The sequence below is a fragment of the Oncorhynchus keta genome, chromosome 20 (genome assembly GCF_023373465.1).
Source record: "Oncorhynchus keta strain PuntledgeMale-10-30-2019 chromosome 20, Oket_V2, whole genome shotgun sequence".
In the NCBI taxonomy this organism is placed as follows: Eukaryota; Metazoa; Chordata; class Actinopteri; order Salmoniformes; family Salmonidae; genus Oncorhynchus; species Oncorhynchus keta.
In genome coordinates, this window is record NC_068440.1 from 21,352,725 (window position 1) to 21,410,835 (window position 58,111).

A 58,111-nucleotide genomic window follows, 5' to 3' on the forward strand; every position below is an offset into this window, starting at 1 on the left:
GGTTTGGCAGCTATGCACCATTTCTTGAGTACCCGACCTGAAACTGAGATGCCTCCTACAGAATTCATTGTCTCACTGACTGAATGGACTCTTAATCATAACATCTTTATCTTTCAGGACTGTATTAAACAAGTCAAAGGGTGTGCCATGGTAGCTTGCTACAGCCCTTCCTATACTGGTTTGTACTTGGGTAAATGGGAAAATGACTTCATTTTGGATCCTTCTAATAACCATTTATTTGACCGGATTATATGGTGGGGACAATATATTGATGATGTTTGTCTGTTTTGGTCCGGCTCAGAAGAAGGACTTATTTCCTTCCACCAACACCTTAACAACATTAACCCTAACATCAAACTAACTATGGAGTACAGCAAGGATAACATTCCTTTTTTAGACCTCGGCATTAGTAAAAATGACAAAGGTTGTTTGCACACATCAATCTTTAGGAAGCCTACAGATGGGAATGCCATTCTGAGGGCAGACAGCTTTCACCCCAAAAGGCTAAAAGAGAATATTCCAAATGGCCAATTCCAAAGAGTCCACAGAATTTGCGATCAGGAAACAGACTACAGTGTCAAACCTGCTGAATTGGAGAATCGCTTCTTGAATCGGGGCTACAGCGTTCAGGTCCTGAAAGATGCCAGTATAAGGGCTGGATTACTTGACAGAGAGAACTTGTTGCGAAGGGGAGTGCCTCGTGATACATCAGAGAGAGTGTATTTTGTTACAAAATACAGCACAGAAGCAGTGAACATTAAAATAATCATTCGAATTAATTGGGCAATCATCCAAAGTGATACGCTATTACGCCAAGTCTTTCCTGAGCCACCAGTCATAACCTTTAAGAGATGTCCTACCCTAAATGACAAATTAGTCCACAGTTATCTTCCAGGTGACTCTCAGAAATGTGGCTTGACCACAAACCCAAGGGCTCTTTTAAATGTAACTATTGCAACCATTGCAGTAATATTGCACAGAAGAAGTATTTTGTTGACACAGCTTCCTAAATGGAGTATTACGTCAAGCATTTCATTAACTGCAAAACCACTCATGTCATCTATAGATTTGAATGTCAAACAAGCTATGGGTATTGATCATATTCCGGCCTCTATTATAAACAGGGACCGTCTTAAACAGCTAAACCAAAGGGAAAGTTTTTGGATTTACAAACTACAGGCCACTAAATACCCTGGTTTAAATGAAGATATGGATTTCTCACCCTTACTGTAGGGTCGTGATGGGTCCATTTGCTGTCATCTAGTGGACATTTTGCTCTATTGCCCTCAGCTATGGTTAGACTGTTGTTGTTCATGTTTTGCTGTGTTCTAGTGTACCGGGAAAACTAACAGGAGCTAGAAACAGACAGGAGCAAGGGGGAAAACACTGGTAGGCTTGATGAACAAAAAGAACTAGCAACAGACAAACAGAGAACACAGGTAGAAATACACTGGGGAAGATGGGCGACACCTGGAGGGGGGGTGGAGAAAAGAACAAAGACAGGTGAAACAGTTAAGGGTGTGACACATTTTGCCATGGGGCGGAGAGAAAATGTTGCAGTTTTACACCTCGTATTCTATTATTCTAACTCCCGACTGAGTTACAATTTTTTTTAATAATGTTTTTTTTTTTAACCGTCATCCAACTCAGAATTCCAAGTTAGGAACTCTGGTCTCTTTCTTTTTTTTGTTCTTTAACCTCATAGTCTACCAATACCGGATCTGGGTTCGTGACTACGGCTCAAGCTCATTAAAGCTCAAAAAATATTCCTAAAAATATTTAACCTCCACACATTAACAAGTAAAATAGCTCAAATGAAAGATAAACAAGTTGTTTATCTACCCAGCAAGTCAGATTTCTAAAATGTTTTACGGCGGAAACATAGCACATATTTATGTCAAACCACCACCACAGACATAGCTCATTTGCATAGCCAAGTAGGAAAAAATATGCAATCAACAAACGCAGGATTAAAAGAAAAATCATTTCACTAACCTTTTGAAATCTTCATCAGATGACAGTAATATAACATGTTACACAGTACATTCATTTTGTTTTCAATAATCTGCAATATATATCCATAAATCTCTGTTTACAATGATGCATCGTTCAAAAAATGCTACTAAAATGTCAGGAGAAATGCCGATAGCTCCGGCAGATAACGTCAGCTAACAAGGAATACACATCATAAACTTTGACTAAATATGCATGTTTTACATATGTATACACTTCTTCTAAATGCAATCGCTGTGTTACATTTATTTTTAACGTTACAGGTTGCGTTCACTAGGCTATACTAGGAGTCGGCGCTCCAAAATTAGCATTATCGCTCCTCTATCTTGGAGTCGACAGAAACCCAAATTTACCACATAAATATTCCCTTACCTTTGCTGTTCTTCCATCAAAATACCTGGAAGGGATTATACTTACCAAACCAGCGTTTAGTTTTCAAGTCTGCGTCTTTCGGTTCTCAAAATAGCCACATTTCGGTCGAAATGTAGGCAAAATTCAAGTGGATGCGCACCAAAACGTCGAAATTACATATTATATGTCGAGTAAACTTGTCAAACTATGTTCATAATTAAGCTTTAACATGTTATAAAGGTGCACAGAAATCTTGAGGACGAACAGAAATACATCACCCGGCCAGAGCGCGCGTATGTAACAGTATAATTTTAAACTGTCCCCTCGCCCATACCCGGGCGCGAACCAGGGACCTTCTGCACACAACGACAACAGTCACCCTCGAAGCATCGTTACCCATCGCTCCACAAAAGCCGCGGCCCTTGCAGAGCAAGGGGAACTAGTACTTCAAGGTCTCAGAGCAAGTGACGTAACCGATTGAAACACTATTTAGCGCACACCGCTAACTAAGCTAGCCGTTTCACATCCGTTACACGTAACAGTCACCTTTTTTTTTCGCTTGGCCGAGAGGTTTCGGCTCGCTCAAACTCCCGTGAGCGGGCGATTCTCACAATGAGAAGCCCCATTGAAAGCAGGCTTTGCGCTGAACACGTACAGACTGTTCCCAGAGCGGTAGCTGTTTGGGAAGTGCGTGTGAGATGACGTCAAAGTTGGGCCAACTTTTTCCATGACAAGAGAGCATTTGGGAGAATGCATGCCCTGAGGGTTCTGCTTTACATAGAGACAAAATTTAAACGGTTTTAGAAGCTTTAGAGTGTTTTCTATTCGATAATATTTTTTATATGCATATATTAGCAATTTTGGGGAAAAATATTTTCAGTTTACTATGGGCACGCACTTTCTCCAACAGGGGCAGTATAGAGCAAGAGTTCTAAGAGGTTAAAAAATAAAATGTACCCCTTTTTCTCCATAATTTCGTGGTATCCAATTGTTTTTTAGTAGCTACTAACTTGTCTCATCACTACAACTCCCGTACAGGCTCGGGAGAGACGAAGGTTGAAAGTCATACGTCCTCCGATACACAGCGCACATCCAAGCTTATCGATCTTCAGTCTGATGCAGTGACTGGACGAGCTGGTCATGGGTGCACATCAGCCACGCTCAAGGTCCTAAACAATATCATAACCGCCATCGATAAAAGACAATACTGTGCAGTCGTATTCATCAACCTGGCCAAGGCTTTCAACTCTGTCAATCACCACATTCTTATCAGCAGACACAACAGCCTTGGTTTCTCAAATGACTGCCTCGCATGGTTCACCAACTACTCCTCAGACAGAGTTCAGTGTGTCAAATCAGAGGGCCTGCTGTCTGGACCTCTGGCAGTCTCTATGGGGGTGTCACAGGGTTCAATTCTCGGACTGACTCTTTTCTCTGTATACATCAATGATGTCGCTCTTGCTGCTGGTGATTCTCTGATTCACCTGCTCCTAAATGCAAGAAAAACCGAATGCATGCTCTTCAACAGATTGCTGCCCGCACCTGCCCGCCCGTCTAGCATCACTACTCTGGACAGTTCTGACTTAGAATATGTGGACAACTACAAATACCTAGGTGTCTGGTTAGACTGTAAACTCACCTTTAAGACTCACATTTAGCATCTCCAATCCAAAATTAAATCAAGAATCGGCTTCCTAATTCGCAACAAAGCATCCTTCACTCATGCTACCAAACATACCCTCGTAAAACTGACTGTTGTACCGATCCTTAACTTCGGCAATGTCATTTACAAAATAGCCTCCAACACTATTCAGCAAATTGGATGCAGTCTATCACAGTGCCATCTGCTTTGTCACCAAAGCCCCATATACTACCCACCACTGCGACCTGTATGTTCTCGTTGGCTGGCCCTCGCTTCATATTCGTCGCCAAACCCACTGGCTCCAGGTCATCTGTAAGTCTTTGCTAGGTAAAGTCCCACCTTATCTCAGCTCACTGGTATAGCAGCACCCACCCATAGCACACGCTCCAGCAGGTATATCTCACTGGTCACCCCTAAAGCGATTTCCTCATTTGGCCACCTTTCCTTCCAGTTCTCTGCTGCCAATGACTTGAACGAATTGCATAAATCACTGAAGCTGGAGACTCATATCTCCCTCTCAAACTTTAAGCACCAGCTGTCAGAGCAGCTCACAGATCACTGCACCTGTACATAGCCCATCTGTAAATAGCCCATCCAACTACCTCATCCCCATATTGTTATTTTTTAAATGTTTTGCTCCTTTGCACCCCAGTATCTCTACTTGCACACTCATCTTCTGCACATCTATCACTCTAGTGTTTAAATGCTAAATTGTAATTACTTCGCCACTACGGCCTATTTAACGCATTAGCTCCCTTATCTTACCTTGCACATATTGTATATAGACTTTTCTATTTTGTTATTGACTGTACGTACGTTTATTCCATGTGTAACTCTGTGTTGTTGTTTGTGTCGCACTGATTTGCTTTATCTTGGCCAGGTCGCAGTTGTAAATGAGAACTTGTTCTCAACTTGCCTACCTGGTTAAATAAAGGTGAATTTTTTGTTTTTTTACTATTCAAAACAATGTCACTGATGAGGTTCTATGCATCTCTCAATGAACAAAACTTTCCAAAGATTAGGAGTCATGCTCAGAAGGTGTTTGTACTGTTTGGGTCAACCTATGTATGTGAACAGACATTTTCAGTGATGAAATATAACAAGTCAATGCACAGATCATCTCTTACTGACTCTCACCTTTTAGAAATCCTGCGAATAGCGACGTCAGAAACTATACCTGACTTCACTGCTCTTAGCAATGCCCATCAGAGACGTCTCTCCTCACACTGATTGAGATGTTTAAATGTAATGTTGAGTTCTCTCTCTTTCTTGTGCTTTTGTGCATAGCCGTTATTAACAGGAGTTCTGTCCATGGTGCTGAATGCACAGTGTGCTTTTCCCTATGTGTAGTTCATTGCATGTTTAAAAATGAAAATACCTTCCAAAAGGAGAACATGGATGTGGTTTATTTCTGTGCATGTTAAAGTAAAATAAGTAGCATATCTGGATGTGATTTACAGTAGATTTACAATATCTGTCAACAGTCATACACATTATGTATAATCCTGTAATATGATTCTGGCCTGCTATGGCAAAAGTATATCCTAATGTGGCCCTCCATGGGAAATAATTGCCCATGCATGGTCTGTAGGCGAGAGATTCCAGATTCAGAATGAGCCCCCTTTTAAAAGAGTATGCAGTAGACTAGATAGTGTAGCCTCCTAATATACTCCATATAGCATGCCTACTAAATAGTTGCTGTACCTTGTCATTGCCACGATGGAAAAAGACGTGGAAAGTCTCGAATTAGCAAGAATTTGCACAAGCCTAGTACTATTGAATAGTCAACAAAAATGTTGTGGATTTCATATAAATGTTACATGTAGAACTATCTAATCATTTACATCAGGTGTACACTTTTTTTTAAAGTACCAAACATGTTTAATCAAAGGAATCAATATAATGTAATATATACGGTTTATATTTCAATCCAACACATTCCTCTGCACTAGGTGGCGTGGTGAGCATTCCGGATTGTAATATCCAACCTTGAAAAATACATCCCTCACGTGCGCATGCGTATTTACAGAACGGAACGCGTTACTTCGTCGACCGGAAGCTTTGACGTCCTTTCTTAAGAGGACTGCCATAATGGTGAGTTGGCCATGAAGCTTGTGGATTTAGAAAATGTTATTAAATACAATTGTCCTTATTGTTAAGCTACCTCAGTCAATATGTAAATAGATAACGTATCGCTATATTAGTGATGATTAAAATACTCTCAATGGATTTTGGACATTATTGAAATGTCGGGTGTTCAGTCTGCTACAACGTGGTGTACAGGCCGGTAATCAGGCTAACGTTCGTTAGCCCAACCATGACAATTGCCTTGCAATGGCGAGCGCATTAGAGTTGCTGTATCTTATCCTCCGGACTTTTTTTTTCACGTTTGGTTTGTCGGTCCATTTTTGTATGTACGCTAGGTTGTGGGCTACAAGCTAGTATTCACCAGGACAGCTAACTAACCTTAACGTTAGTTAGCTAGCATGCTAATTAACGGTTAGCTAGTCTAGCGTTCACGGTTTTGTGGTTTTCCACAAGCTGTCTATAATAGCCATGTTAAAGCCAAATCACATTTGTAAAACATGTAGTCAGGACAACCCAGGTAAATTCATTGGGTATAAGAAACTAGTGACCACACGCCCACTGAAGGGTTTTGTTCACGATCGTTTTAGCTTGCTAGTTAGAGCGCCAGTAAACAACCCACATTCTTTTCCTGCAGGTGTTCAAGCGTTACGTCGAGATTGGCCGCGTCGCCTACATCTCTTTCGGACCCCACGCAGGCAGCCTGGTGGCCATCGTCGATGTCATCGACCAAAACAGAGTAAGCATTGCATTGATGTCATCCTGACTTTATGCTAGAGCCCAGCTCTAAATTGGTACCTGTATCTTGTAGTCTACTAGCATTTGTATGTCTATCCTCCAACCCTTCTTCGTAGTCCTTTAATCAATTACCACATCTGTTAATTTAAGGATGGTTCAACTTGGTATCGGCATGTTTTGTTTATTTGAACTGATGGGTGTGTTTGTCTCAGGCGCTGGTGGATGGTCCCTGCACAGGGGTGAAGAGGCAGTCGATGCCTTTCAAGTGCATGCAGCTCACTGACTACGTCATCAAAGTACCACACAGGTGATTGAGAGGACACCATGTGTGTGTGTATTCACTAGGAACTTAACAGAAGCAAATTGAATGAAAGGGGGTGGGACCTACCCCTATCCAATAGAAACCCGTTTGCAAAATATTCAGCTGTGGTTTGCACAAATAAATAAACCCAAGTCCTCATCAAGGCCTTGATTGGTGCAGTCAGTTGTATTACTGCTGGGCTGGTACAACATGCACACAGACCTCAATGAATTGACTGTGGCAGCTGCTTTGTGTTTTCAAGTGAACTTTTTCTTATTGACTATTCTTGAGTCATAGACTTACAGTAACCACACAGAATATACTACCTCACAACATGCAATTGTTTTGCTACTACTGTAAAGTTAGGGCTTTTCTGTGCATATTTGGGTCCCCTGGACAATAACCCTTCCTTTGTTGCAGTGCTCGTCAGAAGTTTGTGAGACGCGCCTGGGAGAAGGCCCAAGTCACCGAGAAGTGGGCAGAAAGCAACTGGGCCAAAAAGATCGAAGCCAGACAAAAGGTACTGGTATTTTGTACAGTTAGATTGACCATTAGCTGTTAGTTGAAACAGCAACTCCTCCTGGGGTCCACGTGTTTCTGACAGAATGGCTCTGGGGTGGGGTCTGCTTATGGGTAGCAGTTGGTTTCTCAATGGCCGAGGTTAAACATATTTTGTCAAATGGGGCACGGAAACTTCAATAGGCTTTAGATGACTCACTGCCCACACATTTGGGAACGACATCCTTGTTGTATATACTGTCAATGCCTATGTGTCCCTTCGGTCTTGCTTGGGTTGTCTTTGGGGTTTTGTTCCTAGAGTAGGTCCTGCACATCTTTAATTGATTTACAACATTTCTATACATTTGTTGACCCTTTTGGGTGTGTGGTGGAGCATCCAAATACTACTTGATCATTGATTGTGGCCTAACTCATGAGAAGGTGTTTTGGCATGCTGTGCTACTGGATTGTTCCTCCAACTTAAAGTTAAATACCTTTCAAACTATCTTTTGGTATTTGTTTAATTAGTCCACTGTTGTTAGTCACTAAATGTTTTGTGTGTCAGCATTCAAGGTTTCGACATGTAGAACTTTGAAAATACTGTGACACTTTCTGTATTTTTAAAGTTGTATATCTTATCTTCAGTGCTGACATGCCAAACATTTGGGGACTTTATCCACATTTGGACTAATGAAACAAATACCAAGAGTTTGGGTGGAATTTTCCTTTTTAAGGGTGATATCCACTAAACACCAAACAGAAGCAAATGGGACAAAACAGGGAGGGACCTTCTTGAATTTGTCAAATACATAAATGTCTTGATTTCTGTTGCAGAACGTTTTGATATAGTGCTACTAATCTCTGCCCCAGTTGTATAACTGTTATGTCTCTACAGAGGGCCCAGATGTCCGACTTTGACCGCTTCAAGGTGATGAAGGCCAAAAGGATGGTGAGTGGAGAACATTTATTACATCAGATTATTACTTATGTAGAGTATTTTGGTTTGCAAATTAAATGTACATCATGGTGGAAATGAATTGAATTTTAAGAAACTTGTCACTAATGATCCATGGATTTGCTGTTTATCTCCACAGAGGAACAAGATCATCAAGCACGAGGTGAAAAAGCTGCAGAAAGAGGCAGCAAAGAAGGCATGATCTAAAATAAATCCTCTGGTTGAATTGTTCTCCTTCGTCCTCTTGTATTTACTACTGCCCACCTGTCAATCGCAGGACTATCTAAAAGCTGATGACACTCACCTCTAACATTCTACACACTTCTGAATTCACAACGTTGCACCTCCACCCAGGTCTTCATGACATTGTTCTGAACATCCTCCAAGCCACTACCCACAGCGCAATAGTCAAATCACATTTTATTCGTCACATATGCCGCATACAACAGGTGGAAACCTTAACCAACCATGCAGTTTTAATAAAATATTAACTACATTTAAATATAAACTAAAATTAGAAGGCTATATACAGGGGATACCGGTATTGAGTCAATGTGCGGGGAACAGCCAGTAGAAGTGTAAATGCAATAGTCCGGATGGTCATTTGATTAATTGTTCAGCAGTCTTATGGCTTGGGGATAGAAGCTGTTGGAGCCTGTTGGAACTAGACGTGTCGCTCAGGTACCGCTTGCCGTGCGGTAGCACTGAGAACAGTGACAAGTCTGACTGGTGGTTACCAGAGTCATTCTGAATGGGTGCCAACTACTGTTTAGTCTTAAGTTACACTAGAGTGGCTCGAAATAAGATTACATTTATAAAGTAGTCAAAAGTTTAGTGGGAACAACTTTGCCAGCATTATGTCGTACAACTTACTTACGGCATGGCAATGTCATTACCTAGCACAGTAAGTCAAACATAGCTAGCTAGCAATGCTACCGTTAAGTGGCTAAAATCCGGTGTCCCCTCGATCTTAGCTAACGTTATACTGCATCTAAAGTCAATCTGGCGATATCAAAATGGTGACAACAGGTTTTCCTTATAATTACAGTATTTGCCTCCTGTGAATGGCATTGTATTTCCAAGCCACTAATGCACTTTTGATAGTCTTCATCAGCGCTCGTTGACGGTGCATTGAGTAGAATGCTCAGATGGGTATCAGTCCAAACCAAACGTGACGAAACATGTATTAAGACACTGCGACGACGAACCGTTAGAAGCAGTAGGTGGCCGTATTGACCGTATTGTCTTTACTATAATATGGAATTACATTTTCTGCTAAATTCTACATTACACACTAATCTGTGTGTTGAATCGCCACCCAGAATTTGATCTCTAATTTACCGTGGCCATCCCCTGCTGTTATCCGTTCATTGTGGTGTGTCAATGCTAAAGCCGCATCTGTCCAGTTTCAGAAGGGTGAAACGTAATATAACCTAGAATATAGAAATACCATGAAAAGAGATTGTGAATCACACACACATTATGATTGTATAATCTGCATTGCAGATTTACAGACCTTCAAATAATTACAGGTCACAGAATCACAACTGTCTGGGCTGATGAAGACTGCTCTAATTATTTACTGTAAGGAAGGGCTCACTTGAATAACACGAATGATTAACAAAGCACTACTTTAGTTGGCATGAAATAATGGTCGTTTATGTACAGTTTCCTTTACTAATTCAGTTGCGAGAGTATATGTTTAAAATGGTAACTGGCACCGTGGTATATGGTATGAGAAAGGCCGCTGCTATTCTCTTTTCATCCACTAGGTGATGGTAGAAGATTGAGAAACGTCAACAAGCTAAAATTGGGTTTGTGGTACTATTCTAAGTGACCAACGCTGTTCACATATTGAGGGGTAGACTTGCCTTATTGAAAGTTTAAAGAATATTCTAGGGTTATGTTCAAGATCTTAAATGAATGCACCAGGGAGAAGTATATTGTCAGTAGCACTTCCCTGCTGTGTGTGGGGCTAGATGAAGAGGGCGGGTTCTTCTGGACTACAGACGAGATGGGGGGTGATTGTTTGAGGGTGCTTCTCTCACCATCTCTGGTCAGGGTGGGAGGGATAAAGGGAACCAAAAATGGAACAATCTGAGATGCTGCTAGGCTCAGGATAACGAGGGGGGTGAGAACAGCTTCTATCTAACAGAAGATAAGAGATTGTTGGCCAATTTGACACATCCTCTAAAGATAGTGATCAGTTGGCAGTGTCTCGCTACTATGTGAAAGCTGCAGAACACACTTGGTTCACTCAAGGTCTTCAAATGCCCTGTTTTTTTTATATAGAAATACACTACATGACCGAAAATATGTGGACCCAGATTCATCCTGCCAGATGGTGAAGCGAGTAGTGAGTATTGCAACTGAGGACAGACAATTTTTACACGATAAGCGCTTCAGCACTCTGCGGTCCCTTTGTGAGATTCTGTGACCTACCACTTCGCAGCTGAGGCGTTGTTGCTCATAGAGATTTCCACTTCACAATAACAGCACTTACAGTTGACCGGGGCAGCTCTAGCAGGGCAGAAATTTGACAAACTGACTTGTTGGAAAGGAGGCATCCTATGATGGTGCCACGTTGAAAGTCAGAGCTCTTCAGTAATGCCATTCTTCTGTCAATGTTTGTCTATGGAGATTGCATGGAGGTGTGCTCAATTTTATACACCTGTCAGCAACGGCTGTGGCTGAAATAGCCAAATTCAGTCATTTGAAGTGGTGCCCACATACATTTGTTTTTACAGTGCCTTCGGCAAGTATTCAGACCCCTTGACTTGTTCCAAATTTTGTTAGGTTAAAGCCTTATTCTACACACAATACCCCATAATGACAAAGCAAAAGCAGGTTTAGAAATGTTTGCTAATTTATTATTATTTTTATTTAAATAAGGACTTTTACTCAGTACTTTGCTGAACCACCTTTGACAGCGATTACAACCTCAAGTCTCCTTGGGTATGACACTACAAGCTTTGCACACCTGCTGCACAGCTATTTTGAGGACTCTCCAGAGATGTTCGAGCAGGTTTAAGTCCATACTCTGGCTAGGTCACTCAAGGACATTCAGAGACTTGTCCTGAAGCCACTCCTGCTTTGTCTTGGCTGTGTGCTTAGGGTTGTTGCCCTGTTGGAAGGTGAACCTTTGCCCCAGTCTGAGGTCCTGAGAGCTCTGGAGCAGGTTTTCACCAAGGATCTCTCTGTATTTTGCTACGTTCAATTTTGCCCCGATCCTGACTAGTCTCCCAGTCCCTGCCGCTGAGAAACATCTCCATTGCATGATTCTGCCACCACCAGCTCTACGGGCAATTCCTTTAACCTCATGGCTTGGTTTTTGCTCTGACATACACTGTCAACCGTGGAACCTTATATAGACAGCTGTGTGCATTTCCAAATCATGTCCAATCAATTTAATTTACCCCAGGTGGACTCCAATCAAGTTGTTGAAACGTCTCAAAGATGATCAATGGAAACAGGATGCACCTGTGCTCAATTTCGAGTCTCATCGCCAATGGCCTGAATACATATGTAAATAAGGTATTTCTGTTTCTAATTTTGTGTATGTAGATTGCTGAGGATCTTTTATTTATTTAATCCATTTTAAAAATAAGTCTGTAATGTAACAAAATGTTATGGGGGAAAACCAAATCACTTTGGATGTATTGTTGCTGTTAAATTTACACTGACGTAGATGCCATCTACAAGTCAGCGCTGAGGCATTGACTGATCAAATCAAGCTCCTCGAAGGTATTTACTCCCATTAGATCACAGCAATATCATTCCGCCACAGCTTCCCATGTTAGACGTATTGTAAATAGTAATTCTGTGCCTGTTAGTTTTTGCACTCTCAAGGAACCCACTTAGCGCATCTATGCTATTAATAGTTTTATATCATCGTTTTGCTACATGTGCTCATAAGTATGGGTATAGTCATAGTAATCTTGTGCACATTTACCTGAACTCTACTATTAGCTCAACTTTTAATCCAACCAGGATGCCTATTGTGGCTAGCATATCCAGTTCTGTTGACTCTTCTGTCACCATGGATACTTGGGCTGTTTTCAAATCTCGCAGAGCGGTTGGATTGTAATATGTAAATATGCGAATAATGTCTAAACTGGAATTTCTGGATGTCTAGGTGCATGACACTAGCTGAGACGTTCTGGTTATCTCAGTGGCCTGGCTGAATAGTTTGATTATGGTTAAGGACGTTGCCATTGCTGACGATGTTAGACAAAAGCCCTGTTGCTTGCTTGCATTAGTGATACCAAATTGAAAAACTCAAATTTTTAAATGTCACCCCAGGAATTTCTTCATGATCTACATTATTCTGAGCTTTTTTTCTACTATATAACTCTATTCCAGACCGACCCTGTTTGGAAAATAAAAAATGTATCTTCCATTTTTACGTCTCTGACTGATAAACAGGTCCCTTTTCAAGTCAAAACCCGAACTAATTCACGGTTCACTCGGGTACTTTCAGACCTCTCGATAAGAAATCAAGCCTGGTTCAAGGCTAGACAAACAGTCTTGTTAGCTGATTGGCAGCTATTTAGGCAATTGAGAAATAAGTGCACCGCCTCGGTTAAACCGGCCATACCAAACTACTTCGCTGTGGCAGACTGTTATTGATCCCTCTAAATTCTGGAAAACCATTAATTCAATGAAGCGGGCTAATTCCCCTACCACCCCACCTAAGCAAGTAATTTGACTGAAAAGGTTAAGATTTGTGATTCTTTTTATCAGCATTTTTTTTCTTTTTATCTCAACTGGTTTTCTGTTTGAAATAAATGGTGGTCCTTCTGGTCTTGGCAACATACAGCCAGCCTCCAGTTGCCTCGATTAATTATCAGCCAACCTCACGTGAGGTTGGAATGGTAGTCAGGGTTTTTCTTTTTGGCAACTCACAAAAACAGAAGTTCTTACTGCCTTATTAGCTATTGACACGAAGAAGTCATTAGGGGCTGACAATTTGGACCCGTCTTTGCTTAAGTATGCAGTGCCCGTCATTGCTGCCTCAGTTACACACATGTTTTATTTAGTATGATGAAATATTCCAAAAGTGTGGAAAGCAGCTTTTGTGCTACCACTCCACACGGGCGAGGATAGTAGTGATCTCGATAATTATCAACATATTTCCAGGTCCGTCTTGCGAAAATACTAGAATCATTGGTCAACAAACAGCTACATTATTTTCTATCTGTAAATTATATTCTTAATGCTTAATCAATCTGGAATCAGACCTGGGGTAAAGTCATTTTCTCTGATGAATCCCCTTTCCGATTTTTTTGGGGCATCTGAAAAAAAGCTTGTCCGGAGAAGACAAGGTGAGCGCTACCATCAGTTCTGTGTCATGCCAACAGTAAAGCATCCTGGGACCATTCATGTGTGGGGTTGCTTCTCAGCCAAGGGAGTATGCTCACTAACTAACTAATTTTTCCTAAGACCACAGCCATGAATAAAGGATGGTACCAACACATCCTCCTGAGAGCAACTTATCCCAACCATCCAGGAACAGTTTGGTGACGAACAACACATTTTCCACAGCATGATGGAGCACCTTGTCATAAGGCAAAAGTGATAACTAAGTGGCTCGGGGAACATAACATCGATATTTTGGGTCCATGGCCAGGAAACTCCCCAGACCTTAATCCCATTGAGAACTTGTGGTCAATCGTCAAGAGGCTGGTGGACAAACAAAACCCCACAAATTCTGACAAACTCCAAGCATTGATTGTGCAAGAATGGGCTGCCATCAGTCAGGATGTGGCCCAGAAGTTAATTGACAGCATGCCAGGGTGGATTGCAGAGGTCTTGAAAAAGAAGGGTCAACACTGCAAATATTGACTCTTTGCATCAACTTCATGTAATTGTCAAAAAAGCCTTTGACACTTATGAAATACTTGTAATTCTATGGTAACAACGACCCTTTCCCATGTTTCCCCACAGACACACAGGGCGCATTGCGAGATGGTACTTGAAGGAGAAACTGAGTTGAATAATTTGCTACACTGTTTAGATTGTGCACATCATCTAAATGAAATATATACACTGTCATGACAATATAAATGGATGGATGTGTTCTAGACAAGTATGCCCATACCATATACTGGCTGAATTGTTGATCTGGAGGTAATGACATGTGATGGTGTGTTATCCTCTATTTGTAGTGACAAGAACCATGTAGTTATGACACGTTCCCTACACAACTTCCTAATTTTACAGATGGACCGTTTACAAGTTAAATCATGGAGAAAACTGTTTGGCTTTCACAAACAGGCTTTCACCAAATTGACAAGAATGTAATTATTTTTATTTCTGGAGGTGGATTATCCCTTTAAACTCGGAGTAAGACACTTTTGGATGCAGACAAACCAGGTTCAAAAACCCAGGTTCACAGTCAGGGCATTAACCTAACTAGCTTCAGGACTCTGCTGAATAAATGTCCCTGCCCCTACTTACTGATATCTCAGTGAAGTGTTGTAAATATTACATAACGGTCAGTTATTAGCCCTGCCAGGCCTGTTTTAGTTCACACTAACAGTCACAGGACACTAATAGGGCAGGAGGAGGGTCAGATGTGTGCTAGTTATTAGTCCAGCCAGATCTCCTGTTCATTGCCCTTTCTAGGACAGGTCATTTTTGGTTAAAAAAGGCAGAACAAAAATGTATTGATACAAAGTTAAGTCAGACCAACAGAGCACTCACATGGCTTGCAGAGAGACCTACTTCATGTAATTAAACAGATCTGACTCGTTAAGCACTGTAAGAGGTGAATAATTAGAAGGCTAATCAAGTGTTCTCTAGTCATGGCCCTGGAGAGGAACAGAAACAAGATGGCATTGACAGACATAGTCACCCTGTTCCTAGCAAACAGTGTGTATATATATATATATATATTTTAGTTTTGTTATTATTTTGTTGTTATTTCTTACATGATTTGTGTTTATTGCATTATTACCTACAGCTGAGATATTAAATATGCTGGTGAGTGACAGCCTTTCAAACAGAAATTAAACTTTCCTTTATTTGTACCCCCAAGGCACTTCCACTCATTACAGGGGCTGCTCCAAGAGGCCGTTGATGGAGAAGAGGAATACGGAGTGGGCTTTTAGTCCCCTTCCGGAGGCATGCATACAGTGCATTCAGAAAGTATTCAGACCTGTTGACTTTTTCCACATTTTGTTACAATACAGCCTTGTGCTAAATTCATTCATATGATCCATTCTGTGTGATTATTTAGTAAATAAATAATTAAATCTAATTTTGTATTGCTGATTCAAATTGTTAGCCAGGGTTCGTGAAGATATCTGAAAGTTGTAAATTCTTGGTTGAGACTAAATAAGGTGAGGATTAAATATTGACTGCTATTGATGTAAAAGATTATCAGGTCTTTAAGAGTTTAACTACACTTTTTCTAGTTAATTATCTACCTGATTAGCTTATTCAGGTAATATTAATTACAGAGAAATTATTTCATAGAATAGCATATCATATCACTTAATCCGGCATAGCCAAAGACACGACAACTGTTGTGTCATCAGCAAACTTAATGATGGTGTTGGAGTAGTGCCTGTCTGTGCAGTCATGAGTGAACAGGGAGTACAGGAGGGGATTGAGCACGTACCCCTGATGGGCCCCTGTGTTGAGGATCAGCGTGGGGGATGTGTTGTTACCTACCCTTACCACCTGGGGGTGGCCTGTCAGGAAGTCCAGGATCCAGTTACAGATGGAGGTGTTAAGCCCCTGGGTCCTTGGCTTAGTGATGAGCTTCGAGGGCAGTATGGTGTTAAATGCTAAGCTGTCGTCAAAGAATAGCTGTAGTCAAAGAATAACATTCTCACATAGGTGTTCCTTTTGTCCAGGTGTAAAAGGACAGTGTGGAGTACAATAGAGATTGCATAATCTGTGGCTCTGTTGTTGTGGTATGCAAATTGAAGTGGGTCTAGGGTTTCTGGGATAATGGTGTTGATGTGAGCCATGACCAGCCTTTCAAAGTATTTCTTGGCGACATGTGAGTGCTATGGGTCGGTAGTCTTTTAGGCAGGCTACCTTTGTGTTCTTGGGCACAGGGACTATGGTGGTCTGCTTGAAACATGTTGGTATTACAGACTCAGTCAGGGAGAGGTTGAAAATGTCAGTGGAGACACTTGCCAGTTGGTCAGCACATGCTCGGAGTACACGTCCTGGAAATCCGTCTGGCCCTGCGGCCTTGTGAATGTTGACCTGTTTAAAGGTCTTACTCACATCGGCTGCAGAGAGCGTGATAACACTCGTCTAGAACAGCTGATGCTCTCTTGCATGTTTTAGTGTTACTTGCCTCGAAGCGAGCATAGAAGTTATTTAGCTCGTCTGGTAGGCTCATGTCACTGGGCAGCTCTCGGCTGTGCTTCCCTTTGTAGTCTGTAATAGTTTGCAAGCCCTGCCACATCCAACGAACATCGGAGTCGGTGTAGTACGATTCGATCTTAGCCCTTTATTGACGCTTTGCCTGTTTTTTTGGTTCGTTGGGGGGCATAGGGGGATTTCTTATAAGCTTCCGGGTTGGAAGTCACGCTCCTTGAAAGCGTCAGCTCTACCCTTTAGCTCAGTGTGAATGTTGCCTGTAATCCATGGCTTCTGGTTGGGGTATGTACGTAAAGTCACTGTGAGGACGATGTCCTCAATGCACTTATTGATAAAGCCAGTGACTGATGTGGTGTACTCCTTTGTGCCATCTGAAGAATCCCGGAACAAATGCCAGTATGTGCTAGCAAAACAGTCCTGTAGTTATAGCATCTGCTTCATCTGACCACTTTTTTATAGACCGAGTCACTGGTGCTTCCTGCTTTACATTTTTGCCAAATGGAGGGCGAGGGAGAGCTTTGTATGCGTCTCTGTGTGTGCAGTAAAGGTGGTCTGGATTTTCCCCCTCTGGTTGCACATTTTAACATGCTGATAGTAATTAGGTTAAACTAATTTAGGTTTCCCTGCATTAAAGTCCCCGGCCACTAGGAGTACCACCTCTGGATTAGCGTTTTCCTGTTTGCTTATGGCGGTATACAGATCATTGAGTACGGTTTGGTGCCAACATCAGTCTGTGGAGGTATGTAGACAGCTATGAATAAAACGGATAACTCTCTCGGTAGATAGTGTGGTCTACAGCTTATCATGAGATACTCTACCTCTGGCGAGCAAAACCTTGAGACTTCCTTAGATATCGTGCAACAGCTGTTGTTTACATATATTGTTAGGCCCCCCTCCCCCTGTCTTACCAGAGGCTGTTGTTCTATCCTGCCAATAGAGTGTATAACCTGCCAGCTGTATGTTCTTAATGTTGTTGTTCTGCCATGACTCAGTAAAACATAGGATATTACAGTTTTTAATATCCCGTTGGTAGGATATACATGCTTTCAGTTTGTCCCATTTATTTTCCAGCGATTTAACGTTAGCTAGCAGGACGAAAGGCAGAGACAGATTAGCCACTCGTCGCCTGATCCTCACAAGGCACCCTGATCTTTATCCGCAAAATCTCAGTTTCCTTCTCCAGCGCATGACTGGGATCGGGGCCTGGTTATGTGTCTGTAGAATATCCCTCCCATCTGACTCTTTGAAGAAAAATCTTTGTCTAATTTGATGTGAGAAATCGCAGTTCTGATGTCCAGAAGCTCTTTTCGGTCATAAGAGGTGGTAGCAGCAACATTATGTACAAATCAAGTCACGAACATTGCAAAAACAAACAAAATAGCATGGTTGGTTAAGAACCGATAAGACGGCAGTCATCCCCTCCGGCGCCATCATGAGCAGGTACAGAATAAGGCTGTAACATAATGGCTGTGATAGGAAAAAAAACTGAGGATGGATCAACAACATTGTAGTTACTCCACATTACTAACCTAATTGACAGAGTGAAAAGAAGGAAGCCTCTACAGAAAGAAAATATATTCCAAAACATGCATCCTGTTTGCAAAAAAAAACTGATTCAGCCTGCTTTTCAGGGAGAGATGAATTCACCTTTCAGCAGGACAATAACCTAAAACACAAGGCCACAAATATACACTGTAGTAGCTCACCAAGAACTGAATGCTCCTGAGTGGCCGAGTTACAGTTTTGATTTAAATCTACATGAAAATCTGAATATGTTTGTATTTCCTTTATTTTATTTTTGGAATGTGTGTGCATTGTTTTGTATTGTTAGGTATTACTGCATTGTTGGAGCTAGGAACATAAGCATTTGGCTGCACCTGCGATAACATTTGCTAAATATGTGTACTCGACCAATCCAGAAAAAGTAATGTTATTACAACTGTATAAAGTTGTTGCAATAACACCTATTTTTCTCCAAAAGTCATTCATCTACATCTGTTATTATGTTGAGAATAGAACAGCAGAACGTGTGTGTGTGTGTGTGTGTGCACATGCACTTATGACGATCCTTGTGGGTCCTGGATTTCCTCAAAAGTCCCCATAAGGATAGTAAAACAAGGGAAATCTCCTTTGTGGGGACATTTCCCAGGTCTCCACAAGGACAAATCCGTTTTAGGGGTTAGGTTTAGGGTTACAATTAGGGGTAGGAGTTAGGGTTAGGGAAAATATGATTTTGAATGCATATCAATTTTAGGTCACCACAAGGATAGTAAAACATATACTGTGTGTGTGTGAGTCAAATCAAATTTTATTGGTCACACACATGGTTAGCAGATGTTATTGCGAGTGTAGCAAAATGTTTGTGCTTCTAGTTCTGCCAGTGCAGTAATATCTAACAAGTAATTTAACAATTCCACAACAACTACCTAATACACACAAATCTAAGTAAAGGGATGGAAATAAGAATATGTACATATAAATACATGGATGAGCAATGACCGAGCGGCTTAGGCAATATGCAATAGATGGTATAAAATACAGTATATACATATTGAATGAGTAAAGTAGCATTAATAAAGTGTTGAGTATGTAGGCAACAGCCTCTGTTAGTAATGGCTGTTTAACAGTCTGATGGCCTTGAGATTGAAAATGAGCTTCAGTCTCTCGGTCCTAGCTTTGATGACCTCACCTTCTGAATGATAGCGGGGTGAACAGGCAGTGGCTCGGGTGGTTGTTTCCTTGATGATCTTTTTGGCCTTCCTGTGACATGGGTGGTGTATGTGTCCTGGAGGGCAGGTAGTTTGCCCCCGGTGATACGTCGTGCAGACCACACCACCATCTGGAGAGCCCTGCGGTGGTGGGTGATGCAGTTGCCGTACCAGGCGGTGATACAGCCTAACAGGATGCTCTCAATTGTGCATCTGTAAACTTTTGTGAAGGTTTAAGGTGACAAGCCAAATTTCTTCAGCCTCCTGAGGTTCTTCTTCACCACACTGTCTGTGTGGGTGGACCACTTCAGTTTGTCTGTGATGTGTCCCCCGAGGAACTTTAAGTTTGTGTGTGTATGTGAGAGTGAGGAGAGCAGAACAAGGAGAGCCCAGTAAGACCAACCCTTAGATGAGGCTCCTCTGCTCTGCTATGTTGACTTTATCACCAAGGTTCCTCTGGCACAATGATGGCCAGGACTGGAATATTGGGAGTGGAGATGTTGAATGAATTACACTTCTTCCTCCCTGCTCTTTCACTCTACACATACTCACACTGCACCTGCATAAAGGCCTCTACAGTGTTTTGGGCTAGTAGTTTTCCATTTAGTGTTTATTTGCATTGATATGAGGGTGCTCGAGTTTTTATTCGATATGTCGTGTGTGTGTCAATTTAAAAACAGAAATACATCTGGTGTGGTTTATTTGTTGTTGATGTGTGCAGGTTTACGTACTTCTGACGTCAGAGATGACGAGTACCGATGCGCCCCAAAGCAGAGAGCGAGAGAACTGCTGCATCTATCAGATTCACACACGGAAGCTTTGAATTAGCCGCAGTTATTTTCAGTGCTCAATCTAACTAAATCTAGTGCTATTGACAAGGCTGAAGACTGATGTTATCGGAGCACATTGTACAGCCTAGTTGCCTAATCGACGGTCGTTCTTCGAGGCAGTCTGCATTGAATGACTTATAACGAATGAACGCAGCGGGAAGGTCAGAATTAGCCTACATTGCAACTCACCGCAGCGCGGTAAGTCAACTAAATACCGTAACCGTCCACACACAGGTAGCCTATAGGATCTTTATGTATTTGCTTTTAGTGGCGTCCTTATGTTTTGTATCTGCCAAACAAGCCCATCAGCCTATACTGTGTAGACTATTAAAATTATACTGTACCTTTATTTGTGTATCAACACTGCGCTTGCCTACCTCGCCAATGCCATTGAAAAGCCATGGCTTTGCGGGTTTCTTTGTCGGTAACAAATAGCATTCACCATATAGCTTTGACAGCCTGTCACATTTTGGATGGGGAAGAAAGGGTTGACACATGCGTTGTCCTGTGTTGACATGAACACTGTGCCATAAAGGTCCAGACCTCTTGGCAGAGTGACACACTCAGATAGCCTACAGGGAGGCCAGATATTTTGTCCCCAAAATATAGTCACTTATCTCAATTATTTAGTCTTCCAAAAATAGTAGCTAGGGTTCTGCAGTTGTTGTTTGTCAGCTTTGTAATGCCAGGCCAGGGTTGTTGATTTTTCTTTTGCCATATCCTACTTAAATAAGAAAAACAATAATGATTAAATATTAGTAATAAATCATTATTAATAATGCAGTTATTATACAGTGAACAAAACATATAAACGCAAAATGTAAAGTGTTGGTCCCATGTTTCATGAGCTGAAATAAAAGGTCCCAAAAATGTTCCACATAAAAAGCTTATTTCTCTCAAATGATGTGCACATGTTTATTTACATCCCTGTTAGTGAGCATTTATCATTTGCCAAGATAATCCATCCACTTGACAGGTGTGGCATATCAAGAAGCTGATTAAACAGCATGATCATTACACAGGTGCACCTTGTGCTGGGGACAATAAAAGGCAACTCTAAAATGTGCAGTTTTGTCACACAGCACAATGCCTCAGATGTCTCAAGTTTTGAGGGAGCATGCAATTGGCATGTTGACTGCAGGAATGTTCACCAAAGCTGTTGCCAAGATAATTTCATGTTAATTTCTCTACCATTAGCCGCATCGAACATCGTTTTAAAGAATTTGGCAGTACGTCCAACCGTCCTCAGAACTGCAGACCAATGTGTATGGCGTCGTGTGGGTGAGCGGTTTGCTGATGTCAACGTTGTGAACAGAGTGCCCCATGGTGATTGTGGAGTTATGGTCTGAGCAGGCAAGATACAGACAACGAACACAATAGCATTTTATCGATAGCGATTTGAATGCACAGGGATATCCTGATGAGATCCTGAGGCCCATTGTCGTGCCATTCATCTGCCTCCATCACTTCATGTTTCAGCAAGATAATGCATGGCCCCATGTTAGAAGGATCTGTACACAAGTCCTGGAAGCTGAAGATGTCCCAGTTCTTCCATGGCCTGTATACTCACCAGACATGTCACCCATTAAGCATGTTTCGGATCCTCTGGATCAGTTTAATTGACTGATTTCTTTACATGAAGTGTAACTCTGTAAAATCTTTGAAATTGTTGCATGTTTCATTTATATTTCTGTTCAGTATATATTTGCTGACATTGTGGAGAGTGGTTGAAGTGTCTATTGGAAATGTAGACCCTGACCCTTCATAGTACAGTGTGTCACAGTTGTGCGTACAGGGTAATCAATACACACTACTGGAACAGTTATACAACACCCTGCCTGCCCTACTGCTTGCCTGCCTGTCTGGTTGGAATGTGTCCTCACATTGAAGTAGCCTTGCCCTACCCAGGGCAGGGTTAGGGTTCATACCAGTAGTCTGAAATGTCCTTTCTTCCCTTGCCAAGTTCATCTGAACTGATCTGAGAATGTGAATGCAAAAAGGTGGATACGTGCACGGACACACCTGAATAGTCACCTTTTTAGGAATGTTCTTGGGAGCAGTTCGGTCATGTCTCTGTGGTTCTTGGCACCAGAGCAGGAATTCCTGTAAGGGGAACATTTCGCCTATCTGGAAGAAGTATTGTATAATCAGACATATGCGTGTGTGTGCCTAAACCTTCTCTATGGTGGTTGGAATGGTTCCTATGTGTGTGCCTAAACCTTCTCTATGGTGGTTGGAATGGTTCCTATGTGTGTGAAAATGATCAACTCTCTTTCTCCCCTGTCTTCCCACCCCCTTCCTCCCTCTCTCCCCCTCAACCCGCACTTTCTTTCGCTCTCACAGGGCTGGAACGCAGACTGCACCATGGGTTCCAGTTCACTAGCAGAAGATTGATCTAAGATCAGAATCTAAAGCCAAATTCATCATACGGCGGTAGAGGTCTCCCGTAGGCACAGATCCAGGATCAGTTCACCGTCCCAACTATCCAGACTCTAAAATGCAAAACTGATCTTATATCAGCATATAGGGCCAACTTCATCCCAATCCCCAGCATCCATGGCAGGGTTCAAGAGGGGTCACGATGGGAAGATCGCCGGGCTCTACGACCTGGACAAGACGTTGGGACGAGGACACTTTGCCGTGGTCAAACTAGCACGCCACGTCTTCACGGGAGAAAAGGTAGCTTGTCTGTCTGCCTGGTCTTTTCAAATCAAATCAAATTTGATTTGTCACATACACATGGTTAGCAGATGTTAATGCGAGTGTAGCGAAATGCTTGTGCTTCTAGTTCTGACAACGCAGTAATAACCAACGAGTAATCTAACCTAACAATTCCACAACTACTACCTTATACACACAATTGTAAAGGGATAAAGAATATGTACATAAAGATATATGAATGAGTGATTGTACAGAACGGCATAGGCAAGATGCAGCAGATGGTATAGAGTACAGTATATACATATGAGTAATGTAGGGTATATAAACATAAAGTGGCATAGTTTAAAGTGGCTAGTGATACATGTATTACATAAAGATGGCAAGATGCAGTAGATGCAGCAAGATGCAGCGGTTTAAATGAGTACAGTATATACGTATACATATGAGATGAGTAATGTAGGGTATGTAAACATTATATAAAGTGGCATTGTTTAACGTGGCTAGTGATACATTTTTACATCGATTTCCATCAATTCCATTATTAAAGTGGCTGGAGTTGAGTCAGTATGTTGGCAGCAGCCACTCAATGTTAGTGGTGGCTGTTTAACAGTCTGATGGCCTTGAGATAGAAGCTGTTTTTCAGTCTCTCGGTCCCAGCTTTGATGCACCTGTACTGACCTCGCCTTCTGGATGATAGCAGGGTGAACAGTCAGTGGCTCGGGTGGTTGTTGTCCTTGATGATCTTTATGGACTTCCTGTGACATCGGGTGGTGTAGGTGTCCTGGAGGGCAGGTAGTTTGCCCCCGGTGATGCGTTGTGCAGACCTCACTACCCTCTGGAGAGCCTTACGGTTGTGGGCGGAGCAGTTGCCGTACCAGGCGGTGATACAGCCCGCCAGGATGCTCTCAATTGTGCATCTGTAGAAGTTTGTGAGTGCTTTTGGTGACAAGCCGAATTTCTTCAGCCTCCTGAGGTTGAAGAGGCGCTGCTGCGCTTTCTTCACAATGCTGTCTGTGTGAGTGGACCAATTAAGTTTGTCTGTGATGTGTACGCTGAGGAACTTAACTTACTACCCTCTCCACTACTGTCCCGTCGATGTGGATAGGGGGTGCTCCCTCTGCTGTTTCCTGAAGTCCACAATCATCTCCTTTGTTTTGTTGACGTTGAGTGTGAGGTTATTTTCCTGACTGGGAAGATACTGCATTTCTGGTCCAGAGGGAATACTACTGGTTCTAAATGTTTCTACTGGCAGTAAATTGATTGATTAATGTAAAGTAATTGATTGGCTAGCAATCCTGTAATTATTATTCCATATCAAGGTGACACTTAAGTTCAGACTGGACCTTGTAGCCAGTGGCTATATGTCCTAGGAGAAGGATGATGATTCTGATGAAGAACATGATAATAATAATCATTATTTCCACTCCAGGTAGCCGTGAAGGTGATCGATAAGTCCAGACTGGACCCAGTAGCCAGAGCTCACCTGTTCCAGGAGGTCAGGTGTATGAAGCTGGTGCAACACCCCAACGTGGTGCGTCTGTATGAGGTCATCGACACGCAGACCAAGCTCTACCTAATCCTGGAGCTGGGTGATGGAGGGGACATGTACGACTGCATCATGAAGCACGACGGAGGACTCACAGAGGAGGTGTGTGGTGGGTGGGGGAGTGTGTTGGTTTGGAGGGGTGTGTGTGTGTGTAAAAAGGACCAGACCCCTTGTGTGTGTGTGTGTAATGAAAAAGGACTACAGCAGCATTGTAAACACCCTACCTATAAAAACATAATATCATGATCATCATCACTAAAGCTGAAGATGTCTTAACTCCTCCCTCCAGGTGGCGAAGCGTTACTTTGCCCAGATCGTTCATGCCATCTCCTACTGCCACCAGCTCCACGTGGTGCACCGTGACCTGAAGCCAGAGAACGTGGTGTTTTTTGAGAAGCAGGGCCTGGTCAAGCTCACTGATTTTGGCTTCAGCAACAAGTTCCAACCAGGGGAGAACCTGGCCACCTCCTGTGGCTCTCTGGCCTACTCTGCTCCAGAGATACTGCTGGGAGATGAATATGACGCACCCGCTGTGGGTGAGTGTCTGTTGGGAGAACTGTGTTTGTGTAGGGGGGAGGGAAGGAGGGTGTGTGTGTGTGTAGGAGTGTGTCTGTATTTGTATATATGAAGGGACTGATTTCAGACGGGCTTGTTGTGATTTATCAACAGTGGCAGGTTGTTATTGCAGTCTTTACTTCAGAAAGATTTGAGACATACTGCCTTTTCTGTGTGGTGCTGTGATTTCTCTGTCTTTCTCTCCATCTCTCTCGCACTCTCTTTCTCGCTCGATTTCTGTCTTGCTTTGTGTGTGCGTGTGTGTGTGTGTGTTAAACTCCAGAATCCATAGTCCAGCGTGTGTTCTTCCCAGTGGGAAAAGTGCATACAGTCCTCTATCTGTCCCAGGTGAACTGCTAGATCCTCTAACAGACCAGGCTAATAATGACCCTTACATGCAGTTGGCTTTTGGGTCAATTCCATTTCAAAGTCAATACAGTTAGGAAGTATACTGAAATTCCAAGACATTTTTTTTTCTAATTGAAAATGTGGAATTGGGATTTCTGTTTACTTCCTGTATTGACTGAATTGGTCCCGATAGAATGGACCCCAACCTTGCTTGGCAGACAAACTGGGACACTTTCACAACTATCAGACTACTAACAACAGAGGTGTTGCAGAGGGTAGTGCCTTAGCTGGTTATAGTATTAATAAATTAATATTAATATCACTTTATTGGGGCGGCAGGTAGCCTAGTGGTTAGAGCATTGGGCCAGTAACCGAAAGGTGACCGAAAGCTGAACCGAAAGCTGATAAGGTAAAAATCTGTCTTTCTGCCCCTGAACAAATCAAATCAAATCTTATTTGTCACATACACATGGTTAGCAGATGTTAATGCGAGTGTAGCGAAATGCTTGTGCTTCTAATTCCGACAATGCAGTAATAACCAACAAGTAATTTAACTAACAATTCCAAAACTACTGTTTTATACACACAAGTGTAGGGGGATAAAGAATATGTACATAAAGATATATGAATGAGTGATGGTACAGAGCGGCATAGGCAAGATACAGTAGATGGTATCGAGTACAGTATATACATATGAGATGAGTATGTAAACAAAGTGGCATAGTTAGTGGCTAGTGATACATGTATTACATAAGGATGCAGTAGATGATATAGAGTACAGTATATACGTATACATATGAGATGAATAATGTAGGGTATGTAAACATTATATTAGGTAGCATTGTTTAAAGTGGCTAGTGATATATTTTACATTTCCCATCAATTCCCATTATTAACGTGGGTGGAGTTGAGTCAGTGTGTTGGCAGCAGCCACTCAATGTTAGTGATGGCTGTTTAACAGTCTGATGGCCTTGAGATAGAAGCTGTTTTTCAGTCTCTCGGTCCCCGCTTGGAGTGGGTCTAAGGTGTCAAGTAGGGTGGAGGTGATATGGTCCTTGACTAGTCTCTCAAAGCACTTCATGATAACGGAAGTGAGTGCTACGGGGCGGTAGTCGTTTAGCTCAGTTACCTTAGCTTTCTTGGGAACAGGAACAATGGTGGCCCTCTTGAAGCATGTGGGAACAGCAGACTGGGATAGGGATCGATTGAATATGTCCGTAAACACACCAGCCAGCTGGTCTGCGCATGCTCTGAGGGAGCGGGTGGGGATGTCGTCTGAGCCTGCAGCCTTGCGAGGGTTAACACGTTTAAATGTTTTACTCACCTCGGCTGTGAAGGAGAGGCCGCATGTTTTGGTTGCAGGCCGTGTCAGTGGCACTGTATTGTCCTCAAAGCGTGCAAAAAAGTTATTTAGTCTGCCTGGGAGCAAGACATCCTGGTCCGTGACGGGGCTGGTTTTCTTTTTGTTATCCGTGATTGACTGTAGACCCTGCCACATACCTCTTGTGTCTGAGCCGTTGAATTGAGATTCTACTTTGTCTCTATACTGACGCTTAGCTTGTTTGATTGCCTTGCGGAGGAAATAGCTACACTGTTTGTATTCGGTCATGTTTCCGGTCACCTTGCCCTGATTTAAAAGCAGTGGTTCGCGCTTTCAGTTTCACGCGAATGCTGCCATCCACGGTTTCTGGTTTGGGAATGTTTTAATCGTTGCTATGGGAATGACATCTTCAATGCACGTTCTAATGAACTCGCACACCGAATCAGCGTATTCGTCAATGTTGTTGTCTGACGCAATACGAAACATATCCCAGTCCACGTGATGGAAGCAGTCTTGGAGTGTGGAATCAGATTGGTCGGACCAGCGTTGGACAGACCTCAGCGTGGGAGCTTCCTGTTTTAGTTTCTGTCTGTAGGCAAGGATCAACAAAATGGAGTCGTGGTCAGCTTTTCCGAAAGGAGGGCGGGGCAGGGCCTTATATGCGTCGCGGAAGTTAGAATAGCAATGATCCAAGGTTTTGCCAGCCCTGGTTGCGCAATCGATATGCTGATACAATTTAGGGAGTCTTGTTTTCAGATTAGCCTTGTTAAAATCCCCAGCTACAATGAATGCAGCCTCAGGATGGATGTGTGGATTCCAGTTTGCAAAGAGTCAAATAAAGTTCGTTCAGAGCCATCGATGTGTCTGCTTGGGGGGGAATATAGATAATAGATAGTAGATAGATAGATAATGTAGATAATGGTAGATAATGCGGTCGACATTTGATTGTGAGGAATTCTAAATCAGGTGAACAGAAGGACTTGAGTTCCTGTATATTATTGTGGCCACACCACGTCTCGTTAGCCATTAGGCATACGCCCCCGCCCCTCTTCTTACCAGAAAGATGTTTGTTTCTGTCGGCGCGAGGCGTGGAGAAACCAGCTGGCTGCACCAGCAAGGGTAGCATTCCAGAGGGACATCAGAGACTGTAACGTTCTCCAGTGAGCCATGTTTCCGTGAAGCAAAGAACGTTACAGTCTCTGATGTCCCTCTGGAATGCTACCCTTGCTCGGATTTCATCAACCTTGTTGTCAAGAGACTGGACATTGGCGAGAAGTATACTGGGGAGTAGTGCACGATGTGCCCGTCTCTGGAGTCTGACCAGAAGACCGCTTTGTTCCCCTCTTTTACGAAGTCGCCTTACGAAGGCGACCCATTCCGTTGTCCTGGGTGAAAGGCAGGATCCGCTTCACGAAAGTCATATTCTTGGTCGTACTGATGGTGAGTTGACGCTGCTCTTATATTCAGTAGTTCTTCTCGACTGTATGTAATGAAACCTAAGATGACCTGGGGTACTAATGTAAGAAATAACACGTAAAAATACAAAACACTGCATAGTTTAATAGGAACGCGAAGCGAGGCGGCCATCTCTGTCGGCGCCGGAAGTAGACGGAAGTAGATGGTTGGCAGTTAACCCACTGTTCCCCGGTAGGCCATCATTGTAAAATAAGAATTTGTTCTTAACTGACTTAGTTAAATAAAAAAATGTATTGGTCAACACAAGGTCCAACCTAAATTTTACTTTAGCTTTCAACCCAACCCCTTTGAAAGACACATGCAGAGGTTGGAACCCAAATTATTTTCCAATTGTTTTGTTCTGAACAGAACCATTATTTTTTTTGTTCCGTTCCGCTGTTCCGACCAGCAAAATAAAGTTCTGAACCGGTTCAAACCCAAAAACAAGTAACAATTTATTGTAATGGCTGTTGGAAGGAGAGGACCAAGGTGCAGCGTGGTATGTGTCCATATTTATTTAATGAACACTAAAATAACAAAGGAAACGACCGAAACAGTTCTGGCTGGAGCGGGCAAGCTATTTACATGCATTGGACAGACAAGTGTAGGGCACGAAATTCAACTGGAACTTTGTGGGTGGGGAGGGAGAGGGTGGAAAAGCAAGGTTGGCTTGAAGCGCTGAGCCTCTTGTTGTTTTGACACTTAAGTTCAGACTGGACCTTGTAGCCAGAGGCTATTATCTGAATTATTATCTGAATTAGGCCCACAAAATTATACCTACGGAGGAGCGGCTTCTATGAAAGAACTTTGAATGTTTTTGAACTTCAAAGAGTTTGCATAGCTAACGTTGGAACAGAGCTGGCTAACTATGCTTTTTAAAATAACGATTCTGTTCCGGAACAGTATAGATCACTTTCGTTCTAGGATCTGAACCAGTTCCAACCCCTGATACATATACAGGTTTTGGAGAGAGGTGCGCCAGACTTTCCCCGTCGGACCCGGGATTTAAACTGCCAACCCTCTGGTTGCTCGCACGCCTCTCTAACTTCTAGGCAACTATCTGGTCTATATCTCACTCTATCTATTATCTTCTGAATGGAGAAGAGGGAGATAACAACTCCCAAATCAAATATCAATACACAATGAAATTGGTTTCTACACCATTAATGTGTTTCTCCTAGCACCTCTGGTGTAACAGCACCTCTGGTGTAACAGCACCTCTGGTGTAACGACACCTCACAGAGGGACTAAGTGATGGATATAAAATGAAAAAGAAAGAGGGAAAACAAGAGGGGGAGGGGAGAGACTGAAAGGGGAAGAAAGAGAGCGAGAGAGACAAAGGGAATCAGTATTCATCCCCTGCACCCAGAGGCCAAGGCTTCAGACCCAGAAAGAAAGAAAGAAATAAAGAGAAAAAGAAAGAGAGGGAGCATTTCACATTTTTCTGACTGAGTGGAGACGCAGGGCCAGTTTCTGTCTTGCTCTCTATTTTATCCTTCTCTTTTGTGCTGAGCAGATGATCCGATTTGTGTTTGTAGTTGCTGACGCCTCTGGTTATGTGTGTGTGCTGTTGATATCACTCAGCAATGCGGTGATTGCTGAATGTAGCCCATCTGGCAGAGGTTGAGGGATGTCTAAGGAAATGGTAGGGGCACTGATTGTTATGGGGAGAGGGTTGTATCTTAACACCAGGCCTGTAATAGAGGATGCAGAGGGTGTTACATCACATAGCTGTCTCACTGATAGCAGTTCTAAAGCTAATAAGAGAGACACTGTGACAAGCTCTCTTTTAAATATGTATCCAAGAAACTGTCAGCCAGATGGTTTATAAATAAAGTTATCCAGAGGCTGTCAGCCCACGGGTTTATAAATAAAGTTATCCAGGATTTTTTTTGCCCTATGACAAGGTAATGAGGGACTGGGGGCACGGTTGCTAGAATACCTGGTGACGTGAAAACAGGCGATAGCAATGTTTTGTTGTCCTCTCTTACTGCAGTGTGTGTGTAGATAGTTGTTCTGTTAATGGTTGTTCTGAATAAGAGAACTGTTTCATGTACTGTAACATGACATGTGTTAGAGACATTGAAGGATGAACATAAACCCACTTTGTGTGTGTGCCTGCATGTGTGTTGGTTCTTATGTGTGTGGGCGTGTATCCATGCATGAGCGTAACGTTAATGTGTGTGTCTCTGTGTGTGTGTGGTCAGGCAGATGCCCTAGGCCAGTGTGTGTATTTATGGAAGTGTCCTGGTCAGATGATTCATGCTTCTTCTGAGTAGGAGCAGGTTGTTCTTATGTAGGTCAGTGGAAAAAACATACAATACCATGCATCTCTTTCTTAGTCTTTATGTATTTCTCCCTCAATCTTTTTTCCCTCTTTCTCTGTCTGTCTTTCTTACTCTCACTCGTCCTTTCTCTCTCTCTAACTGTTTCTCTGTTTCACAAGTGAAATGTAGCTGTAGCTATACACCTTTCTCCAGGTATATGAAGGACCAATAAGAGGGGCTAACCTCTCTCTCTCTGTCTCTCTCTCTCTGTCTGTCTCTCTGTCTGTCTCTGTCTCTGTAGATATCTGGAGTCTGGGGGTGATTCTGTTCATGTTGGTGTGTGGCCATCCACCCTTTCAGGAGGCCAACGACAGTGAGACCCTCACCATGATCATGGACTGTAAATATACAGTAGCATCACACATCTCCTCAGCCTGCAGAGAGTGAGTCACACACATGCACGTACAGACACACTCCATTTGAAAGTACTCTGTAGCTGCTGCATATTTCATGCCCATAGATGTGTGAAGAGCGAGAGTGGAGAGCAAAGGGGATGAGAGGAGAGAGGGAATGTGGAGAGCAGAGGGGATGAGAGGAGAGAGGGAACGTGGAGAGCAGAGGGGATGAGAGGAGAGGGGGAACGTGGAGAGCAGAGGGGATGAGATGAGAGCGGGAACGTGGAGAGCAGAGGGGATGAGAGGAGAGGGGGAACGTGGAGAGCAGAGGGATGAGAGGAGAGGGGGAACGTGAAGAGCAGAGGGGATGAGAGGGAACGTGAAGAGCAGAGGGGATGAGAGGAGGGAGGGAACGTGGAGAGCAGAGGGGATGAGAGGAGAGAGGGAACGTGGAGAGCAGAGGGGATGAGAGGAGAGAGGGAACGTGGAGAGCAGAGGGGATGAGAGGAGAGGGGGAACGTGGGGAGCAGAGGGGATGAGAGGAGAGGGGGAACGTGGAGAGCAGAGGGGATGAGAGGAGAGAGGGAACGTGGAGAGCAGAGGGGATGAGAGGAGAGAGGGAACGTGAAGAGCAGAGGGGATGAGAGGAGAGGGGGAACGTGGGGAGCAGAGGAGAGGGGGAACGTGGAGAGCAGAGGGGATGAGAGGAGAGAGGGAACGTGGAGAGCAGAGGGGATGAGAGGAGAGAGGAACGTGGAGAGAGAGGGGATGAGAGGAGAGGGGGAACGTGGAGAGAGAGGGGATGAGAGGAGAGAGGGAACGTGGAGAGCAGAGGGGATGAGAGGAGAGAGGGAACGTGGAGAGCAGAGGGATGAGAGGAGAGGGGGAACGTGGAGAGCAGAGGGGATGAGAGGAGAGAGGGAACGTGGAGAGCAGAGGGGATGAGAGGAGAGGGGGAACGTGGAGAGCAGAGGGGATGAGAGGAGAGGGGGAACGTGGAGAGCAGAGGGGATGAGAGGAGAGGGGGAACGTGGAGAGCAGAGGGGATGAGAGGAGAGGGGGAACGTGGAGAGCAGAGGGGATGAGAGGAGAGGGGGAACGTGGAGAGCAGAGGGGATGAGAGGAGAGGGGGAACGTGGAGAGCAGAGGGGATGAGAGGAGAGAGGGAACGTGGAGAGCAGAGGGGATGAGAGGAGAGAGGGAACGTGGAGAGAGAGGGGATGAGAGGAGAGAGGGAACGTGGAGAGCAGAGGGGATGAGAGGAGAGAGGGAACGTGGAGAGCAGAGGGGATGAGAGGAGAGGGGGAACGTGGAGAGCAGAGGGGATGAGAGGAGAGAGGGAACGTGGAGAGAGGGGCATAGTATAAAAAGACAGTATCTCTCCTCTCCCTCTGCAGTAGTACCCCAGCCCCAGTTCCAGCCCCAGTCCCAGCCCCATTCCAGCCCCAATGCTGTGTTAAGTTGAGTGTATCTCAGATGTTTCCATTAAAACATCAGGCTAATCTATTTTTAACATTGTTCTGCTGCTGCTGTATTGAACAACAGCTTTCTGCAGTGTGTGTGTGTGTGTGTGTGTTCAGATGGCTTCTGACTAGGCTTGTCCTCATTATACATATCACACCATCGCCAGGCTAGCCCTGTCAGGGGTAGTCACATCCGAGATGCAAAGCCGCTATTTATTAAAGTAGAACTGACAACTTTTTAGCAACATGAAACCTTACTCAAATCTGTTCATATATATCCCCACAAAGAATGTCGGCTTTTTTTATATATGCTTTCGGATAATCGAGAACTTGAAAATGACCATATCTAAGTGTTCATAAGTTCATGTTTGGGAATGATGTGTGCATATATACTAAGGCATTTGTGAAAATTAGATAGCAATATAGCGTGGGAAAGCAGCCGTGCGTTTGGACAATTAAGACTGCAATAAATAAAACTTAATAAAAACATCTGTCTTGTCCACGACTGGAGTCTACGCAGACCGGTGCGCCATAGCCAATCAGAGCTACATTAGGCCTATATGCAAATAAGCCATTTGGCACTCTAGCCTGCCATAATTCACTTTGAACTGGACTGTGTGTTTACAGGCAGTAGGACCTGCCATAATTCACTTTGAACTGGACTGTGTGTTTACAGGCAGTAGGACCTGCCATAATTCACTTTGAACTGGACTGTGTGTTTACAGGCGGTAGGACCTGCCATCATTCACTTTGAACTGGACTGTGTGTTTACAGGCAGTAGGACCTGCCATCATTCACTTTGAACTGGACTGTGTGTTTACAGGCAGTAGGACCTGCCATCATTCACTTTGAACTGGACTGTGTGTTTACAGTCAGTAGGACCTGCCATCATTCACTTTGAACTGGACTGTGTGTTTACAGGCAGTAGGACCTGCCATCATTCACTTTGAACTGGACTGTGTGTTTACAGGCAGTAGGACCTGCCATCATTCACTTTGAACTGGACTGTGTGTTTACAGGCAGTAGGACCTGCCATCATTCACTTTGAACTGGACTGTTTGTTTACAGGCAGTAGGACCTGCCATCATTCACTTTGAACTGGACTGTGTGTTTCCAGGCAGTAGGACCTGCCATCATTCACTTTGAACTGGACTGTGTGTTTACAGGCAGTAGGACCTGCCATCATTCACTTTGAACTGGACTGTGTGTTTACAGGCAGTAGGACCTGCCATCATTCACTTTGAACTGGACTGTGTGTTTACAGGCAGTAGGACCTGCCATCATTCACTTTGAACTGGACTGTGTGTTTACAGGCAGTAGGACCTGCCATCATTCACTTTGAACTGGACTGTGTGTTTACAGGCAGTAGGACCTGCCATCATTCACTTTGAACTGGACTGTGTGTTTACAGGCAGTAGGACCTGCCATCATTCACTTTGAACTGGACTGTGTGTTTACAGGCAGTAGGACCTGCCATCATTCACTTTGAACTGGACTGTGTGTTTACAGGCAGTAGGACCTGCCATCATTCACTTTGAACTGGACTGTGTGTTTACAGGCAGTAGGACCTGCCATCATTCACTATGAACTGGACTGTGTGTTTTACAGGCAGTAGGGCCTGTCATCATTCACTATGAACTGGACTGTGTGTTTACAGGCACTATGAACTGGACTGTGTGTTTACAGGCAGTAGGACCTGCCATCATTCACTTTGAACTGGACTGTGTGTTTACAGGCAGTAGGGCCTGTCATCATTCACTATGAACTGGACTGTGTGTTTACAGGCAGTAGGACCTGCCATCATTCACTATGAACTGGACTGTGTGTTTACAGGCAGTAGGACCTGCCATCATTCACTATGAACTGGACTGTGTGTTTACAGGCAGTAGGACCTGCCATCATTCACTTTGAACTGGACTGTGTGTTTACAGGCAGTAGGACCTGCCATCATTCACTTTGAACTGGACTGTGTGTTTACAGTCAGTAGGACCTGCCATCATTCACTTTGAACTGGACTGTGTGTTTACAGGCAGTAGGACCTGCCATCATTCACTTTGAACTGGACTGTGTGTTTACAGGCAGTAGGACCTGCCATCATTCACTTTGAACTGGACTGTGTGTTTACAGGCAGTAGGACCTGCCATCATCCACTTTGAACTGGACTGTGTGTTTACAGGCAGTAGGACCTGCCATCATTCACTTTGAACTGGACTGTGTGTTTACAGGCAGTAGGACCTGCCATCATTCACTTTGAACTGGACTGTGTGTTTACAGGCAGTAGGACCTGCCATCATTCACTTTGAACTGGACTGTGTGTTTACAGGCAGTAGGACCTGCCATCATTCACTTTGAACTGGACTGTGTGTTTACAGGCAGTAGGACCTGCCATCATTCACTTTGAACTGGACTGTGTGTTTACAGGCAGTAGGACCTGCCATCATTCACTTTGAACTGGACTGTGTGTTTACAGGCAGTAGGACCTGCCATCATTCACTTTGAACTGGACTGTGTGTTTACAGGCAGTAGGACCTGCCATCATTCACTTTGAACTGGACTGTGTGTTTACAGGCAGTAGGACCTGCCATCATTCACTATGAACTGGACTGTGTGTTTACAGGCAGTAGGGCCTGTCATCATTCTCTATGAACTGGACTGTGTGTTTACAGGCACTATGAACTGGCTGTGTGTTTACTGGACTGTGTGTTTACAGGCAGTAGGACCTGCCATCATTCACTTTGAACTGGACTGTGTGTTTACAGGCAGTAGGGCCTGTCATCATTCACTATGAACTGGACTGTGTGTTTACAGGCAGTAGGACCTGCCATCATTCACTATGAACTGGACTGTGTGTTTACAGGCAGTAGGACCTGCCATCATTCACTTTGAACTGGACTGTGTGTTTACAGGCAGTAGGACCTGCCATCATTCACTTTGAACTGGACTGTGTGTTTACAGGCAGTAGGACCTGCCATCATTCACTTTGAACTGGACTGTGTGTTTACAGGCAGTAGGACCTGCCATCATTCACTTTGAACTGGACTGTGTGTTTACAGGCAGTAGGACCTGCCATCATTCACTTTGAACTGGACTGTGTGTTTACAGGCAGTAGGACCTGCCATCATTCACTTTGAACTGGACTGTGTGTTTACAGGCAGTAGGACCTGCCATCATTCACTATGAACTGGACTGTGTGTTTACAGGCAGTAGGGCCTGTCATCATTCACTATGAACTGGACTGTGTGTTTACAGGCACTATGAACTGGACTGTGTGTTTACAGGCAGTAGGACCTGCCATCATTCACTATGAACTGGACTGTGTGTTTACAGGCAGTAGGACCTGCCATCATTCACTTTGAACTGGACTGTGTGTTTACAGGCAGTAGGACCTGCCATCATTCACTTTGAACTGGACTGTGTGTTTACAGGCAGTAGGACCTGCCATCATTCACTTTGAACTGGACTGTGTGTTTACAGGCAGTAGTACCTGCCATCATTCACTTTGAACTGGACTGTGTTTACAGGCAGTAGGGCCTACCATCATTCACTTTGAACTGGACTGTGTGTTTACAGGCAGTAGGACCTGCCGTCATTCACTTTGAACTGGACTGTGTGTTTACAGGCAGTAGGACCTGCCATCATTCACTTTGAACTGGACTGTGTGTTTACAGGCAGTAGGACCTGCCATCATTCACTTTGAACTGGACTGTGTGTTTACAGGCAGTAGGACCTGCCATCATTCACTTTGAACTGGACTGTGTGTTTACAGGCAGTAGGACCTGCCATCATTCACTTTGAACTGGACTGTGTGTTTACAGGCAGTAGGACCTGCCATCATTCACTTTGAACTGGACTGTGTGTTTACAGGCAGTAGGACCTGCCATCATTCACTTTGAACTGGACTGTGTGTTTACAGGCAGTAGGACCTGCCATCATTCACTTTGAACTGGACTGTGTGTTTACAGGCAGTAGGAACTGCCATCATTCACTATGAACTGGACTGTGTGTTTACAGGCAGTAGGGCCTGTCATCATTCACTATGAACTGGACTGTGTGTTTACAGGCACTATGAACTGGACTGTGTGTTTACAGGCAGTAGGACCTGCCATCATTCACTTTGAACTGGACTGTGTGTTTACAGGCAGTAGGGCCTGTCATCATTCACTATGAACTGGACTGTGTGTTTACAGGCAGTAGGACCTGCCATCATTCACTATGAACTGGACTGTGTGTTTACAGGCAGTAGGACCTGCCATCATTCACTTTGAACTGGACTGTGTGTTTACAGGCAGTAGGACCTGCCATCATTCACTTTGAACTGGACTGTGTGTTTACAGGCAGTAGGACCTGCCATCATTCACTTTGAACTGGACTGTGTGTTTACAGGCAGTAGTACCTGCCATCATTCACTTTGAACTGGACTGTGTGTTTACAGGCAGTAGGGCCTACCATCATTCACTTTGAACTGGACTGTGTGTTTACAGGCAGTAGGACCTGCCGTCATTCACTTTGAACTGGACTGTGTGTTTACAGGCAGTAGGACCTGCCATCATTCACTTTGAACTGGACTGTGTGTTTACAGGCAGTAGGGCCTGTCATCATTCACTATGAACTGGACTGTGTGTTTACAGGCAGTAGGGCCTGTCATCATTCACTATGAACTGGACTGTGTGTTTACAGGCAGTAGGACCTGCCATCATTCACTTTGAACTGGACTGTGTGTTTACAGGCAGTAGCAACAGCGTGACTTTAGATCATTAGAACACATTCACCAAAAGCCAGAAAATACACCTGAATGGATTTCTGCAATTATGTAAATAACACAGGAGTCCTACTACATTTGGGATCTTCAGTCCTATTCGATCAAACAACCATGAAAAGGTAGGCTCTCTCCCCCTCTGTTACCTATGCACATCAACAACACCAAGATCAACAACTAATACTAGCCAGAGTAAGATGATCTAACGAGGGAACATTAGATAAACCCCCTCAAACTGCTTCAACTAGTTGTCTGTCAAAATTGCACTGATAAACGATGGGGAATAGTAGCCTGCTCGTCCTTCTGCAGTTTGCAGACAACTGAATGGGAACTTGCCTGCCCGCCCATCCATTTGATCCATGCCAAATACATTTGATTGACAAATAAGAGATATGCTAACTGTGGATAATAGTTGTTCAAGTTCAGCATAGCAAGCTATCAAAACGATTCACATTTCATGCTAGCTAACCTGCATCTCTAGCTGTAGCTACCAAAAAACAATATGAGGGGAAAAAGTCGGTCACTCACCCACTCTCCAATGACATGACATTCTCCCAGCAGCTAGCTACCTAGCTAATGTTAGGCTCCATGTTTTTAGGTTGCTAAATAAATAGCTACATAAATAGATACACTATCCCAGGGGTGTCAAACTCACTCAGTACACCTATGTACATATGATGCTGTATATAGCATTTTAACATATTAAAACAAATCATGTTTGTTCAGCCTTTGCTGCTATGCTTGCAGATGTGCATAATATGGTGCGACCCTAATAAAAAAAAGTATTTAACTCCAAATAACAAAAACGAAGCAATAGGTTGTTGTAACGTTCAAACTTAAAACATGTTTTCATTTTTTCTGCACGGCATGGATCACCGTTGCGGTTGAATGCTCCATTGCTGTGTGGTGCTCTCAACGTGTGTCGTCGTTGAGTAGCCAGCCTAGACTACTGCTCAAATGTTTCTAGAATAGACCTACATGTTTGTCCTTTGGATGGTGTTTTTTTTGCAGGTTTTGTTATTTGGTTATTCATTGTCGAGCTTTAAAAACCAAAGCCAGACTGCAATATTTTAATAGTCTAGCTAGGAATGTGACATGTGTCTGTTCACTTTCCCTCAACTGCACACTGTAAACTGGACACACGAAAGCAGCGCAATTGAAGTTGAATTCACCGATGTAAGCGCTTGTGTTTGACACGTGCACTAGCTTATTAGCCACGTTATGATTAACTTGTGATCGTTGCCCTTGATCTTTTGATTGTATTGATGTTCCCAGCCTTAGTTACATTTGTCCGTTTTAGTCCAAAATATGAAGTCATTGAAACTGAAACAGTGCATCTGAATGGGTGGAAGCAGCAAACAATGTAAAAGGCCATCTGTGATTTACAACCTGACTGCAATATTTTTTGGACTACCAAGAAATGGATTGGTGAATTATATTATTCATGCATTGAACTGCATCAATCTATTCTGCCAACAATGCCTTACCATACTTCAATAATTTTTGGGGGGTCAAATAGAACCTATTTTTAAAACCTCTTATAAAGTTGGTTTTGAAGAATAAACTGGGAATTTTATATTTTTTACTGATTTTATGATTGTCTGTTTCGTTTCATATCTGCAAAGTAATTAAAACGCTGCCAGTTCCACTTTAAGCCTTGTATTAAGATTTGATTTAACCTCTATAGTTACTATGGTAACCGAAATGTAATAATGAAATTACCATAATTAATTAACTGCACCTTTATCTCCCTCACTCCTCTCTATCTTTCCATCTCTCCTTCTCTCTCTCCAGTCTGATTGACTGTATGCTGCAGAGAGACCCTAAGAGGCGGGCCACTGTGGAGCTGATCCAGGGCCATGATTGGCTGCAGGGAGTCGACCCCTCCCCTGCCACCAAGCTGACCACACCCCTGGTGTCGTACAGGAGCCTATCAGAGGAGGAGCATGGCAGTATCATCCAACGAATGGCACTAGGTGGCATCGCAGACAGGGACACAGTCACAGAGTAAGACACGCACACACACAAAATGAACGTACTGTAATTCTACAAAGGCCTCTCCTTTCCATGTCTGTTCACACAGTCCTGTCATTTGGTTGTGATGATCATTATTAGTGACTGTCCTGTCATTAGCTTCTGGTAATGATGATTATTAGTGACTGTCCAGTATCGCTGTCCTCTCGCATCACTATGCCAGCTGGCGTGACGCTAAATTGCTTCCCCACTGTCGTCATCAGCTTATTTATCATTAGCAGCCCTCTGAGCGCCTGTTCTGCAGCTGGTGTCGCGTTAAATTGATTCCCCACCCCTGTCTTCTCCGTTGGACTGACCACAGTCATCACTGTTTCGGTTCTGATCTGCTTGTGTGTGTGTGAGATTGGTGAGGGTAGCTAGTAGTTATGGTAATCTAGTATATAAAGTATGTTCTGAACGTGTCCTCTCTCTCTCTCTCTCTCTCTCTCTCTCTCTCTCTGCCTTTCTTTCTCTCTACCTTTCTCTGTCTCTCTCTTTCTCATTCTCTCTCCCGCTCACCTCCCCTCTCTCTCTAGAGCCTTGGAGTCTGACCAGTATAACCACATCACAGCTACATATTTCCTGCTGGCAGAGAGGATACTGAGGGAGAAACAGGAGAGAGATCAGAACAACCACACATGGTCCAGTCCCAGCCACAAGGCCCAGTTCAGGTATTGTAAATATAAACACACACACAACGCAGAATGTTGTGACTGTGTTTCTGTCAGTCTGCACTGCACTCAGCCCAAGGGGGGTGCTGCTGTCACAGTAAATAAACAAGTAGAGACTGAGAGGGAGGGAGCTGCCACAGTAAATGTTGTTAAAACTCTCTGCTCCCTCTCTCTGCTTAACCCTCTTCAGGCAGTCTTGGCCCACCAGAGTGGACGTGCACCAGGACATGGGGGACGGTTTGGGGGGTACCCTCATCTCCCACCCAGGGGGCCCCCAGTCTCCCGCCCGCAGTGCTGAGAGCCTGGTCCACCACGGACCCAGACCCAAAACATCCCTACTGGAACTCAACCACAGACGGTTGGACAATAACACACAACCCACACACACTCTGACCCTCCAGGCTGATGACACACACACTACAAACAAAGCACTCCCTCCTGTCGGTTCAACCAGAGAGCACCAGGACAGGGGCCTCCGGCCTCCAGTCAAGCCCCACTCCATCCCCCTCAGGCTGGGCTCCCTGGTCTCCCCCACCCCCTCTAAACAACGGAGCCCCAGCCTCTTCAGCCTAGATGAGGAGGAGGAAGATGAGGAGGAGGACGAGGAGGATTCGTCTCCCTCGGTTCTCCCTTCTCAGGTGGTTCTCCGGCATAACGTTGCCTCATCTTCATCCTCCCCTTCCTCTGTCTCTAACCGACTGACTTCTCGTAAGAGTGCACCTGTCCTCAACCAGATACACGAGGAGGAAGGAGAGGAGGAGGAAGTAGAGAAGGATGACAAGGAGAAGGAAGGAATGATAGAAGGAAAGAAGTGTGTGTTCAAGCCAGAACAAGCTTTCCTCAGCCTCCACAGTGGGATATTGACGTCGTCAGGTGTGTCGTCCCCAGCAACGGTTACCAAGGTGGCAACAGTTGCCATGGCGTCTCCCACCTCAGAGAGGAGAGATGACAATGACTCTGTGAGCCAGAGGAGACCTGACATGCACACAACAGGACCAAGACAAGGAAGACCTAGCTTTGCCAGTGGTGGGGGAGACAGAGGTTGGAGTGGGGGAGACAGAGGAAGAGAAAGCCCCTCTGCTGATAGTACAGGGGCGGGACTTGGCTCGGCCAAAGCAGCCAGCGGATTGGTGGAGAGCCTGAAACTGATGAGCATATGCCTGAGCTCCCAGTTCCACAGCCTGACAGCTGGGGGAGGAGGGGTAAGGGGGGGGAGCTTGGACCACCAGGACCAGCCAGTGTGGAGGATGTGTATGGGGGGCTCTACCGGCAGCCTGGATAAGGTCTCCCTCCTAGGGGGTCCGTCGCCCGGAGGGACCCACCACCTCCAGCACCACCCCCTTGACCACTTCGCTGACCCACAGTTCGAGGCCCCGTCCTCGGGCACACTGAGGCTGAGTGAGCTGGACCTGGCCAGGGAGCATCACCAGAACCTGAAGAACAGAGTGCTACAGATGCCTCTCAGTGATAAGACTATGTCAGTCAATATACACAGGAGCCCCAAAGAGGGTCTGCTCTGTCCCCCTTCACCGCACAGCTGCTGCCAAGTCATATAGACCACATCTATCATCCTCTCCACCCCCCCCCCTCCCCCTTCATGAGGTGGAACAAGATACTTATAGTTGCACAATGACAATCTTTAGTTCATCCATGTTTTTAGACAATCCTATTTCAGTTATTTTAATGCTGACTGAAAATAGGTGGGGACATGACCTCGTGTTGTGAATGAAATTAGTTTAAAAGATAATATCATATTAACCATCAGGGCATCTGCTGTAATTGATTGAAATGCAGTCTGTTACAACTACATTATATGGCATCTTCTCTTCACACACTCTCCATTCGTGACTCTGTAAATATGTTTAAATACAAAGTAGTACTTTAGTAGTACAGTACTTCTATTAGCAGTGCTTCCAGTAGAGCTGTGATGAGTTCTAGTCAGACCCTGACCACTATCAGGGTTGGGCTCAATGCCATTTAAATTCAGTCAATTCATACAGAATTTTGTCATAAAGAAGAATTGAGGAAAATTGGACTTGGAATTTCAGTTTACTTCCTTATTTGACTGAATTGAAATTGAAATGACCCCAACCCTGACCACTACAACCCCGTAGAGTGTTCCAAGCCAAGACATTAACAGTATCACCCCTGCAAGTGTTGCTCTGTTGTGATGGTGTTTGACATATTCTTGTGCGATATCTAACTATCTAAGTATGTAGATGCCAGTGCATGTGTTCTATTGTACAAGACGACCTCTAGAGTTTAAACATCCACCTGGGGACTGTTCCAGGAAGCAGGATCAATGATTTAGCCAGCTAACTGTCCTAAATATTCTAAAATAACATATTTTCCAGAAATATAGATTTGAAATTAGCATGGTGTAATTGACTTGACAACCAACAACAGTTTAGCTTTCAAAATGAACCAGAAAAATTAAGATGTGTGTGTATATAAATGTATGTGTATATATATATATATATATATATATCTCTGACTGTTTTTAAAGTTAGCTGGCTAAATGAATGACACTGCTTTCTAGAACACCCTACCTGTACTGCACTATGACACTGTAATGGCCTAAAACTATGTCACTCCGCCTCACACAACAAATTGTACATCAACAACAACCACAACAATATATATTCCAATAGATATGTATTGAGCCTATGTACTGTACTGTATGTATATGGTAATGTATAAAAATAAACTGATGTGAATAAGAATTATGTTAATTTTGTTATGTTTCTTTCTTGTTTGTGTAACAGGGGTGAATATTATTCGCTTCCTTGCTCACCCTTCCTCAACCAGGAGTGATCTTACTTCCTCTGCCTCGCTAACACACGTCACCGACCACTTGACAATGTCTTGGCCAGTTGTGCCACCGAGAAGGTATCGAGTAGAGACATTTTAAGTTGGAAAGTGAGGTTTGCGTTACAATATAACTGTTACATTTGGATGTTTTCTTGTGTTGGGTTGGTGTTTTAATCTTTGCTGACATATAACCAAGCACAGACTGCTACTGCAGATAACAAAGATGAAATGTATTGAAAGGCAGAGTGAAAGAGAGAGAATAGAAGAAAGAGAGAAAGATACTCCACGTGAAAGTGTGCCTGAATTGAAAGGACAAAATGTGAGTCGGAGCGAAAAGGAAGAGCGAAAGAAAGAGAGGGAGAGAGACAGATGGAAAGGAAGAGAGAGAGCGATGGCGGGGGAGAGGGACAGATGGAAAGGAAGAGAGAGAGCGATGGCAGGGGAGAGAGACAGATGGAAAGGAAGAGAGAGAGCGATGGCAGGGGAGAGAGACAGATGGAAAGGAAGAGAGAGATGGTGGGGGAGAGAGACAGATGGAAAGGAAGAGAGAGATGGTGGGGGAGAGAGACAGATGGTGGGGAGAGAGACAGATGGAAAGGAAGAGAGAGATGGTGGGGAAGAGAGACGGATGGAAAGGAAGAGAGAGAGATGGTGGGGGAGAGAGACAGATGGAAAGGAAGAGAGAGATGGTGGGGAGAGAGACATATGGAAAGGAAGATGGAAAGGAGAGAGAGATGGTGGGGGAGAGAGACAGATGGAAAGGAAGAGAGAGAGATGGTGGGGAGAGAGACAGATGGAAAGGAAGAGAGATGGGCGAGAGATAGGAAGGAAAGGAAGAGAGAGAGAGATGGAAAGGAAGAGAAGATGGAAAGGAGAGAGGAAAGGAAGAGATGGTGGGGAGAGAGAGACAGATGGAAAGGAAGAGAGAGATGGAAAGGAGAGAGAGGACAGATGGAAAGGAAGAGAGAGGAAAGCGAGAGAGAGATGGTGGGGATGGTGGGGAGAGAGACAGATGGAAAGGAAGAGAGAGAGAGAAAGAGATGGAAAGGAAGAGAGAGATGGTGGGGGGAGAGAGACAGATGGAAAGGAAGAGAGAGAGAGAGAGATGGAAAGGAAGAGAGAGAGAGAGATGGTGGGGGAGAGAGACAGATGGAAAGGGAGAGAGAGATGGAAAGGAAGAGAGAGAGATGGTGGGGGAGAGAGACAGATGGAAAGGGAGAGAGAGATGGTGGGGAAGAGAGACAGATGGAAAGGAAGAGAGAGAGAGATGGTGGGGGAGAGAGACAGATGGAAAGGACGAGAGAGAGAGATGATGGGGGAGAGAGACAGATGGAAAGGAAGAGAGAGAGCGAGAGAGATGGTGGGGGAGAGAGACAGATGGAAAGGAAAAGAGATAGAGAAAGAGATGGAAAGGAAGAGAGAGAGGTGGGGGAGAGAGATAGATGGAAAGGAAGAGAGAGAGAGAGATGGTGGGGAGAGAGACAGATGGAAAGGAAGAGAGAGAGATGGTGGGGAGAGAGATGGAAAGGAAGAGAGATGGTGGGGAGAGAGAGATGGAAAGGAAGAGAGATGGTGGGGAAGAGACAGATGGAAAGGAAGAGAGAGAGATGGTGGGGAGAGAGACAGATGGAAAGGAAGAGAGAGATGGTGAGAGAGAGAGAGAGAGAGAGAGGTGGGGGAGAGAGACAGATGGAAAGGAAGAGAGAGAGAGAGGTGGGGAGAGAGAGAGAGAGAGAGAGAGGGAGAGAGAGAGAGAGATGGTGGGGAGAGAGAGAGAGATGGAAAGGAAGAGAGAGAGAGATGGGGAGAGAGAGATGGAAAGGAGAGAGAGATGGTGGGGAGAGAGACAGATGGAAAGGAAGAGAGAGAGAGATGGTGGGCGAGAGAGACAGATGGAAAGGAAGAGAGAGAGAGAGAGATGGTGGGGGAGAGAGACAGATGTAAAGGCAGAGAGAGAGAGAGATGGTGGGGGAGGGAGACAGATGGAAAGGAAGAGAGAGAGAGATGGTGGGGGACAGAGACACAACAGCAGGTTCTTCAGATGTAGGTGTAATGTGGCAGTAGTCTGAAACACTAAGTAAACTGGTATTGTCCCCAGGACACCTAGTTACTGAGAGGAGGTAGTCATTCAATATGCAATCTTGTCACAGTGTGTGTGCTTGTGCGTGTGTGTTTGTGTGTAATAATAATCCATCATTTGGTGGGTGCTTCTATTTGTCCTATTGCACACATGTACAAGTGTGTATTATACACATGTGAATTGGAAGTGTGTGTGTGTGTCATCACAATTAACTGGTGTCATCATTAGGCCCTGTCACTGAAAGTAAGGAAGCAAGGCTTTCACAGCAGAGAGAAAGTGAAAGGAAGAGAGAGATCAAAAGAAAAACTGCTTCCTCTGTATTATTATTATCCAACTCTTTTTGTCATTGTCATGTTGCCAAACAGAAACACACTAACATTGTGCTTGGATGTCTGCCCATATCTATAGAGCCAGCTAGTTATCTGTCCACTGACTGATTTTAGACCCAGGGTCTGTACAGAGCACACCATTCAAACTGTTCCATAATGACAAGGTGACTGTTATGTAGCAGTATTGACTCTTGACACACTGAACCTGTGAACATACACTCTCTTCAACGACCTTCTGTCTGATAAGGGAGTGGAGAGGAAGAGAACCACATAGAGAGAGTGAATGAATGAACCAATCACTGTACTTCATTGATCCCCAAAGGGGAAATGGGTTTTTTCACTGGCTGCGGAAAGGGAAGGTCACAGAAGGTCAGGACAGCCTACTCCTTTCCCACCTTTCAGCTCCAACCGGCATTATAACTAGTACGAACAACCAATAATACTCTGGTTAGAACACACACTCACACATAATTTCTTGCGATTCCAAGGGTTACGAAGACGTCACCGGTCTCCATGGCTTTGCTGTTGCCAAGATACAGCTCTCTAGGATGGGATGTTGTGGCAGGCGAGGTGAGGCGATAGGGAGAGAGGTGACATAAGAGTGTCAGTGTTACATATTAAGGTGGGGGTCGGCTCCACTTTAGACTATAAGAGAAGAATGTAGGCATCAGGGTTGAGGTCAAGTCCATTTCAAATGAGTCAGTTCAGCAAGTGAATTGACAAAGTTTCTGCAACAAGATGCCTTTCTTTAGTAAAACACTGGTGCCAGCCTATTTGCAGTGCCAGCCTGTGTGTGTTGTGTCAGTGATTTGCATTGCTCATCATCCCTTACAGTAGCATAATTTGCATGGTGATACTTCAGCACCACCTTCAGGAATAGTTCCGTTGGTGTGTGTGTGTGGTAACTAGAGAAAATGGTTTGACTATGATTGGAACAGAAACACACACACACACTGACTGAACTGGTGGTTACGATCAGAGACACTTTACACGTACGTGGTGGATTGAGACGAGAGCAGAGAGAATTATAGATCTAGACTACATCTGATTACAATTTCAATTTCTCAGGTGAGTAGAAGTTTGTGTCTGAAATCTAAACGTATTCCCACTACTTTTCAACATATGGCACCTTAATCCTAATATTTAGTGCACTACCTTTCAAGATAGGGCACATTATTCTTAATTTATAGTGCACTACCTTTCAAAATAGGGCTCTGGTCCAAAGTGATTTACTATATGAGGAGTATAGGGCCTTGGTCATTGTAGTACACTATATAGGGAGTAGGGTGTCATTGAGGATTTCTTGTATTTTATTTACTGGACATAATACTTAGACTGGCAGCTGAGTCAATGTTAGTCATCTTCAGTGAAACGCAACACAGAGAGAATACATTTCATCTGTTGAATCCTTCAAAGTGACGAGCAGAAATGAGGAATTGTTTCCAGATAATTGATCTATATATTATCTAGTATGCTAGCCAGTAACAGCTCAAGTAGACCAGTAGCATAAGGCATTATGGAAGTACTGTTGCTACAACTGTAAATGTTTGTTGATCATGTTTGATCTGTTTTGTGTTTGATAGTAGTAAAAGGAGACCGAAATAGGTGTGTATTTACATTTTTTTATTTTACCTTTATTTTACTTGGCAAGTCAGTTAAGAACAAATTCTTATTTTCAATGGCGGCCTAGGAACAGTGGGTTAACTGCCTGTTCAGGGGCAGAACGACAGATTTTGTATCTTGTCAGCTCGGGGATTTGAACTTGCAACCTTTCGGTTACTAGTCCAATGCTATGGGCATGATGAAAGTGTTTCTATGAGATATAACCACCTCGTTATGAGAGTAACTGTTTTGTGGTTGATAGTAGTAAAAGGAGACCGAAATAGGTGTGTATGGGCATGATGAAAGTATTTTAAGTGTGTTTATGTGTTTAGAGGTCTTAGGAGAGAGGAGGGGATCAGTGCCTCTAAAATGAATCTCACTGGGGAACATGCATCCCCAATGTTGAGAGGTGAGATTAATCCAAAGCTGTTGATGACTGTTGTCCATCGCAGAACTCAGCAGTGAGTTTACATCATCATTGGGCTAGATAAGAATAGAATAGATTAGTGTTTAAAGGTCTGTCTGTTGTGTTGAAGCCTAATCCAGCAGGAGAGACCAGAGCTGTGCGTCCATGAAGAGTGACCAGTCTATGGATCCACCTACCGTGTCCAGAGAGAGAACCTCTTCTACTAAACTAAAGTAAGCGGGGTGCTCTTGAGCCAAATAGGTTCCCCTAATGTACAGACATGGTGTCCATCTATAAATTTATCAACGAAAGAAAGCTAAAAAAATTTGTTAGACATACCTGTAATGCTCCAACGAGAAACCTATCAAATAACTTGAAAATATTTTAAAATAACGTTTGTAGAGATGTATTTAGTGACACCACAACATCTTCTAAATAGCTCTTGTCTGTGTGTGTCTTTTCCAGGGCACATCAGAAGAGACCAGTCTCACCTGCACACAGCTGTGTGTCCGTGAAGAGTGGCCAGTCTTTAAATCATCCAATCATGTTCAAAGGTGGAGACTCTTCTACTAAACTACAGTAAGCGAGCATCAAGATCCTCGACATAACTAGTGTAATTGGTTAGGTATGCATGTCATTCTCCAATTAGAAACTTATAAAATAATTAGTGAAATAAAATAAAGTGTAAAGATTGTATGCTCAGTGACACCACAACATCTACTTAAGGTCGACATAAATATTTATTGTCTCTGTGTTTGTCCAGAGTTCATCAGGAGAGATCAGAGTCACCTGTTCCCAGCTATGTGTCCATGAAGAGTCACCAGTCTATGGATTCACCTGTAATTTTCAGAGAAAGAGACTACTAAAACAAAGATGGGGCATGAAAATGTCTCAATTCAGTCATTGTCACTTGTTGCATTTTTTCAACAGACAAGTGACTCTGGTCTATGGATCATCCAATCCTCTGAGTTGGAAACATTACTACTGGACAAAGGTAAGAAATTAGGGCACTGGTTAGTGAGTTATCAACACTGTCTATATTGATTCATTTTCTTCTATTGGGCCATGCATTTCTTCTATTGGGCCATGCACAGAACCAAGATGGCGTAGCAGTAAGACGTCCTGTCGTGTCGTGTCCCTTGTATATATCGTTTTTTTTCCCGTTTTTTACATATTTTTCTTCGCATATCTTTTAAAGCATTTTGCTAAACCTCAGCTTCCAAATACTCTCCTGCAACCCGCCTCACCCAATGTAGCTATTTTTCCGAAAGTATTTATATTTACTTCGGGAACCCCTTAACTGAAGCTAGCCAGCTAACTACCAGCTATGCTAGCGGTCTTCAGCTAACCGGTCATCAGCTAACCTTTAGCCCGGAAAGCTCTCGCCAGTTCGAACAACGCGACTCTAACCAGAGCATAACGGACCTATTTATTTTTTATCCCCGGATTCCCACCGCAAACGGAACATTTTTCAGCTGGATCTTCACAACTAGCTATCTAGCTAAACCGCAACCCCGGATGATTACTCCTGGCTAGTGTTTCCACCCACTTAGCTTGAAGCTAGCCCGGCCAGAGCCCCTGTACTACCACCGTAGCATACTCCTGGGCTACAATACCCGGACCCACGACCGGTCTATCAATGTCACCGCATGAAGAGGAATAAACAGACTCACCCCATCGCGACGTCCCCCCTGGACACCATTTGTGAATTGATCGCCCCCCATCTAGCTTCAGAGTTTGTTCTGTTAGGTGACCTAAACTGGGATATGCTTAACACCCCGGCAGTCCTACAATCTAAGCTAGATGCCCTCAATCTCACACAAATCATCAAGGAACCCACCAGGTACAACCCTAACTCTGTAAACAAGAGCACCCTCATAGACGTCATCCTGACCAACTGGCCCTCCAAATACACCTCCGCTGTCTTCAACCAGGATCTCAGCGATCATTCGACCAGCACAAAAACATCCTGTGGCGGACTGCAATAGCATGGAATAGTCCCCGCGATATGCAACTGTTCAGGGAAGTCAGGAACCAATACACGCAGTCAGTCAGGAAAGCTAAGGCCAGCTTCTTCAGGCAGAAGTTTGCATCCTGTAGCTCCAACTCCAAAAAGTTCTGGGACACTGTGAAGTCCATGGAGAACAAGAGCACCTCCTCCCAGCTGCCCACTGCACTGAGGCTAGGGAACACGGTCACCACCGATAAATCCATGATTATCGAAAACTTCAACAAGCATTTCTCAACGGCTGGCCATGCCTTCCGCCTGGCTACTCCAACCTCGGCCAACAGCTCCGCCCCCCCCGCAGCTCCTCGCCCAAGCCTCTCCAGGTTCTCCTTTACCCAAATCCAGATAGCAGATGTTCTGAAAGAGCTGCAAAACCTGGACCCGTACAAATCAGCTGGGCTTGACAATCTGGACCCTCTATTTCTGAAACTATCCGCCGCCATTGTCGCAACCCCTATTACCAGCCTGTTCAACCTCTCTTTCATATCGTCTGAGATCCCCAAGGATTGAAAGCTGCCGCAGTCATCCCCCTCTTCAAAGGGGAGACACCCTGGACCCAAACTGTTACAGACCTATATCCATCCTGCCCTGCCTATCTAAGGTCTTCGAAAGCCAAGTCAACAAACAGGTCACTGACCATCTCGAATCCCACCGTACCTTCGCCGCTGTGCAATCTGGTTTCCGAGCCGGTCACGGGTGCACCTCAGCCACACTCAAGGTACTAAACGATATCATAACCGCCATCGATAAAAGACAGTACTGTGCAGCCGTCTTCATCGACCTTGCCAAGGCTTTTGACTCTGTCAATCACCATATTCTTATCGGCAGACTCAGTGGCCTCGGTTTTTCGGATGACTGCCTTGCCTGGTTCACCAATTACTTTGCAGACAGAGTTCAGTGTGTCAAATCGGAGGGCATGCTGTCCGGTCCTCTGGCAGTCTCTATGGGGGTGCCACAGGGTTCAATTCTCGGGCCGACTCTTTTCTCTGTATATATCAATGAAGTTGCTCTTGCTGCGGGCGATTCCCTGATCCACCTCTACGCAGACGACACCATTCTATATACTTCCGGCCCGTCCTTGGACACTGTGCTATCTAACCTCCAAACGAGCTTCAATGCCATACAACACTCCTTCGGTGGCCTCCAACTGCTCTTAAACGCTAGTAAAACCAAATGCATGCTTTTCAACCGATCGCTGCCTGCACCCGCATGCCCGACTAGCATCACCACCCTGGATGGTTCCGACCTTGAATATGTGGACATCTATAAGTACCTAGGTGTCTGGCTAGACTGTAAACTCTCCTTCCAGACTCATATCAAACATCTCCAATCGAAAATCAAATCAAGAGTCGGCTTTCTATTCCGCAACAAAGCCTCCTTCACTCACGCCGCCAAACTTACCCTAGTAAAACTGACTATCATACCGATCCTCAACTTTGGCGATGTCATCTACAAAATTGCTTCCAACACTCTACTCAGCAAACTGGATGCAGTTTATCACAGTGCCATCCGCTTTGTCACTAAAGCACCTTATACCACCCACCACCGCGACTTGTATGCTCTAGTCGGCTGGCCCTCGCTACATATTCGTCGCCAGACCCACTGGCTCCAGGTCATCTACAAGTCCATGCTAGGTAAAGCTCCGCCTTATCTCAGTTCACTGGTCACGATGGCAACACCCATCCGTAGCACACGCTCCAGCAGGTGTATCTCACTGATCATCCCTAAAGCCAACACCTCATTTGGCCGCCTTTCGTCTGAAATCGCTGAAGTTGGAGACTTTTATCTCCCTCACTAACTTCAAACATCTGCTATCTGAGCAGCTAACCGATCGCTGCAGCTGTACATAGTCTGTTGGTAAATAGCCCACCCATTTTCACCTACCTCATACCCATACTGTTTTTATTTATTTACTTTTCTGCTCTTTTGCACACCAATATCTCTACCTGTACATGACCATCTGATCATTTATCACTCCAGTGTTAATCTGCAAAATTGTAATTATTCGCCTACCTCCTCATGCCTTTTGCACACAATGTATATAGACTCCCCTTTTTTTCTACTGTGTTATTGACTTGTTAATTGTTTACTCCATGTGTAACTCTGTGTTGTCTGTTCACATTGCTATGCTTTATCTTGGCCAGGTCGCAGTTGCAAATGAGAACTTGTTCTCAACTAGCCTACCTGGTTAAATAAAGGTGAAATAAAATAGTTTTTTTTAAATGTTACCAACAAACACAAGTGGTTCCAAGTAAACGTCCACTAAAGCTACAGCCCTTGTTTCTTTGTGTTTTCCAGGGTCGACCAGGACAGACCAGACTTGGATGTTCTTCATGGGCAAGGAGTGGAGACCTGTCAAATCTTCCATGCACTACAGTCACAGAGAGCCAACAAAGAGTCTGAGTCTATGGTGGCAGCTAACTCACCTAAGGGCTCTGAACCCAGCAGCAGTGGCTCTGGTCCAAACAGCATGCAGGAGCACTTAAGGAAGAATAAGGACATATTAGGGAAGCAGCACAGTCCCATTGATTACCTTAGTATTAGCTCAGAGAGTGGTGATAACCCTGGGTCCTTTATGGATGTCACACTGTCCAAGCGAGAGGGCTACACTGTTCCCCTGCAGTGCCACCAGCATGAGGCAGCCATGGTCGGATACGCCTTCCGGAGCCATGACCAGGTCTGTAACTTTATAGTTGTCTACCAGAGTCAGCCGTTTGTTCCAGGAGAGGACGTGATTCTACTGACAGGGGTGGCCGGCAGTGGGAAGACCACTTTAGTGAGACTGCTGGTTCATGTCTGGATCAGGGCCTCAGACTCCCAGAAGCTAGTCCTGTCTCTATCCTTCAGAGAGCTCAATCTACTCAGTGAGCCTCAGAGCCTGCTGGAGCTTCTCCTAACGCACTACAGGCACCTGTTCTGGACAAATTTGTCAACTCCCAACATGGCCAGATCCTGCTCATCTTGGACGGGCTCAATGAGCTTCCCCCTTGACTTTGAGAGGACCCCCAAGTGCTCGGACCCAAAGCAGAAGCTGGACATGGGGGAGATGGCGGTGAACTTGATCAAGGGACAGCTCCTTCCTAGTGTCTCCACCCTGGTGACCTCGCGGCCACACGCCCTCTCCAAGGTCCCACCCCTACTGGTGACCCAGCTCTACAGCATCCTGAGCTTCTCCCCAGACCAGCAGAGGCACTACTCTGAGCAGAAGTGCAGCTCTCCCCCGGTGGCCGATGCCATGTGGGGCTACGTGTCCTTCTGCCAGACTCTCCAGTGCATGTGCCATATCCCAGCCTTCTGCATGATCATTGCTATTGCCCTGCATGATTGTGCGCTCTACTGCCTTAGCCAAGACACCACAACCCTGCCCTCTACAGCTATTCCAACCCCCTGCACATCCTCCTCTTTCATTTCTCCCAGTATGATGTTTATTAGTGACGCCAAGCGCATCACCATTACAGAAATCTACTAAGTCCATCTTAGTGTTCCATGGATGGGGCCACAGTCAGAAGTGCTGCAGTCCAACTTGTCTCCAGGAGGCCCCGTGGGTCATAAAGGAGCTCCGGCCCATGCTCAGAGACCTGGGAGCCCTGGCCTTCAAGGGTCTGCTGGAGCGACGCTTCCTCTTCGATTAGGCTGGTTTGAGCTCTTTCTCTTTAGATTGCAGAGAGCAGTCCAAGATCTTCCAGTTCATTCACATCACTGTGCAGGAGTGTCTGCTCTGTACTACGTCCTGCAAGCCCTCTCTGGCTCAGACCTGTTCTCATGGCTCAGCACACCTGCTGGTGTAGCCCTGTATCCAGTCACCCTGCACAAAGTGTTCACCTCCTTTGCTAATAAAGGAGGTGAACACTTTGGGGCGGCAGGTAGCCTAGTGGTTAGAGCGTTGGACTAGTAACCGTAAGGTTGCAAGATCGAATCCCCAACCTGACAAGGTAAAGGTCTGTCGTTCTGCCCCTGAACAAGGCAGTTAACCCACTGTTCCTAGGCCGTCATTGAAAATAAGAATTTGTTCTTAACTGACTTGCCTAGTTAAATAAATGTTTAAAATTAATTAATTATTTAATGAATTAAAACGCTGTGAGACCCAGATCGCTCCTGCACAGATACATCAAAAAGGCGAAGGTGAAGACTGCTGCAGTCAAATAATTGCAACAATGTCCGCAGCAGGTCTCCAAGGTGAACAGCCTCTGGCATGTTATAACAATGTAGGTAAGGGAAGTTGGCAAGTCAGACCCGTAACTTCGGGATAAGGGCTTGGGGGCTTGAGCCGCGGCACGGTGGGGCTTGAGCCGCGGCTAGGGGAGCAGTGGGACTTGGGCCGCGGCTAGGGGAGCAGTGGGACTTGAGCCGCGGCTAGGGGAGCAGTGGGGCTTGGGCCGCGGCTAGGGGAGCAGTGGGGCTTGAGCCGCGGCTCGGGGAGCAGTGGGGCTTGAGCCACGGTGGAAGTTCGTTGAAGTTCGCAGTCTCTCGTGCGTGGTCTAGCAAGGGGCTGCGTGCGGGGGTTTGTCGGGGTGGTGTCTGTCGGCGGGCCGGTGGGGGGTTGGTTCCGGCGGTTGGCGGTGGTGACTTTGGACGCTCCCCAGCTACGTTCGCACGGGGTCTTCAGCGGGTCGCCTCGGCCGGCACCTAGCAGCTGACTTAGAACTGGTGTGGACCAGGGGAATCTGAATGTTTCATTAAAACAAAGCATCGCGAAGGCGCAAGGTGGGTGTTGATGCGATATGATTTCTGCCCAGTGTTCTGAATGTCAAAGTGAAGAAATATGGGGCTTTCAGTCAAGCATGAAAATGTGAGGGTGGTTACACCAGACTCAATAATTTGCTGCGGGGCTATTGTCAACAAATCCTGACCTTGACAGGAAGCCAATTTTAGAGTGATAGCTCAAACGCATCCTTGGCTTTGGCTGGGAGGGGGAGATAAGTCCTGGGAGACGGCTGATGAAAGTGTACTGCTGGCATCAGTCTGATCACAGAGCGGCTGTGGTGAAGCATTTAAACACGCGTATCCCATATACTTAGCTAACTCTAAAACCACAAAGGTTTCAATCAAACGCTGGCTTCGGCTGGACCCGCTAACAGTGGAGCACTAAATGGAGATGGAATGTGCTTAGCGGTTATGGACACTGCCTGGTCTCAGGTTCGCCAGGGTGCGAGACTCTACACATTCTATGTGTGAGCTGTCCTCCACACTCCTTGGAGTATGTAGTGGAGATGGCATGTGCCTTACCATTAACTGACTCTACCAGGGCTCAGGCTTGCCTGAGTGTGGGACATCACACATTGTAGGTGAGGAGGTCTCCTCTACGCTCACTAGACTCGAGGAGGAGACTAAACCCATTGGCCCCGCAGTGATAGGGCATTGCATGAATATGGCTCATGGCCTATGAAGTGTGGAGAGGTATCTCCAGTTTGTCTGGGGAGGGAGGCCTATATCTGATGTGGGTAGTAACATCCATGCCCATTGATTTGCTGTGGAACCATAAAATGGACGGAAGAAGCCCAGGTTCTCACTGGGCACGGATCACTGAATGTCAACTTGATGAAATTCAAGAGGAGCGTACCCACCTGTAGTAATCCTGCTCAGTACGACAGGAACCACAGGTTCAGACATTTGGTGTATGTGCTTGGCTGAGGAGCCAATGGTGCGAAGTTACCATCTGTGGGATTATGACTGAACCCCTTTAAGTCAGAATCCCCCCTAAACGTAACGATACCGTAGCGCCGCAGATCTTCGGTTGGCCTGGGATAGCCTGTCCGGGATAGCCGTTCGTGAAGGGATTGGGGTGCGGCCGGATGAATTGCCGCCCCTCTCCTGATGCGCTCTCCTGATGCGTGCTGCATTTTTGTGGGGAACCTGGTGCTAAATCACTCATAGACAACCTGATTCTGGGTCAGGGTTTCTTACGTAGCAGAGCAGCTCACTCGCTGCAATTTATTGAAATTCAGCCCTCGATCCAAGTTTTCTTGGGGACGGAAGGTGTCTTCCTCCACCATCCTCCATCTTTACTTACGGGTTACCAGGTGCACGCAGAAGGGTCAGGTGCCAGAGGCCAGACACAGGGTGGAAGAGAGCCCAGGCAGGCTGGTAGAAGGCGTAAGACACTGACATTGGGCTCTGGATAGGTAGGGGGCAAGGTGGTGGTCGCCCATCCCCACGGGTCCATCCTTTGGTGGGACTGAGAGTCAGGTTGGGACTCGCTGTGGAAGTCAAAGGGTCACCAGGTGCACGAGGAGGCCAAGCAGGGGCAGGGGCTGGAGGCAGCACTCTGGCTGTGAGTGCTGCCCCCAGGTGCACAGAGCATTTTTCGGGTTACGAGGAGCACGTGGTTCCTGACAGCGGGACTATAGACGTCTTAGAGTACAACTTACTCCCTGGAATTACTAAGGCCAAGGGAGACGGGTGTTGACCGGGTAGGGAGAGTAAGTGTGGAGGCCTGGAGGTCTGTAGTTCCAGGGAGTAAGCTATACACTCTCAGGCACAGGGAGACGGCAGGCGGGCAGGGAGTGTAGGCCTACAGTTGTGGCCAAAAGTTTTGAAAATGACACAAATATGATTTTTCACAAAGTTTGCTACTTCATTGTCTTTAGATATTTTTTGTCAGATGTTACTATGGAATACTGAAGTATAGTTACAAGCATTTCATAAGTGTCAAAGGGTTTTATTGACAATTACATTAAGTTGATGCAAAGAGTCAATATTTACAGTGTTGACCCTTCTTTTTCAAGATCTCTGCAATCCACCCTGTCATGCTGTCAATTAACTTCTGGGCCACATCCTGACTGATGGCAGTCCATTCTTTCATAATCAATGCTTGGAGTTTGTCAGAATTTGTGTTGTTTTTTTGTCCACCCGCCTCTTGACGATTGACCACAAGTTCACAATGGGATTAAGGTCTGTGGAGTTTCCTCGCCATGGACCCAAAATATTGATGTTTTGTTCCCCGAGCCACTTAGTTATCACTTTTGCCTTGTGGCAAGGTGCTCCATCATGCTGGAAAGGGCATTGTTCGTCACCAAACTGTTCCTGGATGGTTGGGATAAGTTGCTCTCAGGAGGATGTGTTGGTACCATTCCTTTTTCATGGCTGTGTTCTTAGGCAAAATTGTGAGTAAACCCACTCCCTTGGCTAAGAAGCAACTCCACACATGAATGGTCTCAGGATGCTTTACTGTTGGCATGACACAGGACTGATGGTAGCGCTCACCTTGTCTTCTCCGGACAAGCTTTTTTTCCGGATGCCCCAAACAATCAGAAAGGGGATTCATCAGAGAAAAATACTTTACCCCAGTCCTCAGCATTCCAATCCCCGTACCTTTTGCAGAATATCAGTCTGTTCCTGATGTTTTTCCTGGAGAGAAGTGGCTTCTTTGCTGTCCTTTGTGACACCAGGCCATCCTCCAAAAGAATTCGCCTCACTGTGCGTGCAGATGCACTCACACCTGCCTGCTGCCATTCCTGAGCAAGCTCTGTACTGGTGGTGCCCCGATCCCGCAGCTGAATCAACTTTAGGAGAAGGTCCTGGCGCTTGCTGGACTTTCTTGGGCGCCCTCAAGCCTTCTTCACAACAATTGAACCGCTCTCCTTGAAGTTCTTGATGATCCGATAAATGGTTGATTTAGGTGTAATCTTACTGGCAGCAATATCCTTGCCTGTGCAAAGCAATGATGACAGCACATGTTTCCTTGCAGGTAACCAGGGTTGACAGAGGAATAACAATGATTCCAAACACCACCCTCCTTTTGAATCTTCCTGTCTCTTATTCGAACTCAATCATCATGACAGAGTGATCTCCAACCTTGTCCTCGTCAACCCTCACACCTGTGTTAATGAGAGAATCACTGACATGTCAGCTAGTCCTTTTGTGGCAGGGCTGAAATGCAGTGGAAATGTTTTTTGGGGGATTCAGTTAATTTGCATGGCAAATAGGGACTTTGCAATTAATTGCAAATCATCTGATCAGTCTTCATAACATTCTGTAGTATATGCAAATTGCCATCATACGAACTTGAGGCAGCAGACTTTGTGAAAATTAATATTTGTGTCAATCTCAAAACTTTTGGCCACGACTGTAGAGGCCAGAAGTCAGAGGTCACCATGTCAATGGTTCCCTGCCTGGAGGTCAGGAAGGCCCCAGGGAGAAGGCCCAAGTGAATAGTTGTGTGAGTGACACTGTCCTTCAGGGGGGCAGAACAGGCAAATTCATGTGAGAAAATGGACAGATAAAAGAGTGTGCAATGTGTAGGCCCACTTGAGTGTACATTCTGAACCTTGTTTGAGGTCAGTAGGTCACATGACCAAGGAGCTATTGAAATTCTAAAGATTAACAAAAATCGTGTGAGATGAAAATGGACAAACTAAAGGATGTGCAATATACAGTGCCTTGCGAAAGTATTCGGCCCCCTTGAACTTTGCGACCTTTTGCCACATTTCCGGCTTCAAACATAAAGATATAAAACTGTATTTTTTGTGAAGAATCAACAACAAGTGGGACACAATCATGAAGTGGAACGACATTTATTGGATATTTAACAAATCAAAAACTGAAAAATTGGGCAAAATTATTCAGCCCCCTTAAGTTAATACTTTGTAGCGCCACCTTTTGCTGCGATTACAGCTGTAAGTCGCTTGGGGTATGTCTCTATCAGTTTTGCACGCCCAAGGCCTTAGAGAATGGACACCTGGATCTGTTCCTCCGCTTCCTTCTGGGCCTCTCTCAGGAGTCCAATCAGACTCTTCTACGAGGGCTACTGACACAAACAGGAAACAGAGAAATGAGGTAACAGTCAAGTACATCAAGAAAAAGATCAGGGAGAATCACTCTCCAGAGAGGTGCATCAATCTGTTACACTCTAGTGGAGGATGTTCCTTAGGTCAGGAAGTCTTGGAGAACTCTTCCCTGCACAATGTTCAGCTCTGGTCTTTGTGTTGCTAACTTCAAAGAAGGAGCTGGAATATGTTCAA

General features: G+C 44.7%; 2 protein-coding genes and 1 long non-coding RNA gene across 28 annotated transcripts in view; 2 read left to right on the top strand and 1 right to left on the bottom strand.

Moving 5' to 3' along the window:
• The window catches only part of LOC118399538 (60S ribosomal protein L14-like), a 25,540-nt gene extending 16,726 nt beyond the window's left edge, over nt 1–8,814 (top strand). The window contains exons 3-8 of the mRNA XM_035795697.1: nt 6,036–6,100; nt 6,729–6,830; nt 7,042–7,136; nt 7,551–7,650; nt 8,524–8,577; nt 8,723–8,814. Of these exons, the coding sequence (XP_035651590.1) occupies nt 6,036–6,100; nt 6,729–6,830; nt 7,042–7,136; nt 7,551–7,650; nt 8,524–8,577; nt 8,723–8,785 (479 nt within the window). The 3' untranslated portion in view covers nt 8,786–8,814. The remainder of the gene's footprint in view (nt 1–6,035; nt 6,101–6,728; nt 6,831–7,041; nt 7,137–7,550; nt 7,651–8,523; nt 8,578–8,722) is intronic.
• A 3,174-nt stretch (nt 8,815–11,988) lies between these two features.
• LOC118399540 (SNF-related serine/threonine-protein kinase-like) lies at nt 11,989–42,641 on the top strand. Of its 3 annotated transcripts, none has more exons than XM_035795701.2 (8): nt 11,989–12,117; nt 22,808–23,143; nt 24,555–24,773; nt 24,961–25,207; nt 30,919–31,060; nt 39,026–39,238; nt 39,781–39,915; nt 40,106–42,641. In XM_035795701.2, exons 2-8 carry the CDS (start codon nt 23,021–23,023, stop codon nt 41,469–41,471), a joined length of 2,445 nt encoding a protein of 814 aa, XP_035651594.1. In that variant the 5' UTR covers nt 11,989–12,117; nt 22,808–23,020; the 3' UTR covers nt 41,472–42,641. The 3 variants fall into 3 exon arrangements, with proteins under 3 accessions (XP_035651594.1, XP_035651593.1, XP_035651591.1); XM_035795700.2 differs by lacking the exon at nt 11,989–12,117 and adding an exon at nt 12,144–12,327; XM_035795698.2 differs by lacking the exon at nt 11,989–12,117 and adding an exon at nt 20,404–20,662.
• Nucleotides 32,277–39,018, bottom strand: LOC127909892 (uncharacterized). Of its 24 annotated transcripts, XR_008072862.1 has the most exons (5): nt 36,056–37,153; nt 35,764–35,812; nt 35,294–35,685; nt 34,662–35,102; nt 33,524–34,318 (listed from the first exon to the last, which is right to left on the bottom strand). It is a non-coding gene; the product is annotated as an uncharacterized LOC127909892 (long non-coding RNA). The 24 variants fall into 24 exon arrangements; XR_008072872.1 differs by adding an exon at nt 32,277–33,063 and having other exon boundaries at nt 34,172–34,318; nt 35,294–37,153; XR_008072874.1 differs by adding an exon at nt 37,163–39,018 and having other exon boundaries at nt 35,294–36,398.
• Nucleotides 42,642–58,111: the final 15,470 nt, after the last annotated feature.

Coding starts and splice junctions, on each gene's coding strand:
- LOC118399540 (XM_035795701.2), top strand. CDS start 23,021: ATGGCAGGGTTCAAGAGGGGTCACGATGGGAAGATCGCCGGGCTCTAC. Junction 24,774..24,960: donor ACGGAGGACTCACAGAGGAG/GTGTGTGGTGGG, acceptor TCCTCCCTCCAG/GTGGCGAAGCGTTACTTTGC. Junction 31,061..39,025: donor ATCTCCTCAGCCTGCAGAGA/GTGAGTCACACA, acceptor CTCTCTCTCCAG/TCTGATTGACTGTATGCTGC.